Source organism: Coregonus clupeaformis, chromosome 14, assembly GCF_020615455.1.
Source record: "Coregonus clupeaformis isolate EN_2021a chromosome 14, ASM2061545v1, whole genome shotgun sequence".
Classification (NCBI taxonomy): Eukaryota; Metazoa; Chordata; class Actinopteri; order Salmoniformes; family Salmonidae; genus Coregonus; species Coregonus clupeaformis.
The window spans coordinates 13,888,122-13,959,112 of record NC_059205.1 but is presented as its reverse complement, the minus strand read 5'-3'; the positions used below and the strand labels follow the sequence as shown (position 1 = coordinate 13,959,112).

General features: G+C 43.8%; 4 protein-coding genes and 1 pseudogene across 9 annotated transcripts; 2 read left to right on the top strand and 3 right to left on the bottom strand.

The window, feature by feature from the left end:
- Positions 1 to 10,043: 10,043 nt before the first annotated feature.
- LOC121581126 (homeobox and leucine zipper protein Homez-like) lies at positions 10,044 to 16,113 on the top strand. Of its 4 annotated transcripts, none has more exons than XM_045224692.1 (3): positions 10,044 to 10,167; positions 12,174 to 12,329; positions 12,556 to 16,113. In XM_045224692.1, exon 3 carries the CDS (start codon positions 12,584 to 12,586, stop codon positions 14,657 to 14,659), a length of 2,076 nt encoding a protein of 691 aa, XP_045080627.1. In that variant the 5' UTR covers positions 10,044 to 10,167; positions 12,174 to 12,329; positions 12,556 to 12,583; the 3' UTR covers positions 14,660 to 16,113. The 4 variants fall into 4 exon arrangements, with proteins under 4 accessions (XP_045080627.1, XP_045080628.1, XP_045080626.1 ...); XM_045224693.1 differs by having other exon boundaries at positions 10,044 to 10,457; positions 12,174 to 12,324; XM_045224691.1 differs by having other exon boundaries at positions 10,044 to 10,457.
- A 5,661-nt stretch (positions 16,114 to 21,774) lies between these two features.
- On the bottom strand, positions 21,775 to 23,861 carry LOC121581556 (zona pellucida sperm-binding protein 3). 2 transcript variants are annotated; one of them, XM_041897053.2, is made up of 10 exons: positions 23,789 to 23,861; positions 23,471 to 23,637; positions 23,285 to 23,388; positions 23,044 to 23,135; positions 22,789 to 22,969; positions 22,576 to 22,681; positions 22,414 to 22,499; positions 22,194 to 22,285; positions 21,985 to 22,068; positions 21,775 to 21,905 (listed from the first exon to the last, which is right to left on the bottom strand). In XM_041897053.2, exons 1-9 carry the CDS (start codon positions 23,856 to 23,858, stop codon positions 21,998 to 22,000), a joined length of 969 nt encoding a protein of 322 aa, XP_041752987.2. In that variant the 5' UTR covers positions 23,859 to 23,861; the 3' UTR covers positions 21,775 to 21,905; positions 21,985 to 21,997. The 2 variants fall into 2 exon arrangements, with proteins under 2 accessions (XP_041752987.2, XP_041752988.2); XM_041897054.2 differs by having other exon boundaries at positions 21,775 to 21,887.
- A 10,671-nt stretch (positions 23,862 to 34,532) lies between these two features.
- Positions 34,533 to 39,148, top strand: LOC121581125 (NEDD8). The gene is made up of 4 exons (XM_041896521.1): positions 34,533 to 34,686; positions 35,001 to 35,048; positions 35,198 to 35,280; positions 38,826 to 39,148. The coding sequence occupies exons 1-4, from the start codon at positions 34,669 to 34,671 to the stop codon at positions 38,941 to 38,943; spliced, it is 267 nt and encodes an 88-aa protein (XP_041752455.1). The 5' UTR covers positions 34,533 to 34,668; the 3' UTR covers positions 38,944 to 39,148.
- A 120-nt stretch (positions 39,149 to 39,268) lies between these two features.
- LOC121581124 (AP-1 complex subunit gamma-1) lies at positions 39,269 to 50,857 on the bottom strand. 2 transcript variants are annotated; one of them, XM_041896519.2, is made up of 22 exons: positions 50,668 to 50,857; positions 49,788 to 49,992; positions 49,571 to 49,695; positions 48,981 to 49,122; positions 48,629 to 48,725; positions 48,328 to 48,404; positions 48,012 to 48,107; positions 45,697 to 45,777; positions 45,235 to 45,333; positions 45,041 to 45,096; positions 44,225 to 44,338; positions 43,950 to 44,090; positions 43,583 to 43,637; positions 43,068 to 43,190; positions 42,840 to 42,929; positions 42,592 to 42,719; positions 42,294 to 42,398; positions 41,974 to 42,118; positions 41,676 to 41,820; positions 41,270 to 41,424; positions 41,017 to 41,115; positions 39,269 to 40,910 (listed from the first exon to the last, which is right to left on the bottom strand). In XM_041896519.2, exons 2-22 carry the CDS (start codon positions 49,986 to 49,988, stop codon positions 40,812 to 40,814), a joined length of 2,373 nt encoding a protein of 790 aa, XP_041752453.2. In that variant the 5' UTR covers positions 49,989 to 49,992; positions 50,668 to 50,857; the 3' UTR covers positions 39,269 to 40,811. The 2 variants fall into 2 exon arrangements, with proteins under 2 accessions (XP_041752453.2, XP_041752452.2); XM_041896518.2 differs by having other exon boundaries at positions 43,950 to 44,006.
- Positions 50,858 to 53,689: 2,832 nt separating this feature from the next.
- On the bottom strand, positions 53,690 to 68,129 carry LOC121581340 (annotated as a pseudogene).
- Between the last annotated feature and the right edge of the window lie 2,862 nt (positions 68,130 to 70,991).

Here is a 70,991-nt window from a genome sequence, read left to right as displayed (position 1 = left end):
GGTGTAAAAAAGTATCACTTAATTGAATTTACAAATCAATCATTGCAAATAGAGCATTAATGGTCAATAATGTCTTATTAAACTGAATCTGATAAGCTTTTCACATAAAGGTTTTTCACCCAAAAAAAGTTATTGTATGAACCCAACACCTAACTGTTCTATGTGCTCTTTATCTTATATTTGTTGCTTTCCCTCCACAGATGCTGTCATGAAGTGCTTCCCGGGTGCAACAACCCGGGTGCAACAAAGGGACAAGTGGGAATGGCTTAAAACAGTAAAATGGCTGAATTGAGAAGCGATGGGAGAAAGCAATTAAATGAATAGGATTAAAATACGTTTTTTGTATTTCGTGTCGTTTGTTCTGTTTTATTACCATGACTACAGGTATCACTGAAATAATACTCACGTAACATACAGTGGGGGAAAAAAGTATTTAGTCAGCCACCAATTGTGCAAGCTCTCCCACTTAAAAAGATGAGAGAGGCCTGTAATTTTCATCATAGGTACACGTCAACTATGACAGACAAATTGAGGAAAAAAAATCCAGAAAATCACATTGTAGGATTTTTAATGAATTTATTTGCAAATTATGGTGGAAAATAAGTATTTGCTCACCTACAAACAAGCAAGATTTCTGGCTCTCACAGACCTGTAACTTCTTCTTTAAGAGGCTCCTCTGTCCTCCACTCGTTACCTGTATTAATGGCACCTGTTTGAACTTGTTATCAGTATAAAAGACACCTGTCCACAACCTCAAACAGTCACACTCCAAACTCCACTATGGCCAAGACCAAAGTGCTGTCAAAGGACACCAGAAACAAAATTGTAGACCTGCACCAGGCTGGGAAGACTGAATCTGCAATAGGTAAGCAGCTTGGTTTGAAGAAATCAACTGTGGGAGCAATTATTAGGAAATGGAAGACATACAAGACCACTGATAATCTCCCTCGATCTGGGGCTCCACGCAAGATCTCACCCCGTGGGGTCAAAATGATCACAAGAACGGTGAGCAAAAATCCCAGAACCACACGGGGGGACCTAGTGAATGACCTGCAGAGAGCTGAGACCAAAGTAACAAAGCCTACCATCAGTAACACACTACGCCGCCAGGGACTCAAATCCTGCAGTGCCAGACGTGTCCCCTGCTTAAGCCAGTACATGTCCAGGCCCGTCTGAAGTTTGCTAGAGTGCATTTGGATGATCTAGAAGAGGATTGGGAGAATGTCATATGGTCAGATGAAACCAAAATATAACTTTTTTGGTAAAAACTCAACTCGTCGTGTTTGGAGGACAAAGAATGCTGAGTTGCATCCAAAGAACACCATACCTACTGTGAAGCATGGGGGTGGAAACATCATGCTTTGGGGCTGTTTTTCTGCAAAGGGACCAGGATGACTGATCCGTGTAAAGGAAAGAATGAATGGGGCCATGTATCGTGAGATTTTGAGTGAAAACCTCCTTCCATCAGCAAGGGCATTGAAGATGAAACGTGGCTGGGTCTTTCAGCATGACAATGATCCCAAACACACCACCCGGGCAACGAAGGAGTGGCTTCGTAAGAAGCATTTCAAGGTCCTGGAGTGGCCTAGCCAGTCTCCAGATCTCAACCCCATAGAAAATCTTTGGAGGGAGTTGAAAGTCTGTGTTGCCCAGCGACAGCCCCAAAACATCACTGCTCTAGAGGAGATCTGCATGGAGGAATGGGCCAAAATACCAGCAACAGTGTGTGAAAACCTTGTGAAGACTTACAGAAAACGTTTGACCTGTGTCATTGCCAACAAAGGGTATATAACAAAGTATTGAGAAACTTTTGTTATTGACCAAATACTTATTTTCCACCATAATTTGCAAATAAATTCATTAAAAATCCTACAATGTGATTTTCTGGGAGAACTTGCACAATTGGTGGCTGACTAAATACTTATTTTCCCCACTGTATATGTTAACACATATTGTTAAAATGTATTGTGAAATACAAGGGACATACATGTATATGTAATAAACATTTGAATACTATGTGTCACACATATGAGCATATAAGGTAACATATATTAGGACATATAAGGGACAAATATGTAATAAACATTTGACTACTGTAACGTAGACACAGGGAGTCAGAAAGCAGGTGCAGTTAGTGAGTTTAATGATAACGAACATGGAACGGTACAAAACAAGAGAAGCGTCTGACATGGAAACACAAACAATACTACCTGATCACTGACAAAACAGAGTGCTAGATAAATGGTAAGTAATGAAGATAGTAATGAAGTCCAGGTGTGACTGATGATAGGGTGAATGTGTGCGTAAAGATGGGTTGCTAGGACCGGTGGTTAGTCGACCGATGACCCCCACGACGACGGGAGTCCAGGAGGGATCTGACGACATAGGCGGGGCTCCCCTCGATGTCCAAGGGAGGCGGAGGGGTGTCGTGAGGGACGGCATCAGCCAGGAGACCAGGAACCACCGGCCTGAGGAGGGAAACATGAAAAGATGGTGAGTTCCGGTAGTTAGTGGGGAGTTGTAATCTGTAAATTACCTTGTTGACCCTCTGGAGGACCTTGAATGGCCCCACAAACCGGGGACTCAGCTTCGGACCCATTCCCCCTGCCGGTCCTTGCAGTGGCTTCTCAAGAACCTCCCCATCTCCTGGTTCATCCTCTCCACATGCCCGTTAGACTGAGGCCGGTACCGGGAAGCGAGGCTGACCGTGACCCCCAGCTTCTCCATGAAGGCCTTCCACACATGTGATGTGTGGATTACTTTTATACTATTCCAGGTATTCCTTAAAGAGGTAGGGTTTCAAGTGTCTCCGGAAGGTGGTCAGTGACTCCGCTGTCCTGGCGTCGTGGGGGAGCTTGTTCCACCATTGGGGTGTCAGAGCAGCGAATAACTTTGACTGGGCTGAGTGGGAACTGTGCTTCCGTAGAGGTAGGGGGGCTAGCAGGCCAGAGGTGGATGAACATAGTGCCCTCGTTTGGGTGTAGGGTCTGATCAGAGCCTGAAGGTAAGGAGGTGCCGTTCCCCTCACAGCTCCGTCGGCAAGCACAATGGTCTTGTAGTAGATGCGAGCCTCAACTGGAAGCCAGTGGAGTGTGCGGAAGAGCGGGGTGACATGAGAGAACTTGGGAAGGTTGAACACCAGACAGGCTGCAGCGTTCTGGATAAGTTGTAGGGGTTTAATTACACAGGCAGGGAGCCCAGCCAACAGCGAGTTGCAGTAATCCAAACGGGAGATGACAATTGCCTGGATTAGGACCTGTGCCGCTTTCTGTGTGAGGTAGGGTCGTACTCTGAGAATGTTGTAGAGCATGAACCTGCAGGATCGGGTCACCACTTTGATGTTAGCGGAGAACGACAGGGTGTTGTCCAGGGTCATGCCAAGGTTCTTTGCACTCTGGGAGGAGGACACAATGGAGTTGTCAACTGTGATGGCGAGATCATGGAGCGGGCAGTCCTTACCCGGGAGGAAGAGCAGCACCGTCTTGCTGAGGTTCAGCTTGAGGTGGTGATCCGACATCCACACTGATATGTCTGCCAGACATGCAGAGATGCGATTCGCCACCTGGTTATCAGAAGGGGGAAAGGAGAAAATTAATTGTGTGTCGTCTGCGTAGCAATGATAGGAGAGACCATGTGAGGATATGACAGAGCCAAGTGACTTGGTGTATAGAGAGAATAGGAGAGGGCCTAGAACTGAGCCCTGGGGGACACCAGTGGTGAGAGCACGTGGTGCGGAGACAGATTCTCGCCACACCACCTGGTAGGAGCGACCTGTCAGGTAGGACACAATCCAAGAGTGAGCAGCGCCGGAGATGCCCAACTCGGAGAGGGTGGAGAGGAGGATCTGATGGTTCACAGTATCAAAGGCAACAGATAGGTCTAGAAGGATAAGAGCAGAGGAGAGAGAGTTAGCTTTAGCAGTGCGGAGAGCCTCCTTGACACAGAGAAGACCAGTCTCAGTTGAATGACCAGTCTTGAAACCTGACTGGTTTGGATTAAGAAGGTCATTCTGAGAGAGATAGCAGGAGAGTTGGCTAGAGATGGCATGCTCAAGAGTTTTGGAGAGAAAAGAAAGAAGGGATCCTGGTCTGTAGTTGTTGACATCGGAGGGATCGAGTGTAGGTTTTTTGAGGAGGGGTGCAACTCTCGCTCTCTTGAAGACGGAAGGGACATGGCCAGCGGTCAAGGATTAATTGATGAGCGAGGTGAGGTAAGGGAGAAGGTCTCCGGAAATGGTCTGGAGAAGAGAGGAGGGGATAGGGTCAAGCGGGCAGGTTGTTGGGCGGCCGGCTGTCACAAGTCGCAAGATTTCATCTGAAGAGAGAGGGGAGAAAGAAGTCAATGCATAGGGTAGGGCAGTGTGAGCAGGACCAGCGGTGTCATTTGACTTAAAAAATGAGGATCGGATATCGTCAACCTTCTTTTCAAAATGGTTGATGAAGTCATCCACAGAGAGGGAGGAGGGAGGGGGAGGAGGAGGAGGATTCAGCAGGGAGGAGAAGGTGGCAAAGAGCTTCCTAGGGTTAGAGGCAGAGGCTTGAAATTTAGAGTGGTAGAAAGTGGCTTTAGCAGGGGAAACAGAGGAAGAGAATGTAGAGAGGAGGGAGTGAAAAGATGACAGGTCCGCAGGGAGTCTAGTTTTCCTCCATTTCCGCTCGGCTGCCCGGAGCACTCTTCTGTGAGCTCGCAATGAGTCGTCAAGCCACGGAGCAGGAAAAGAGCATGAGTACATGCATTAGTCATGCCACGTGTCAACATTGCAGGCTGGTGGTGGTGGTGGTGGTGGTGGTGTGATGATGTGGGGTGTGTTTTCATGGCACACATTGGTTCCCTTGATAAAAGTGGAGCAACATTTGAATGCCACAGGGCATCTGAACATCATTGCCAATCAGGTGCGTCCCTTCATGGCAGGCAGCAGTATATCCATCTGCAAATAGATTTTTTCGGCAGGATATTGCCCCATGCCACAAGGCTAGGATTGTCCATGAATGGTTCTAAGAACATGACAGTGAATTCAGCTTACTGCAGTGGCCTGCCCAGTCACCAGATCTCAATCCATTTGAGCATATGTGGGATGAGATGGAACAAGTTATTCGAAGTAGAGATCCACTACCAGCCAACTCAACACAACTGTGAGAAGCATTGGAGTCAACATGGGCCAGCATCCCCGTGGAATGCTCTCGACACCTTGTAGAGTCCATGCCCCGACGAATTGAGGCTGTTCTGAGAGCAAAAGGGGGTACAACTTAATATTAGGAAGGTGTTCCTAATGTTTTGTACATTCAGTGTATATGAGCATATAACGTAACATATTATGACATATAAGGGACATATGTCACACATGAGCATATAAGTAAGTATGCATATATGCACATACAAAGAGTGTACGAAACATTAGGAACACCTGCTCTTTCCGTGAAATAGACTGCTCAGGTGAATCCAGGTGAAAGCTATGTTCAATTATTGATGTCACCTGTTAAATCCATTTCAATCAGTGTAGATGAAGGGGAGGAGACGGGTTAAAGAACGATTCTTAAGAATGGAGACAATTGAGACATGGATTGTGTGCCATTCAAAGGGTGAATGAGCAAGACAAAAGATTGAAGGGCCATTGAAAAGGGTATGGTAGTAGGTGCCAGGCGCACCGGTTTGAGTGTGTCTAGAACTGCAACGCTGCTGGGTTTTTTACACTCAACAGTTTCCCGTGTGTATCAAGAATGGTCCACATTTTGTTATGTTACAGCCTTATTCTAAAACGGATTAAATAAAATGTTTCTCTCAGCAATCTACACACAATACCCCATAATGAGAAAGAGAAAACTGGTTTTTATACATTTTTGAAAATGTATCAAAAAGAAAAAACAGAAATACCTTATTTACATAAGTATTCAGACCCTTTGCTATGAGACTCAAAATTGAGCTCAGGTGCATCCTGTTTCAATTGATCATCCTTGATATGTTTCTACAACTTGATTGGAGTACACCTGTGGTTAATTCAATTGATTGGACATGATTTGGAAAGGCACACACCTGTCTATATAAGAGTTGACAGTGCATGTCAGAACAAAAACCAAGCCATGAGGTCGAAGGAATTGTCCGTAGAGCTCTGAGACAGGATTGTGTCGAGGCACAAGAACACAGTGGCCTCCATCATTCTTAAACGGAAGACATTTGGAACCACCAGGACTCTTCCTAGAGCTGGCCGCCAGGCCAAACTGAGCAATCGGGGGAGAAGGGCCTTGGTCAGGGAGGTGAACAAGAACCCGATGGTCACTCTGACAGAGCTCTAGAGTTCCCCTGTGGAGATGGGAGAACCTTCTAGAAGGACAACCATCTCTGCAGCACTCCACTAATCAGGCCTTTATGGTAGAGTGACCAGACGGAAGCCACTCCTTAGTAAAAGGCACATGACAGCCCGCTTAGAGTTTGCCAAAAGTTAGTTACAGACTCTCAGACCATGAGAAACAAGATTCTCTGCTCTGATGAAACCAATATTGAACTCTTTGGCCTGAATGCCAAGCGTCATGTCTGGAGGAAATCTGGCACCATCCCTATGGTGAAATATAAGCATATATGAATCCTACTACACCGGCGTTGACGCTCGTCGGATGTGGCAGGGCTTGCAAACTATTACGGACTACAAAGGGGAACCCAGACGCAAGCTGCCCAGTGACACGAGCCTACCAGACGACCTAAATGCCTTTTATGCTCGCTTCGAGGCAAGCAACACTGAAGCATGCATGAGAGCACCAGCTGTTCCGGACGACTGTGTGATCACGCTCTCCGTAGCCGATGTGAGCAAGACCTGTAAACAGGTCAACATTCACAAGGCTGCGGGGCCAGACGGATTACCAGGACATATACTCAGAGCATGCGCCGACCAACTGGCAAGTGTCTTCACTGAGATTTTCAGGCTCTCCCTGACCAAGTCTGTAATACCTACATGTTTCAAGCAGACCACCATAGTCCGTGTACCCAAGAAAGTAGCACTCACGTTGGTAGCCATGAAGTGCTTTGAAAGGCTGGTCATGGCTCACATCAACACCATCATCCCGGAAAGCCTAGACCCACTCAAATTCACATACCGCCCCAACAGATCCACAGATGACGCAACCTCAATCGCACTCCACACTGCCCTTTCCCACCTGGACAAAAGGAACACCTACGTGAGAATGGTGTTCATTGACTACAACTCAGCGTTCAACACCATAGTGCCCACAAAGCTCATCACTAAGCTAAGGACACTGGGACAAAACACCTCCCTCTGCAACTGGATCCTGGACTTCCTGATGGGCCACCCCCAGGTGGTAAGGGTAGGCAACAACACATCTGCCACGCTGATGCTCAACACAGGGGGCCCTCAGGGGTGTGTGCTTAGTTCCCTCCTGTACTCCCTGTTCACTCACGACTGTGTGGCCAAGCACGACTCCAACACCATCACTAAGTTTGCTGACGACACAACAGCGGGAGGCCTGATCACCGACAACGATGAGACGGCGTATTGGGAGGAGGTCAGAGGCCAGGCAGTGTGCTGCCAGGACAACAACCTCTCCCTCAACGTGATCAAGACAAAGGAGATGATCGTGGACTACAGGAAAAGGAGGGCCGAACACGCCCCCATTCACATCGACTGGGCTGTAGTGGAGTGGGTCGAGAGTTTCAAGTTCCTTCGTGTCCACATCACCAACAAACTATCATGGTCCAAACACACCAAGACAGTCGTGAAGAGTGCACGACACACCTTTTCCCCCTCAGGAGACTGAAAAGATTTGGCATGGGTCCCCAGATCCTCAAAAAGTTATAGAGCTGCACCATCGAGAGCATCCTGATCGGTTGCATCACCGCCTGGTATGGCAACTGCTCGGCATCCGACCATAACGCGCTACAGAGGGTAATGCGTATGGTCCAGTACATCACTGGGGCCAAGCTTCCTGCCATCCAGGACCTATATACTAGGCGGTGGCAGAGGAATGCCCAAAAAATGGTTTAAGACTCCAGTCACCCAAGTCATGGACTGTTCTCTCTGCTACCGCACGGCAAGCGGTACCGGAGCACCAAGTCTAGGTCCAAAAGGTTCCTTAACAGCTTCTACTACCAAGCCATAAGACTGCTATTAATCAAATGGCCACCTGGACTATTTACATTGACACCCTGTTTATTATCCATGCAGTCACTTTACCCCTACCTACATGTACAAATTATCTCGACTAACCTTTACACCCGCACATTGACTCGGTACTGCTCCCCTGTATATAGCCTCGGTATTGTTATTTTATTGTGTTAATTTAAAAAACGAAAATTTAGTTAATATTTTCTTAACTCTATTTCTTGAAATGCATTGTCGGTTAAGGGCTTGTAGTAAGCATTTCACGGTAAGGTCTACACCTGTTGTATTTGGCGCATGTGACAAATAAGATTGGATTTGATTTGATTTGATATATGGGCATATACACTACATGACCAAGAGTATGTGGACACCTGCTCGTCAAACATCTCATTTCAAAATCATGCATTAATATGGAGTTGGTCCCCCCTTTGCTGCTATAAAAGCAGTATTTCCACTAGATGTTGGAAAATTGCTGCAGGGACTTGCTTCCATTCAGCCACAAGAGCATTAGTGAGGTCAGGCACTGATGTTGGGCGATTAGACCTGGCGTTCCAATTCATCCCAAAGGTGTTCGATGGGGTTGAGGTCAGGGCTCTGTGCAGGCCTGTCAAGGTCTTATACATCGAGCTCGACAAACCATTTCTGTATGGACCTCGCTTTGTGTATGGGGGCGTTGTCATGCTGAAACAGGAAAGGGCCTTCCCCAAACCGTTGCCCCAAAGTTGGAAGCACAGAATCGTCTAGAATGCCATTGTATGTTGTACCGTTAAGGTTTCCCTTCACTGAAACTAAGGAGCCTAGCACGGACCACGAAAAACAGCCCCAGACCATTATTCCTCTTCCACCAAACTTTACAGTTGCCACTATGCATTGGGGCAGGTAGCGTTCTCCTGGCATCCGCCAAACCCAGATTCTTCCGTCGGAGTGCCAGATTGTGAATCGTGATTCATCACTCCAGAGAACGCGTTTCCACTGCTCCAGAGTCCAATGGAGGCGAGCTTTACACCACTCCAGCCAACACTTGGCATTGTGCATGGTGATCTTTGGCTTATGTGTGGCTGCTCGGCCATGGAAACACATTTCATTAAGCTCCCGGTGAACAGTTATTGTGCTTACGTTGCTTCCAGAGGCACTTTGGAACTCAGTAGTGAGTGTTGCAACCGAGGACAGATTATTTTTACGTGCTACGCCCTTCAGCCCTTGGCGGTCCCGTTCTGTGAGCTTGTGTGGCCTACTACTTCGCAGCTGAGTCATTGTTGCTCCTAGAAGTTTCCACTTCACAATAACAGCACTTACAGTTGACTGGGGCTGCTCTAGTAGCACAAATAATTTGACAAACTGACTTGTTGGAAAGGTGGCATACTATGAATGTGCCCCGTTGAAAGTGACTGCGCTCTTCAGTAAGGCCATTCTACTGCCAATGTTTGTCAATGGAGATTGCATGGCTGTGTGCTCGATATTATACACCTGTCAGCAACTGGTGTGGCTGAAATAGCCAAACCCACTAATTTGAAGGGGTGTCCACACATTTTTGTATATATAGTGTATGTTTCCACCATATATGTCCATATAAAACATATAAGTAATATACATCTATTACTTTTCATAAAGTACGATGGCCGCATCCCCCTAGGGCAAGGTTTTTATTTGAGGACAAAACGCTCCACTGTTGGTCATTGAGTCAAATAATGCTTATGTGACAAAGTAGATTATTATAAAACGTTGTATATGTAAATGTAGTCTGCACTCACTGGAGTCTGGAAACACTTTCTAAAAAGATATATTTACATAACCTTACAAACATGGCGATTGCAGTTCCCATAAGTGTGTTTTGGCATCTGGAAGAGTTATTTTGCTGACCAGTCCTTTACAAGCGCCTCCTTTATCCAAGCCCAGTCCTGATTTGCATAGAATACCACACCCTCTCTACCGTCACTCAGGAGATGGTGGGCCTGTGAGAGTTTCTGGTCCTCGTCGCCTCGTTTTGGCAGGACAGGGGAACACTAGGATTTTCAGAACTAAAGCAACAACTGACCGAGAGGGGTACAGTAAGGAAACAGGTTCAACCAATTGATTATTCACTTCTAACGGTTTATCATATCAAGTATCAGTTTGGGTCTTAATTTGAGATATAACAAAGTTCTAGAATTGTTTCGCGTCATTGTATCTGAAACGAGAACCCGTTTGAGGTTCGACCGATAGATAAAGCGACAGGGTGAGACAGACTGTATTGTTTCCCGGTGTTGTCTCCAACTTCAGCCATTAACAGTGTTAACAAAAGCGAAGATTGGGATAATTTGTTTTTACTTTATCCAACGCCAGAGAATAAAGGGGGTAATACATGATTCCGGTAAGTTTGTTTTTTTGTTATTACTGAAGCGTGTCGGGGTGAGTGCGCCTGGGCAGTCTGACCATTTGAGCTAGTACGCCACAAAGGATCAAGATATCTATTGCAACTTGTGAGTTGTTCAGCATTGTATGCTGTCTTGATGTTACATTTGTAACAATGTCAAAATGATGAGGCCTGGTTAGGCTACTATTAGCAAAGCGTCGGAGAGCTTTTCTCTGTCGTTGGCAACATTAGTTTTTTGTCACGGGCTACTAGTTTGCTCGTTCACTGATTGGCCCACATCATTTTGGTGATATAAATGTATAATTTCCGAGATCCAAAGAGTTCCAAGCACAGTCATTGGTTGCAACAGAACGCAGCAGGATACATTTAGTTCCCTAATCTGGGTTCCGAGATTAGATAGCCCAGCCCCTGACCAGGGCCGGTGCCAGAACGAATCAGTTGGACGGGCATTTGATTTCAGTAGGCGGGCCCGTTTTTATCAATGGGTGTTATAGTAAATGGGTGTCACAATAAAGAACATAGGCAGCTCCTGAGTTTCAAATTTGTGCAAGCTTACAATGTATCCTTATATATTTGCGTGCCAGTTATGAGTATTTTTATATGCACATTTTAGTGGAAAAGTTCAATTTCAATAATAACCTTTTGGTTTCTCAAAAGTATTGTCATGTGGTTAATCATAGAAATCTGAATGAATTAAAATGATACAAATCAAAAAGTTAAAATTCAACTAATGCAAGAGCACCAGCCTTTGCCATATGGACACATTGATTGGCAGCTAAAGAAATTAGGCATGGAACTCTGAGATAGGCCTACTGCTGCATTGGCCTATAGGCTATCACTTCCATAGTGAACTAAGTAAAATACATAAGCCTAAAGTCAATAAATAATAACAGTAGAAAATATCCTGATACATTCAGGTTATTTTAATCACATGAATCTCTCTATTACGTCTGTCTGCCTCTCTTTCTTTGTCTTGATTTCTGGTCATTTAGCAGATGCTCTTATCCAGAGTGACTTACAGGAGCAATTAGGGTTAAGTGCATTGCTCAAGGGCACATCGACAGACTTTTCAGCTAGTCGACTCAGGAATTCAAACCAGCGACCTTTCAGTTACTGGCCCTATGCTCTTAATCGCTAGGTTTCCTGCCATTAGTGCCAGGCTAGGACATCCACACTGTGGCCCTCCAGGACCAGGGGAAAAAAAGGATAGAGCTTTAGTATGGGACATTGGATTCAATCCAAACTTTGTAACTGTATTTGTCAGGGGGAAATTACCATGTCAAGCCAAGTGTATTTGTCATGTGCACATGATACACATGGTGTACACACCACAGTACAATGAAATGTTTACTTGCAGGTTCCCTCTCAATAATGCTACAACAAAAGGAATATAAGAAATACAAAATATGCACCTGTTGCATTCCATACAGTTTTCTCTGTGAATTGACAATTAACTTAATTTATGATTTTGGTCAGATAAGGGCAAAAGTTGTACATAAATTCCTCCTCTAATAGCCAGTCTCAAGTTTGCCTTTTGAATAAAGTCAATTGTCCTCTGCCATAGCTGTTTTATTGCTGTTTTCAAATACAGATTATATTATAAAACATCTTCCTCTATGAATGACAATTTTTATATATTTTTATATTTTGTCATGTATGAATCACCTACACATTGAAAATGTCAAATGTTCAATCTCTTTTCTCTTTCTATAGGTGTTTCCGTTGTGACTCACTGCCTCTGTGGGGGGGGGTCTAACTTGATTCTCAGAGGACAGAGCTCTTTGAAAAGTTGATGTGATTATACTTTACTGTGGATATATTCTCACATTCCTACTGCCAAAAGGACCAACTGCACGGACAACCGGTAAAGTACGTTAAAATATATATTTTTTAACATTCTTGCTTGTAGAGGTCGTGAGAGGACACTTTCCTGATTCAAATGCTACTTTCTGCCCGACAGGCAAGCGATCTACCTGTTGGAGACCCCTGGACTAGACATTGGCAACCTCCAGTGTGATTTCTCAAATGTTTTATTAGTGTGATAATCAATTTGAGCACAATGTTATTGATATCTTTATTGTCTTATCTCTACTAGACTGGAGTGACGTGCAGTGACATCACCGATGGCAACACACGTTGACCGTAACAGAAGAATAGGCCTGGAGGTGAACATGAAGGAGTCATTCCAGGGTGATGTCACAAGGACAGTGCGTGAAGGAAAGCATGCCTCCCCGCGTTCCTCCAAGACTGCACACCACCAGATCACCAATGGAAAGAGCCATCTATCCTTTGACCACAATGCAACAAACAGTGATGGAGGCAAGGTCAGAGATGGTGGTGTTAGTTTCAGCACCAACCACAACTCTGTGGTGTGCCTGCCTTTAGTCTCTGAGGGCCTGAAGCTAGTATGGACACAGTCAAATCAGACATGTGAGCTTGACACCATCCAAGAGCTGGTCCAGGCATTCAATGTGTTCCCATACCCAACATCTCGTGAGGTGAATGCCTTGGCACGGCTCTGTGCCCTGCCTCTGGACAAAGTCAAGGTCTGGTTCATGGTGCAGAGAATCAAATACGGCATCAGCTGGGCCTCAGAGGAGATTGAGGAGACGCGTTGCAAGCTGGCCGGACCTGAGTGGACTAACGACTATGCAAATGAGAAGGAGGAGATAAAGATGAGGAAGGAGTGTGGGGAGATATTTGTGGAAGCAGAGGACAAAGATCAAATTAATAATGGTCTTCACTCTTCCCTGCTCCACTTAAGAAAACAAGCCAGACATGAGACTCCAGAACACTGCAAACCAGCCTCCACAATCCGACATTTCAGTTCCTCTCTCCCACCCCCTCAGGATTCATACTACTACCGCCCTCCTGTGGACATGCCAGAAACTACCGCAACAGATGCTTCCCTGAGCCTCTCTGAGACCTTACTTGGCTCCCCACAGCAACAACAACGCGGACGCTACAAAAAAACCAAAGCTCAGCTTGCAGTCCTTCGCAGCAGCTTCCTGCGGGAAAACTGGCCTGCAGAGACAGAGCTCCGATGCCTGCAGGAGGAAACGGGCCTGAGCCGCAATGACATCCGCAAGTGGTTCAGCGACAGCCGGTACCAGCTTAGAAATGGGCGCGGACTGCTTAGAACATCCATGGTCTACCCTCAGCTCACCATAGGAGAAGCAAAGAATGATTCTCAGCAACTTCAGTCCCTTCCACTTGTAGCTCACAGGCCTCGGGATCAGGAAAATGGTATTGAAGTGCAGGGAGGGGCTCAAGGGAAGGGAGCTCGCAGCAACGGGGTGAAAGAGTCACACTTCTTCCAGAACTTCCTGTCCAACAGCCTGGAGACATTTGGGGAGGGAGCAGTGGAGGCGGAGGAGGACGAGGTTGCGGAGGAAGCCTCTGTTCACACTGAGACTGTTGAGGCTGTGGTGAAAAAAGAAAGGCCCCTACAGTTGATTAGGGGCAGCAAAGACCCAGAGATTAAACAACCACCATCAGCCGTTACCATCTGCGCTTCCTCCTCCCCCTCTCATTCTACCACCCCTCCCCCTTTGACTGCTGCCCTCCCTATTAAGCGTAGTTCCACTAGCACCAGCAACCTGCAGAAGTCTGCTCGCTCAGCCAAAGCCTCACTCACAGCCCTGTCTCTCTCCAGTCCTCCCTCATCCTGGTCTCCTCTTACACCCGCTGGCCGACCACGGAAGACAAAGGAACAACTGGATATACTAAAGGAGCACTTCCTGCGCTGCCAGTGGCCTAAAAGTGAGGACTACACCCAGCTGGTAGAACTCACTGGCTTGCCCCGTGCAGACATCATCCAGTGGTTTGGGGATACGCGCTATGCTGTTAAAAATGGCCAGCTACGATGGGTGCAGGGGGTCCGTGACAAATTCCTGGCTGAACTAGCCACACAGCAAAATGGCAGTGGAGTAACTGGTGGAAACGGTTCCAGTGGGATCCCCCGGGTTATGGGTAGCCGCAAACGTAAGTCTCAAGTGAATGGCGCCACAGCAACATCCACTGCAGATTCCCCGGACATCAATCCGCTGGTGGTTTACCATCGCTTGACAGGGGTTCTTCATGAGAAAGACCTTGATGCCCTTTGCAAAAAGTCACGAATGAGCTACCAGCAGGTGCGAGACTGGTTTGCATCTCAGAAGAGCAAGGTAATTGACCCAGAGACCAATGTTACTGATTGAGATGAGGAACTTGTGGGCGGATAAGGGTTGGAAATCAGCAGTATGTCTGTTTTACAGAGGACAAGACTGATCATGTCTTACGCAGAACAATGAAGCTCATCAGTTACAAAAACCTTTCATATTGACTTTGCTTTAATGTGAGCAGGTGTGACTCTTAAATGCTTACAGTTGTCATAGTATAAGCACAGATCTGGTGACTGTGCTGAATTATTGCTGCATTCAGTTTTTTGTTTTCTCATAAGTTTGGTCTTGAAGGCCTGCTTGTGCTGCCTACCTGCTATAGATAGGACAGTACCTAGTGCACTGGTTCAATTCCCCCACCCCCCTTATTTTCCTTGTTTTGTTTGTTAGTGTTATGATAAAATGTGTAGTCCAGTATTGTAGCAACATATAATTAACTGGATATAAAGTATGTATTGGTTGGAGCTCCTTAGGTAGTGTAGTTCTGCATTTTTCAGAAGTGAAACTGCACTGGGAAAACCTAAATAGAACAATTTATGAGTCTTAGGGTAAAGACACTGACTAATTACTGAAAGTAGTAAACATTCCTTTACAACCTACAATTCCTTTTCACTAGATGAACAAACTGGACATTAACACTTTATCCTTCTAAATAGACATGTTGCACTTGAATTTTTTAACCCTGACATTTTAGCTGCCATAATGTTCATTAAATGTATTCCTTTTTATAAAAGTTTGAATTCCTATTAAAATTGTTACGTAGCTTGCACTGACCTGCAGATGTTTTAAACTAAAGTTCAATGTCCACGCAGACCACACAAGTTTAAAACATATTTTGATCAACTGAATTGCACAATTTGATCCTGTAAAATCCTGTATTTTATGGCCTCTGCTCACCTGTCTCAAAATGAATGATGTTCTGAAGGGCTGCAATGTAGGCTTATTTTATCACTGTGTGTGCAGTTTTTTTTCCCCTTGTTGATGCCCCAGATTGGTGGGGGCAGAGTATTCTGCCTATATCAAGCATTTGTGTGAGCAGAATGATTAGGGGCACAGAAGTCACTGGAATTATGTAATCCAACCAAATTCAAAGTTCAGCAGAGAAGAGACTGAGGCATAGAAGTAATAGCTTGTCTTAATCCACTATAATCCAAAGCAATAACTAGTGTTTTGTGTAGGCCGTTTCCTATGCCTCAGAGATGGAAAAAACAACATGCAAATGTGTCAAATTCAAATAGGTATACTGTAAAGTATTTAATCAACGTTTTCTAGTGTAAACGTTTTTTCTGTTAGCTATGAGAAGATTACAATGAAAGTACAAGAATGCTAAAGGAGAAATGTTAATGTCTTATTACACTAGTCTCTGTTGCAGCCTTCAGTTGTAGTTGTAAACGTAAGTTTTTTTTTACATTTGTACTTCACTGGACAGATGGCACTCATTTCGTAAATTAATGTATGTTCATTTTCAAATTTGCGTCACTAGAAATACATTTTTTTTTTAAACATTTGCAATTGTGTGAATGTTTTCTTGATTGTGTGAAAACTGGTTAGAGGGAGACCTTTAATTCCCAGAACTTTCTTAGATGGGGGTCAGCTTTTCCATCACAGATGCTGCAGAAAGACGTAAGAACTATGCCAAAATACTTAGTTGTCTTTTGGCTTAATGTTATGTTAGAACACATACTGAAATCGATCTGAATTTATAAATTGGATCTCTGTTTTGTCACTGGAATTGAAATTAAATTTAGTCAATGTGGATCACTTGCCATTTCTGAAAGGATTTGCAGTGATGACCCAGTCAAGAACTGGAATTGGATCATGTTAGTCAGATTCTCAGACCTGAGAATGGAGAAGAGAGGTCTGCTCAGTCGAACTACTACACTTTCAATGATGCACTGTGGAAATCAACTGATATTCATTAATTCTTACCGGATGGGAGTGTTGTTAATGGTGTGTGTCCCATGAGAGGAGAGATAAAAACGACATGCTGACTGCAGGAATGTCCACCAGAGCTGTTGGCAGGTAATTTAATGTTCATTTCTCTACCATAATCCGCCTCAAATGTCGTTTTATAGAATTTGGCAGTACGTCCAACTGGTCTCACAACCGCAGACCATGTGTATGGCGTTGTGTGGGCGAGCGGTTTGCTGATGTCAACATTGTGAACAGAGTGCCCCATGGTGGCGGTGGGGTTATGGTATGGGCAGGCATAAGCGACAGATAACGAACACAATTGCATTTTATCGATGGCAATTTGAATGCACAAAAATACCTTGAAGAGAACCTGAGGCCCATTGTGAGGCCAGTTTGTTTTAAAGGTATCCGTAACCGACAGATGCATATCTGTATTCCCAGTCGTGAAATCCATAGATTAAGGCCTAATTTATTTATTTCAATTGACTGATTTCCTCATATGAACTGTAACTCAATAAAATCTTTGAAATTGTTGCATGTTGCGTTTATATTTTTGTTCAGTATACAATGGCACAGTTTGGTAATTTGTTTACGGTTAGAAATTATACAATTTGGACATGGCAATGTGTGAAAATAAAAATGGTTGTTGAAGACCATAAGAACCCCTTTCCCTCCCCTGATCCCAGGTCCCCATACAGTTGACCATCCCAACCCCTCCTAGCTGTCACTATGTAGACTGTTGAATTATTTCTGTGACGTCTTTAAAAAATGTTTGGCATGTAAATGTGGCCAAAATGTATTTTTTTTATGAGATCAAGTAATCTGGTGTGTACCACTCACTGAAGCTACCACACTTGTGTAGAGAGTTCAGGCTGGAGATTGATGTGGCAGAACCAGGCGGAGTCTGGGAGCAGGCGAGATTGAGACCATAAGCAAAGGCACTACTGGAGGAAAGAGTTAGTCAGCTGCAGAAGAATGTCAAGACAGAGGACGGACATGAAACCCGCTTCAGCAAAGAAGGAATGCAAACTCACTGCAAGGGTGAGTCTAGGGTTTCTGTCTCTGAACCTCCCCTGGGATTCAGCAGAGCCTGGGTGTCTGAAACAGTTATTGACGGGTGAAAACATCTCTGAATTGAATAAATTGAGACAATATAGGACATTGTTTGACAGACTGTTTTGTTAGTACACATACAGATGTATGATCTTAATTGTAGCCAGTTTGCTACAGCATGAAAATAATCAACAGGAAATAGGAATGATATGGATTATAATTAATCAAGTCTGAAATTTGAAAGTGGAAAATGTCAGATGTCAGAAGCCTTTTTAAACCTCAATTACACTACAAGTTTTACATTTCCTGCTTTGAAAAAAAGTTATCCTGCAACAGGGTGATCAAATTAAGATCCTACATCTGTACATGGCTGTCTGCAACCATATTAATATATTCTACCTAACAGGATGTGAATGAGGGGTGACTGTAAGAGTAAGGATAGATACAGAAAGTTACACACCGTTGCTCATCATCTGAGGTTTAGAATGGAATTTCCCCATGGGGATTCATTTCAATTGTATTGTCATGTTAAGATCTCTAAGATGCCTCTGACCACAACCCATCAGTGTTCATCATTACCTGGGGAGGTGACAGCCACTGGTAGAGACATACTTTGGCACTGCTGAGGAAACAGATCACAGTTGTCAGTAAACACTTTGAGCTCATGAGCTAATACGGACAGCATATTGAAAAGCAATATGTGATAAATAGTAGAGATGTATACCCATTTGTTTATAATTGTCCTGGTGATGCCTGTGAAAAGAGGGGAAAGTCTCAAATGAGTATTGTGACAGCTATAAAGCGGTGGCTCCCAAACGGAGCCCCCCAAAAATATATATATATATATATATATATATATATATATATATATATATATATATATATAATCACTTGCCATTTCTGAAAGGATTTGCAGTGATGACCCAGTCAAGAACTGGTATTGGATCATGTTAGTCAGATTCTCAGACCTGAGAATGGAGGAGAGAGGTCTGCTCAGTCGAACTACTACACTTTCAATGATGCACTGTGGAAATCAACTGATAATCATTCATTCTTACCGGATGGGAGTGTTGTTAATGGTGTGTGTCCCATGAGAGGAGAGATAAAAACGACAAACATTTCAGTCCCACATTTGACAGTTTGATGTTCAAAGTGATTTACAGAAAAATAAAGTATTGTTCCTTGAATGAACAACCATGGCATGCTAAGACAATTTTGTGCCAATCTTTTACATACACCTGTATGCAAATGTCACTGTTGTGTATTCTATTGCCCCCACGGTTGACCAGGCTCTTTCGGGAGCTTCAAAGCCTTTGTTGAACTGAAATTGGTACTTAATGCAGGTAAAACCAAGTATATGTTATTCTCCATAAAGATGTATCTAATGATTTATGCATTTGACATTGGATGGTGCCCTCATTGATCGTGTCCCAGCTTATAAATATCTGTATATCTGGATTGACAAAAATATATCTTCAAAAAGCATGTTGATGAGTTAGTTAAGAAATTAAGAATTAAAATAGTATTATTTTATAGAAATAGGTCATGCCTTTCATTAAATAGCGGAAAACAAATCCAGTCGACATTCATACCAGTTATAGACTATGGCAATATTTTCTATATGAGTGCGATACGCTTAAATACAGGCGATAGGTTCAGTACACATCACTGCATTCTGTATTAGTTAAATCCAAAGTTAAATCTAGAATCGGCTTCCTATTTCGCAACAAAGCCTCCTTCACCTCATGCTGCCAAACATGCCCTCGTAAAACTGACTATCCTACCGATCCTTGACTTCGGCGATGTCATTTACAAAATAGCCTCCAACACTCTACTCAGCAAATTGGATGTAGTCTATCACAGTGCCATCCGTTTTGTCTCCAAAGCCCCATACACTATCCACCACTGTGACCTGTACGCTCTTGTTGGCTGGTCCTCACTACATGTTCGTCGTCAAACCCACTGGCTCCAGGCCATCTATAAATCACTGCTAGGCAAATCCCCGCCTTATCTTAGCTCATTGGTCACCATAGCAGCACCCACCCGTAGTCTGCGCTCCAGCAGGTATATCTCACTGGTCATTCCCAAAGCCAACACCTCCTTTGGCCGCCATTCCTTCCAGTTCTCTGCTGCCAATGACTGGAACGAATTGCAAAAATCTCTGAAGCTGGAGACACTTATCTCCCTCACTAACTTTAAGCATCAGTTGTCAGAGCACCTTACCGATCACTGCACCTGTACACAGCCCATCTGAAATTAGCCCACCCAACTACCTCATCCCTATATTGTTATTTATTTTGCTCTTTTGCACCCCAGTATCTCTATTTGCACATAATCTCTTGCATTCCAGTGTTAATACTAATTGTAATTATTTTGCACTATAGCCTATTTATTGCCTTACCTCCATAACTTGCTACATTTGCACACACTGTATATATATTTTCTGTTGTATTTTTTGACTTTATGTTTTTTACCCCATATGTAACTCTGTGTTGTTTTTATCGCACTACTATGCTTTATCTTGGCCAGGTCGCAGTTGTAAATGAGAACTTGTTCTCAACTGGCTTACCTGGTTAAATAAAGGTTAAATAAAATAAAAATTAGGCTGGCCCTCTTAAGTTTCGTAGATCGATGCATTGCACTCATTTTGTTAATATAGCCCTCCGTACCTTACTTCATTAACTTAGACGTACGAGATACCAGACCAGTGCCTGTATTCCCAATAGCGATGGAATTTAGGCTTACGAGTGTTAACGATGCATCTTTCCATCAACAGCCGAAGATGTAACATGCATTTCCCAAAACACCATGGAGAGAAAATGGTCGCTATGTGCGTAATTGGAGCATGTGTCGATACTGATAGGATCGAAAGAAAGGAAACACTGCTCTCGGATTAGCTTTCTCCATTAAAATATTTCCTTAACATTAGAATTGTTTCACAATACTGACGATGGATCAGTTCCTCGAGAGATATTACGGACGGCTGCAAATATTGAGGCGGCTTATTCTAATGCTTACGCAATAAAAATGCACAAAATCACAGATTTGGCACATCATTGGACGTTAGGCTACACATGAAATGTTAAGACAGTAGCAAAATAGAACTCGATTGAACATGAAATGCATTTCAATATGATTGAAATAGGCGTATAGCGTACGGTTTATATTTTAATGCAGTCAGTGTTCATTTGAAGCATCTTTTTATGTATCAATTGCAAAGACAGGCAACTTCATATTTGTCGTCAACTTCGTTCTGAAGTTTTCGCAGTCACAGAGAGATGGATAAACTGATGTTATGTTTAGTGGAGATCTGTGTATAAAGTGACGCAGGAGGGCAAAAAAGCATCTAACCACGCACGTCGCTGTTGGTGTGGTCTGAGGCAGCGGTTAGATGTGTTTAAGTGCAACGGTTTTGGGAAACAGCTCGGAGATTTAAAGATGCTCCTATGAAGGGTTCAACAATGAACTCCGTCTTAAGATGCTCTTGGGAAACCGGGCACAGAGCTGGCTAACTGGAGATCCTTTGATCCACTGAGTTGGGTAAATTTGCCTTCAGATTTTCGCACCTTACTTGTGGAATAATCGTCAAGGCACTAAAATTGGCAATTCAAAAGGCTGATTGAGGACCTTTACTGAAGAACGTGTTGGTTTACTATGACTGTGTATATTGCGTCTACAGGGCTCATCTACAGTATAAAAGAGACCTTGGTCAGTCAAGAAAGGTTAAATAACTGAAAGCCATAGGGCAGACTGAGCAAGTGAATGCCTAGAACTATGTTAGTTATTGTACCGTCAAGCTGAGTGATGTGGCTCAGGCGTCCCTTGTTAGCAGCTTTGATTACAACTAAAAACAGATTAGTGAACACAGCTCTTAAGAAAAAGGTTGCCTTCTCTGCTGTGACAATGTAGGCCCCTCCAGATCATTTGTATAGCCACGTCAACTGCACAGTTTGTCATGCTTTTGCAAGCATATTTGGGCCACCAGTTGGAGTCTACTTCTCTGTAAGCATAGTTGATTTGGCCAAGCGCTATCATGGTTTAATGAAACAGTGCATAAGTTACCTTCACTTGTATTGCATCCTCCATCCCACAATGTTAACCACTAACCTGATTGCAAAACCAAGTTCAACTCATGCCCAGTATAGCTTTAGATGCTTAATGAGACAAGCCAAGAGATCAGGACACCATTGTAAGTATTAAACATTTATTTCAAATCAAGTCAGCCACGCCAGAGTCAGGGCATGCGTGGTAGATGGCTGCCCACCTCCCAGGAATCACAGCTGGCCTCAGAGGTTCATACCTGAAACAGATACAAGAACTGGCTTACAGGGCAATGAAATAACGCATCGTCAACAATAAACTTTTAAATGCGCATGGGGAGGGGGTAAAAATCTAACCTAGTCAATCTTTTCAGGCCGGTGAGTTGTCAGTGATTGTAAGTGGTCCAATAAGAACAGCATTTTGAGTTAACCCATGTTCCCCTGAAAAGATAAAGTGCAAACATTTAACCTGGTTGCTGGACACATCAGAAATTAAGGCATCCCACCTAGTGCCCGGAGACAATAGGTAAACACCATTTTAGTGGGTGCAGAAAGACTAGTAATACCTGAGTCATTTCCCCTCTTCCTCCGGGACTTGCAGCTGGAGTCACAGCAGCCACAGAGGGTACTATGGTAGGGGTCATCAAGGAGCTCCCAACTGGAGGGGAGGGGGGAATAAGCACATGAAACCAGAGTAGTACTCATCGTTACCTTTGGCAAGTTAAAGTAGTACTTCTTTAAAATATTTAGTTTGTCTTCATAACATGTACACAATATTATTTTTACCCATGCTCTTTCACATAGTGGCAGGCTTTCTTGCTGGTGTCAAGGCCACTGGGATCCCAGGCCAAAAGGTTGCAGTGAATATACACCTGAGGATAGATAAGGGATATTAGAGCACATATTCAAGAGTGCCAAAATGTCAATCATGTAGATTAGTACACCCACTTCCTCGCCAACAGCGAACTTGAAGGCTTGCAGTGACAGATGGATTTCTGAGGTTTCTTGTCTTGGTTCGAACTTTGAGTTTGAAGTCTTGCTAGCGACAAGACATCTGATGGCAAAACATTTGACAATCACTAAAGATTAGTTGCAAGAAACTAAATTTACTTGGAGCAAAAGCGCTAATAGCATCCCGCTGTATTGCCCAGTGGTACATACCCCATGTTGGTGATGATGGGGTAAACTGGGCCCTCAGACTGCAGCTCTGGGGTTGTGGTTGCCACACACTCCTCTAAGAGCAGCAGCAAGGGCTGATGGACCATCTGCTCCACTGCTGCAGAGATGTGGATGAAGGAGCCCAGGGGGTATTCCCTAGACAGATGTGGTCCAGAGAAGTCATCTGCAGGATACAGATGGGATTAGTCTTACATCTACAGGAGTCAAGTTACGTACTTCAGGTAGTCTCAAACCTACCCTTCATAAGTCCCATGCGGAAGACTAGATCTCCTTGACCATATGTATGAAACAGCACTGGGTCAAATATGCGCGGTGCCCAGTCTGCAGGCCTACATAGACCCAGGGAAATAGATTAAACATTTAGCCAAGAGTCAATGTTGTTTATGGTTAAACTCGTTCTAGTCCAGCATTAGGACACCTGATGCAACATCAATAAACAGAAATGTATTCTTAAAGTACACAAACAGCCACAGGTCACCTTTCATAGGAACAAACCACTGGGTGAGAGAAAGACTTCAGTTGAGCTTTGGGAGCAGACGTATAGGTCAGCTCATTCATGTACATCAATGTGTCCCCAGTCACCTGTAGTGAGGTGGAAGGCATAGAGGTTAAACACCATTTCTGACAGCCAAATACACATGATACAACCTTAGCTAACCCCTACCATTCTCCTGAAGTTACAGTCACTGAGTTCCACTTGAAACATGGCCTCCCCAGCAGAGACACGGCCAGGATAACAGCCTCCCAGCCGGAGTAGTGAGGGGTCCATTTGTGACTGGGCCGCCCTCCATCTCAGGGTGACTGAGTCAAGGCCACAGTCTACATTTAAATCTGCCAGGAGGAAAATAATAAAGTTAATCTATTTCTAATCTCAAATATAAAACTACTAATCTTCTGCAGCGTTGCCATGAGCTTTTTTAATGTCACTGCTCACTTTCCAAACAAAAACTGAATACACAAATATAATAATAAAACACATTACCTTCCTGTGCCACAATGGTAGCAACAGCCATGCCTAGGAGGACCGCACTGTGCCAAAAGTAAGCCTTCATGACTAAATAGTATTCAGTGAATGCCAACGTTCAGTTGAAGTGGCTTATTTATACCTGCCAGCAAGCAATCAAGTTAATCACTGTCATCAGTGTGTTAGCTGTTAACAACCTCCAGCTGCAGGCAATCAATCACTGATTTGGAAATCGGTATGAACTCATCCCAGTCTCCTAACTTATTTATTATCAGATAGGCTGCGTTTACACAGGCAGCCATATTCAGATCTTTTTTTTCACTAATTTGTCTTTTGACCAATAAAAACAGCTCTGAAAAAGATCTGCTGTGAAAAGATCTGTGATTGGTCAAAAGACCAATTACTTGAAAAAATATCTGAATTGGGCTGCCCATGTAAAGCAGCCATAGTTCCTAAAGCAACATGATCAGTTGGTTTTCATTGCAATGCTATCGTTGAACGGTAACATCAAGCAAATGTAATCTTGTGCAGATAAAACTGAGATAGTGGTTTCTATCGGTAAAGAAACATTTTAAAAACTAAAACCTTTTATTATGGTGTAGTGCTTTCATTCAGTCATGTCAGATCAGTGATTAGCTCATGGAAAGAAGCAAACAATAATGCATTTCCAAAGTATTTGTACAGGGACAGAAAAATTAAAGGGGAACTGCCTCGTAGAACCAAATGATCTGGTTATAAACGGCCTATGTGGCATTGATATGAGTCAGAAACATTCATTATAGTGTCAAAATTGACTACAAAGTGTAAATACGATAATTTTGGTCATAAAGTCAGTCTCGTCCAAAACGAGATTTGTAAGTGAGTGCGTCACGATGGGTTGGGTATGGATTACTTGCATGCCCACTTTTGCCAATGATGTCTAATTTCCCAGAGACAACAAGGTGTGGTCCGCCACCCAGCTGCCATGTGTTGTGGACATGTTGTGGACATGAAACGTTAACAAAGGCTACTCTGCAAGCTTGGCTTCCTCTCATGCACAGGTTGACACTATGAGTTGATCAACTTTTATTTTCTCCTCGATTTTAGGCATTGGGAGATATTAGTGTCACTGTTCAACTATTGCCTTTCTCTCTCTTTGAGTCTACTCACCACATTTTATTCACTGCAGTGCTAGCTAGCTGTAGTTATGCTTTCAGTACTAGATTCATTCTCTGATCTTTTGATTGGGTGGACAACATGTCAGTTTATGCTGCAAGAGCTCTGATAGGTTGGAGGACGTCCTCCGGAAATGATCATAATTACTGTGTAAGTCTATGGATGGGGTGAGAACCATGAGCCTCCTAGGTTTTGTATTGAAGTCAATGTACCCAGAGGAGGACAGAAGCTAGCTGTCCTCCGGCTACACCATGGTGCTACCCTATAGAGTGCTGCTGACGCTACTGTAGACATTCATTTCAAACAGTGTGTTTTAATCAGTTATTTGGTGATGTGAATATATTTAGCATAGTTTTATCTAAAAAGGATAACTTTTTTAATGTTTCACTATTTTTATTTTTATGAAATTCTGAGGAGCCTCCACTGGTGTGAGGTGTATACTTTTGTTTCAATGTAGATTTGTTTAAGACTACCAAGAAACAGTGTGTGACCCTGATTTAGCCCACTGCAGTAAAATGTTTAATAATAGCCACACCAAACCTTCACAAAAGTTTCTAAACTTTATTAGGGTAATATCAAAAGTAAGCCATTGTTTACAGGGAAAATACGAGCAGGCTATTACATTGCAGCAAACACAGCATTGCAGTTAGAACTTCATTTGGCCAAAGAAAATGGCTCAACAGAATGAAACAAAACAAGCTTTCCTGAATAACTGGGCCTGCCGGGAGGATATGTGGCCACATTATTATAGGACGACTTGGCAGAATGATGATCTGCAACAGACAGCGCATTCAGTATCAGAAGTAGAAATACAGCCAGACTGGCCTGCTACTGTGCTTTTCTAGACCTTATAAACTATCAAGAGTAGACCCACAACTGATCCAAATCTAATGAAACATTCAAATCACAGGGCTTTTGCGCCATTATTCAAATTACAATTTCACTGCAGCCTAGAATGTTGTACTCACTTGGAAACAATAATGCTATTATTAATTGCTGTTTAGGTAGGATAGTTGTAATGTCCCTAAACAAGATCAATAGGAGAGATTTTTGAGCTGTGTGTATCATGTCTTCACTGTTCTTTCATGCGCAATGATGCACCTAGCCTCTCCGCTGCCTATCTCCTATTTGTTCTTGTCTAAAAAATGTATGCAGCTTTGAATGTTTTTATGTTTGGTATGATTGCTAGTTAGCCAATTGCAGATCTGGACAAACGATCCACCTTCGACTATTGTCACTATGAATGTTGGATAGTGGGCAGGATAGACCGTTAGACTGGTAGACTATACTGACCTGTGGTATAGTAATAGTTAGCACACGGAAAAGCGTAGTGAATAAGGGAAGTACCAAAACACCTTGATATAGAGGAGGCGCATGCAAGTAGATGAGGAAATTTGGCTAAGATGGAATAAATTATATAGTAAAACCTGCAAAAGAGCTAATGTAAACCAGGGAAAGAAAACGCACGACCCTCCCCTGTGCCCAATTATTTTTTTTTTAAACACACAACCCTCCCCAAAGCAAAACAAAAAGTTTGACAATCCTCTTCTATTTTGGACCACCCCTCCCCCACAGTAAATTGTGATCTGTCCCTAACTGCAATACTACCCTCCGATCTCTAATGTATTGGCATGCCTTCTTTCCCTTATTAAAAACCTCAGAGTTCCATGCAACAAGCTTACAATGACTATACATACACCTGGGGTGAAATGAGAGGGGATAACAGTCAAGATCTACAGTATGAACACTACCCATTCATTTCGAGAACTTGTGGTCCACTCACTTCCTCTCTGAGAGCTAACTTGAAGGACTGCATGTAAAGCAGGATAGCAGATGAATGGTACCTAGTCAGGAACCTGGAGTTCCCAGTCTTTCCACCTGCAAGGCAACTAAAGAAAATGCATTGTCCAATGATCATTCTAGACAGAAAGCTATAGAACTTGGATGATTGGATAAGTCTGTCTCCTACACATGGCCATAATAACCAGGTCTGCTACCGTCGGCTCTCAGGCTGCAGCACTGGTGTTGTGGCCGCCACACACTCCTCCAAGAGCAGCAGCAAAGGCTGATGGGCCTTCTGCTCCACTGCTGCCTAGATGGGGATGAAGGAGCCGACGGGAAACACGTGGTCTTGGCTAGCTTTTAAAACGTCGCCTAGTCAGACCTTTACTACTGTTCCAGCTGGCTGATAGCCATTGTTACTTAGGTAGTGTAAAGCATAGCACATAATGTTTTGACCAACCTTTAATTGGTGATACTTGTTAAATTCCCAACTTGGAAGACAACACATGTCCTCTAAACGTACATGGCTAGTTGTAGCAGGTGGTTTGTTTGAATGTAGAAAATGCTGCGTTATTAAGTTAAATCCACTTTTTTGCTCCATTAAGTAATCCAACAATGTGTTGCCACCATCTTGTCTATTTCAAATGATCTCTCATTGATTGAGACTGGTGGGTGTCAACCCCAAAGTGTCGCATGTCATGAGCGTGACTCAGAAATCAAGTGTTGCATTGAATGACACCCACCTGTCTTGATCAATGAAAATATTTGAAATAGACAAGATGGCAGCATACACATTGTTGGATTACTTCACGGAGCCAAAGATTTGTTTAATTTAATAACGGAGCATTGAAGTCAGGAATTGAGGAAGTGTATCGTCAAGTAAAAGTTGGTCAAATTCTTTGTGCTATGCTTTACACTCCTCAAACTAAACTCTGGATCTCGAAGCCAGTTCCACTAAGTTTTTTATTGTTTAGACCTGGGACACCAGGTGTGTGTAGTTAATTATCAGGTAGAACAGAAAACCAGCAGGTTCGGACTTCGTAGGGTAAGAGTTGAATAGCCATGCTTTACACTACCAAAGTAACAACGGCTATCAGCCAGCTGGAACAGTAGTAAATATTTTCTTAACTTTCTTGAACTGCATTGTTGGTTAAGGGCTTGTAAGCATTTCACGGTAAGGTCCACCTACACATGTTGTATTCGGCGCATGTGACAAATAACATTTGATTTGATTTGATTTTAGTAATGGTCTCACTAGCCCAGGGTTCCACAACTAGCTTCCCGCAGGTGATTTTATTTTCCCCCCAAAGTTTTCTGAGCAAAATAAAATATTTTTTAAAGATTTTATTATTATTATTGTCAGACATAAAAGACTGTAAAAACACCTGCAAATCAGCTCCAAGTGATTTTAATTTAAGAAATCTGTTACAAAGTATTCCCACGCATAATAGAGAAATATACAGTATGTATACAAATGTAAGCAAGGTTTGGAATGATTCTGTTTTAGTTAAATATTATATCCGTTTGGGCTTCTTGCGGTCAATTTGCAGTTTACAAATTATTTGTAATTATGTTACTGCAGTATAACTGCAGTTAGAGTGCAGTATAACTGCAGTATGTTGCAAATACCATCCGCCCTAAAAAAAAATTGGCTGAGTCTAGTTGATGATCCCTGCACTAGCCGATGTTTTCATAATGGAAACACTTTATTAAATGAGGAATACAAAGTGTATTGAAAGCAGGTGCTTCCACACTGGTGTGGTTCCGGAGTTAATTAATCAATTAACATCTTATCATGCTTAGGGTCATGTATAAAAATGCTGGGCAGGCCATTATTTTGGCTCCCATGGCTATGCACCCATAGGATGACGATGCCCCCATTCACAGGGCACGAGTGGTCACTGAATGGTTTGATGAGCATGAAAACGATGTAAACCATAAGCAATGGCCGTCTCAGTCACCAGCTCTCAACCCAATTGAACACTTATGGGAGTTTCTAGAGTGGCGCATGAGATAGCGTTTTCCACCACTGTCAACATTTCTCGTGGAAGAATGGTGTCGCATCCCTCCAATAGAGTTCCAGACACTTGTAGAATCTATGTTAAGGTGCATTGATGCTGTTCTGGCTCGTGGTGGACCAACCCCCTATTAAGATACATTATGTTGGTGTTTCCTTTATTTTGGCAGCTACCTATAGGTCTTGGCCAGACCAGTAAGGTATTCTACAGGCAACAGGTAGAGGGAGCAATATTCAGACATACTGTGCAGCCACAGGTTTCAACTAGCTAGCAGATTGTAACGGGCTAATGTTATGCTCCATTAGCCGTTACAGGATAGGTACTGTTTGGCATAGCACAGAATTTACGACCAACCTTGGCGATACTATCTTCGTTCTTGATAGAGCCAAATGTGTATCTTCTAAAATGTCAGTGTCCAGTTGCAGGTGGTTCGTTTGAATTTAGAAAATGCTCCAGTATTAAAATACTGTAAATTATTATTTTGCTCCATGAAGTAATCCAACAATGTGTATGCCTCCATTCAAATCTTCTGTCATGGTTTGAGACAGGTGAGTGTCATCATGACATGAGGCACTTTGGGGCCTGTCTCAATAAATAAGAGAAGATTTGAAAAAGACAAGATGGGGGGTGTACACATTGTTGGATTACTTCATGGAGCAAAAAAAACATGTATTTTAATCACAGACCATTTTCTAAGTTCAAATGAATCACCTGCAACTGGACACGGACATTTTAGAAGATGCATGTTTGGCCGAATCGAGAACGAAGATAGTATCGCCAAGTTAATGTTGGCAAAAAAGTATCTGTGCTACGCCAAACAGTACCTCTCCTGTAACGTCTAATGGAGCATCACATTAGCCCGTTACAATCTGCTAGCTAGGTTTCAACCAGCTGTGGGCAGCATCTCCTCTTCCAGGGTATCTGAGTCACACTCACCATTAAGGATTGCCATGTGGAAAACCAATCCTCTATGACCCTCAGCACTACTAGAGGCAGGGATAGGTAGCAGGGGCATCCATCCCTCTGGTCTACATACAAGGGGGAATGTTTGGTTTAATTATTTGAGTTGAAAAGTTAAGAAAAGCTTAGGAAGAATCTCGATTCCAACACCATAGCTAGACTGGATCAACACTAAACCCCATGGATAGTTACCTTTTGTAAACACACAATTGGGTGATTAATAGCAGCAGGTTTAGGCCTTAAGTCAGGTCTGTTAGTCAGGTTGGTTGAATAGATATGTTTATTTCCAGTCATCTGGGGAATAGGAGGAACAGTCTTCGAGGGATCCAAGATAGCATGCATTGCCTTCGGAAAAAATTCAGACCCCTTTACTTTTTCCCCATTTTGTTACAACCTTATTCTAAAATAGATTTTTCCCTCATCAATCTGCACACAATATCCCATAATGACAAAGCAAAAACTGTTTTTTTAGAAATTTTAGAAAAATGAAATATAACATTTACATAAGTATTCAGACCCTTTACTCAGTACTTTGTTGAAGCACCTTTGGCAGCGATTACAGCCTCGAGTCTTCTTGGGTATGACGCTACAAGAATGACACAGCTGTATTTGGGGAGTTCTCCCATTCTTCTCTGCAGATCCTCTCAAGCTCTGTCAGGTTGGATGGGGAGCGTCACTGCACAGATATTTTCAGATCTCTCCAGAGATGTTTGATCGGGTTCAAGTCCGGGCTCTGGCTGGGCCACTCAAGGACATTCAGAGACTTGTCCCGAAGCCACTCCTGCGTTGTCTTGGCTGTGTGATTAGGGTCATTGTCCTGTTGGAAGGTGAACCTTTGCCCCAGTCTGAGGTCCTGAGCGCTCTGGAACAGGTTTTCATCAAGGATCTCTCTGTACTTTGCTCGGTTCATCTTTGCCTCAAACTTTGCCTCGAGTCTCCCAGTCCCTGCCGCTGAAAAACATCCCCACAGCATGATGCTGCCACCACCATGCTTCAACGTATGGATGGTGCCAGGTTTCCTCCAGACGTGACACTTGGCATTCAGGCCAAAGAGTTCAATCTTGGTTTCATCAGACCAGAGAATCTTGTTTCTCATGGTCTGAGAGTCTTTAGGTGCCTTTTGGCAAACTCATACCGGGCTGTCATGTGCCTTTTACTGAGGAGTGGCTTCCGTCTGGCCACTCTACCACAAAGGCCTAATTGGTGGAGTGCTGCAGAGATGGTTGTCCTTCTGGAAGGTTCTCCCATCTCCACAGAGGAACTCTAGAGCTCTGTCAGAGTGACCATCGGGTTCTTGGTCACCTATCTGACCAAGGCCCTTCTCCCCCGATTGCTCTGTTTGGCCAGACGGCCAGCTCTAGGAAGAGTCTTGGTGGTTCCAAACGTATTCCATTTAAGAATGATATAGGCCACTGTGTTCTTGGGGACCTTCAATGCTGCAGAAATGTTTTGGTACCCTTCCCCAGATCTGTGCCTCGACACCATCCTGTCTCGGAGCTCTACAGACAATTCCTTCGACCTCATGGCTTTTTGCTCTGACATGCGCTGTCAACTGTGGGGCCTTATATAGACAGGTGTATTCCTTTCCAAATCATGTCCAATCAATTGAATTTACCACAGGTGGACTCAAATCAAGTTGTAGAAACATCTCAAGGATTATCAATGGCAACAGGATGCACCTGAGCTCAATTTCGAGTCTCATAGCAAAGGGTCTGAATACTAATGTAAATAAGGTATTTATGTTTTATGTTTTTAATACATTTGCAAACATTTCCTAAAATCTGTTTTCGCTTTGTTATCGTGTGGTATTGTGTGTAGATTGCTGAGGAAATTGTTTTATTTAATCAATTTTAGAATAAGGTTGTAACGTAACAAAATGTGGAAAAGTTCAAGGAGTCTGAATAGTTTCCGAAGACACTGTAGAGTTGGGTACACAAATTACCAGTTTCTGGATGGTGCGGTCATTGAGGTTGTAGTGGAATGTTGCCTCCCCTTCACCATTGGGCAGAACATTAAAGAGTAACTGAAGGCAATAAACAACTTATCTGGTAGAAAACGGCCTTTGTGGCATCGATATTAGTCAGAAACATTCTAGTGTCAAAATTGACTACAAAGTGTAAATACGATTATTTTGGTGATAAAGTCAGTCTCCTCCAGAATGGAGATTTGAGAGATAATTAGGGGAAAAATGTCATGGAATGAAGGATACCATAACAGTTTTCCTTGGGTTGGGTTTATTTCAATCCTGCCCACAGCTGGCAGCACCCAAGTAATCATCAATTCAGAGCGCAGCTGCACATGACCTGATCATAATGCCAATGGTAAATTTGGTTTGACATTCGATATCCCTATGGGGCTAGTTAGGGACCATTAGTAAATAACACAATGTACATGGGACAATATTTTAAAATGTAAATAGCTAAAAATGTAAATGGCTTAAAAACCTCAAATTATAAATTGTAGAAATTCATATACACATATTTAAAGTATTTAATGAGACAACAAAAAGATGTGCAGCATGAAAATGTAGTCCCATTTACATTATATAATTTATTGACTGTCCCTAACTAGCATAGTCTGAGAGAAGTTGGCTAACTTGCTAGCTAGTGTGAGAGATTGATTATTTTTTATAATTGATGGGATGACTAACTTAGAAATAATGCATTCTTGACTGGGCTAATGTAGGTTGTGTCACCTGGCAAGCTGTGATTGATGTGAAGAGCTGTTTTAGGGGGTAAAATGAGATAAGGATTTGTGTCTCCAAATACTAGACAATACTGGTTCTTTGTGATCTGTGAACCTTCCTTGGACATAGGAATGGTGTCTAGGGGAGCTGGCTCTTCTCACCAAGACAGGTTGTTATGATAAGGACTAATGCCTGGCAACAGGGGTGCATCAACGGATAGGCTGAGTAAGTCTAAACCACGCTCAAGTCTCTACTCTGATTGGCCAGCAGAGAGGTGGGAAACTCTCTCTGTCAGAGTATTTGAGGAAGAACATGTAAACAATGGATTTAGTTCTCTGTCTGCCCTGCGAGGTTTTTCAGTGAGCCCGTATACGAACCAACATACTTATCATACATACATTTTGCATATAATAAATTTAGCTTGGATTGAAGATCTCTTGATTCTTATTTCAATACCAGATTTGAATTACGCAATTTCTAACACTAGTCTAGGCTACTTCCAGACACAAGACCTGGTTAGACTGTTTTAAGTTATCTAGGAGGGTATGTGAATAACTGTGTACTGTTTTAGCAGAGTGAAAGTACAAACGCTTCCCACGTTCGAACACACGCACAAGAGACACTCACATCAGAGCACAAGACCCAAATCTCGTTCTCAGTCGCATTTCCTAATGAGGAGAATTGAAACCGAAGATAAATCAGGAACTTCAGCCCCCCTTTAAATGTGGATGGAACACAGTTTCCAAGGAAGAGACGGCTGCGTTTTCAACCAACTCTGGACTGACCTTCCATGTCACTTTAATGGAGCGTGTCTCACAATGTACATTGAAATCTGAAAATGAAATTGTTACGTTGCTACGTTACAACCTTATTCTAAAATGGATTAAATACATTTTCCCCTCATCAATCTACACACAATACCCCATAATGACAAAGCGAAAACAGGTCTTTAGACATTTTTGCAAATGTATTAAAAATTAAAAAATTAAAAACCTTATTTACATAAGTATTCAGACCCTTTGGTATGAGACTCGAGGCTGTAATCACTGCCAAAGGTGCTCCAACAAAGTACTGAGTAAACAGTCTGAATACTTATGTAAATGTGATATTTCAGTTTTGTATTTTTAATACATTTACAAAAAAAAAACGGTTTTTGCTTTGTCATTCTGGGGTATTGTGTGTAGATTGATAACAGGGAAAAAAACAATTTAATCAATTTTAGAACAAGGCTGTAATGTAATAAAATTTAAAGGGCAACTTCACCACTTTTCAACCTCATTTTCATAATCTCCAGCACAATACCAGTGTCAACATATGTGAAAATGGCTCATTTCTAAGTTTTGTCAAATAAATATAAACTTAAAAAGTTCTAACAGGTAACGTCATCAAAAATGGCTAAATGTTCTCTCCACCGCATGGCAAAATTTGTAGAACTGCAGAAAAGGTGCCTTAAAACTGCTAAAGTTTCTCCCTGCCCCATGGCAAAATGAGTAGAATTGCAAATTAACTTTAAAACATACATTTTTCTCTCCGCCACCAAGACGGGGGCCACAAATAATGTTTGCCTGCTTGGTGGGGGGGCCTCTGTCCTCGGTTGCAACACTCACTACCGAGTTCCAAACAGCCTCTGGAAGCAGCGTCAGCACAATAAATGTTCGCCGGGAGCTTCATGAAATGGTTTTCCATGGCCTAGCAGCTGCAGACAAGCCTAAGATCACCATGCGCAATGCCAGTGGTGTAAAGTTCACCGGCATTGGACTCTGGAGCAGTGGAAATGCGTTCTCTGGAGTGATGAATCACGCTTCACCATCCGGACCAACTCCCTATTATTGCCCATGATTTTGGAATAAGATGATCGACGAGCAGCTGTCCACATACTTTTGGTAATGTAGTGTGCTTGGGATATTGCTTTTCAACAGGAAAATGTTATTAAAATCGCTGGAGGATGGATAATGCTGAATGTCTGTGAGAGGTCAAGGAGAGATAATTATGGACCTAAAAATGAGCAACAACATCATCCGTTCATGGTATTTCTCGACCTCAACACATACTAGATTGTTTATGATTTTTAAAGTTAACTTTGTAACAGTCACATACAGTATTTCCCAGAAAGTAATTATCTGCAAAGCGGAACCTATGTCTCACAAAATACGATGGATGGACAACGGACGGAACAGTTACTTACACAGGAAGTAAAATTGAATCAGAAGGTTTGCTCAATTTGACAACAATACCACACTGTAAGTGTGGATTAGGTATTTAATCTTAAATCGATTTGAAACGTATTTTAGGTCAAAATGCTGATCAAGGTTAAGGTAAGACCAGCCATTTAATCTGTGGCCATGTCTGCTAGTTTACAGACAGTATGGTCATCTCATCGTCGTCGAGCTAGCTGGATAGTAATATTAGACGTAAATGTTAGTTATACATATCTTTGGTAAATGTATTGATCTGAAAAGCGCTAGTTATATAGTGGACATTGCAGGCCATTGGATTTTTTGAATTGTCATCCCCGTATAGCTAGAATGTTGTAACAACAGCCATGTTAGTTGGTTCGCTAACGTTAGCCAACTAATTTAGCTACGTAACGTTAGTTAGCTAGCTAGTTAACGTTGTTTTTCTGTTACAGACTCTCACTGGCAAAGAAATAGAGATCGACATTGAGCCCACAGACAAGGTATGAAACATCATTACTCCGAAGGTTGAATTGAATATAATGCATTTGCTTTCTATGTGTAATATATGGATTGCTCATGTCAGTATACATTGGAGAGTCATGACCCTGTAATGATGTGTGCTTATATGCTCACTTGTACACATATGAAGGTGGAGAGAATTAAAGAAAGGGTGGAGGAGAAAGAGGGGATTCCACCTCAACAACAAAGACTCATCTACAGTGGAAAACAGATGTAAGTGATCAACCCTTCCATCACAATCTTGTCATGAAACATCTGCTCCCTTAACACTAGAAGCCTGGCCTTTCAGCCTATAAGTACCCGCAAGAGAACGTTGGGAGTCCCCTTTTGCACACCCATCAGATGCATATCAACCTGCAAGGTACACAAACATAAGCACCAACGCTTGACAAATAGTGCATCAACAATTGTAAAGCATGAATTACATGAACAAATATTAATGGGAATACTGTGCATTCGGAAAGTATTCAGACCCCTTTACTTTTTCCACATTTTGTTCCGTTAAAGCCTTATTCTAAAATGGATTAAATAAATAAAAAGTATCATCAATCTACACACAATACCCCATAATGACAAAGTGAAAACAGGTTTTTAGAAATGTTAGCAAATTTATAAAAGTAAAAAAAATATAAACCTTATTTACATAAGTGTTCAGACCCTTTGCTATGAGACTCGAAATTGAGCTCAGGTGCATCCTGTTTCCATTGATCATCCTTGAGATATTTCTATAACTTTATTGGAGTCCACCTGTGGTAAATTCAGTTGATTGGACATGATTTGGAAAGGCACACACCTGTCTATATAAGGTCCCAGAGTTGACAGTGCATGTCAGAGCAAAAGCCAAGCCATAAGGTCGAAGGAATTATCTGTAGAGCTCCGAGACAGGACTGTGTCGAGGCACAAATCTGGGGAAAGGTACCAAAAAAATTATGTTGCATTGAAGGTCCCCAAGGACACAGTGGCCTCCATCATTCTTAAATGGAAGAAGTTTAGAACCACCAAGACTCTTCCTAGAGCTGGCCGCCCGGCCAAACTGAGCAATCGGGGGATTGGTCAGGGAGGTGACCAAGAAACCCGATGGTCACTCTGACAGAGCTCCAGAGTTCCTCTGTGGAGATGGGAGAACCTTCCAGAAGGACAACCATCTCTGCAGCACTCCACCAATCAGGCCTTTATGGTAGAGTAGCCAGACGGAAGCCACTCCTCAGTAAAAGGCACATGATAGCCCGCTTGGAGTTTGCCAAAAGGCACCTAAAGGACTTATGACCATGAGAAACAAGATAATTTAGTTTGATAAAACCAAGATTGAACTCTTTGGCCTGAATGCCAAGTGTCACGTCTGGAGGAAACCTGGCACCATCCCCACGGTGAAGCATGGTGGTGGCAGCATCATGCTGTGGGGATGTTTTTCAGCTGCAGGGACAGTTAGACTCGTCAGGATCGAGGCAAAGAAGAACGGAGCAAAGTACAGAGAGATCCTTGATGAAAACCTGCTCCAGAGCGCTCAGGATCTCAGACTGGGGCGAAGGTTCACCTTCCAACAGGACAACGACCCTAAGCACACAGCCAAGTCAATGCAAGTCTCAGAATGTCCTTGAGTGGCCCAGCCAGAGCCCGTACTTAAACCTGATCGAACATCTTTGGAGAGACCTGAAAATAGCTGTGCAGCAACGCTCCCCATCCAACCTGACAGAGCTTGAGCGGATCTGCAGAGAGGAATGGGAGAAACTCCTCAAATACAGGTGTGCCAAGCATCATACCCAAGAAGACTCTAGGCTGTAATTGCTGCCAAAGGTGCTTCAATAAAGTACAGAGTAAAGGGTCTGAATACTTACGTAAATGTGATATTTCCTTTTTTCTTTTCTAACAAGATGTGGAAAAAAATCAAGGGGTCTGAATACTTTCCATGTAAAAATATAACATCTACTTATTTGTTTATATTATTCATTTTAGAATAATCATTTTTTTGAATAATAATTTGTGTTTATAAAGGTGTTAGGTATCATTAGAATATGAAAAAACTATTATTTCAACGAACATAATAGCATTTTCATTTGTTTGTTACTCTAGGCTACAAGTAAAAACAAAAAAACACTAGTTCAAGTCCATCACAAAGAAGTCCATTATAATTTCGTTTTGGCAGGTCTAAAGAAACATTGTGGAAATACGAAAATGTATTTAAACGAAAACAGAATTCCATATTTTAAGTTGATTATGTTACAAATCTTTGCTTAGTAGCCAGAGAAATGGTGCCTGTGAGTGGTCATGTGCTGAGTGCATGGACAGTGCAGGTATTCTTGTGAAATTTGGAAATAGAGCTGCACCTCTTGAATTTTGAGTTATTTTACAAAGGTAAGTGTTATATCTAGCCTAGCTGTAGAAGAATGCACATCTGCACAGTTTCACATTGTACATCACTCTCTCGTTTAATTACATGTGCCACTTATTCTGACAACCCATTCATCCGTAAAGCAGCACACTGTTGTAAACCATAACAACGTACAGTATGACATACAGCATGTCGTACCATACATAACAGTAAGTGTCATAGAAACTGCAGAATATGATCTTTCTGATACTATATAGAAATCAATGTTTTACCTGCATGTGAGGATTTGATGAAGTGATGCTTGTTTCACTGCATCTGTCAATTAGAAGATGTGCCCATCTCTTCATGTACAATCTGACAACTGATAATATTGTCACTCAGACTTCAATTTCATCTTGTCTATAGGCTAAGTCTTATTATGTGTGAAATTAGTTTGGGTGTAGTTTCGATGGGCCTGCTGCGCAGGCAGACTGGCATCGTTTCTTTCCCCTCGCTCAACTTGGATAGAGTTAAGGATATGTTTTGCATTATTCTAAAGGCCTACTGCAACACATAGCATGTTTTAGTTTCCCTTACAATAAATGTGATTTTAATAATAGAGTTATAGTAACTAAAACAGTCCCGTAACAGCTTATTTTTACAAAGGAAAACGTAAAAGAGAATAGTATCAACCTGCAAATCACGCGGTCAAATTAGTAACATGAGTGCCAACGCTGATAAATATGCATAACACAAACTCATCATTACAGTATTGTTGTTCTAAATTAAATCAACCTCTTCACCCTCCTTATCGTTCAGTTAGGCTTATTTTAAATTCGATTTTGAAGTAATGTACAATTATCGCCCATTCATCCATTTGTCATTCATTCAGTGGGCTGGCATCGTTTGAGTCCCTTTGCTCAACAACTTGTAGCATGTTTTCGTTTCCCTTATAATAATTTTGATTAGTTCTAGTAAAAATAAAACAGTCCTGCAACAGCTTCTTACACTATTTTCTTATTAAATTAAATCAGCCTCTTCACCATCCTTATCATTCAGTTGGGCCTAATTTAAATTAAATTGTGAAGCAACGTGCACAATTATCGCCAATTCATCCATTGGTCATTCATTCAGTGAGGAGAGAGAGACGCATCAGCACCTGGCTGGGTACCAGCGTCTTACAGCACATTGTCTTGGCAGGTTAAGTTGGGAATAGGTGTGAAAAAAACGTATGTTTGTGATAAAAAAAACTCTGACAAATTAGCAATGTAAAGCACAACAGGAAAAGTCAGGGAAGGAGCAGGACTTAGCTTTTTTTTGTCTGATTTATTTTATTTACACAGTCAAACACCTTTGGCCTATGGTGGTTCTAGTGTTAATCAAGTGGCAGCATTACATCTTGGATGCAACACTTGTTTTATCTGCTCCGACTTCATCCCATCCCTCTCAGGAACGATGAGAAGACCGCTGCAGACTACAAGATCCAGGGAGGCTCAGTGCTGCATCTGGTCCTGGCGCTAAGAGGAGGGCTTGTCTGCCACTGTTCCAGCATACACCTACTCTCCTAGTGGGCAGAAACTCTACAGTTGGGCCTTGTGCCAACCATAGAGTTTGCTGCTCTGTGTGACGATGACAATTTGGACTGCTATAATTCCTCTGTGTAGGTTGTTTTTGTAACCACCCATGCTTAAATTCCAACCGTGTAAATGGGACACAGTGGGAGAGTGAGTTTGGACACTGGTTATTTTGCTTGTGAATAAAAGGTGAAATTGACAGTTTCTTTTGAAGTACATGTATGGCTGCTATTGCATGAGTGTGTAATTTAGCAGTGCATTGTAAAACGACTTTCCATATAGGCAGTTATGAACTCTGATGAAAATAATTCATTCATAATTCAATTTGATAATCTTTAATTACAAATGACATAAGACATGGGAGTCAAAGGCAATGCACACAACAAACTGAATTATCTTTCCCCGTCTCTCCCTCTGGTTCCTTTACGAGGATAGTGGTCTGAAGGATGGATGTTTTGCTCAAATTGCACTGAACCCCATTTTCAAGAGTACCTTTGTTTATATCCATGAACCAGTCAATGTTCTGTCAATGCAAGTTATAAAAAAAATTAGTGGGCAGCCAGTGATATGGCCCAGATGTTCGGTATATTAGCAAGTTACCAAATTAATTCTGTCAGGGATGTGGTACTACTTTTGTATCCTTGTGGAGGCACTTATCAGCCCCGTTGTGCACCCTCAAATATCCATTAGCGTGTGTGTGCATCTGTATCAACTATTTGGTATCATAACAAGATTTGCAGTCTCCTACAACCCAAGATTAGTCTAGTGTGTTGAGAACATAAGTCACCCATTGTGCCCCACCCAGGGGTCAGGACCAGTATTTTCCCTAGATGTATTTTCCTAGATGCATTAAAACAACTCAAGAGGCATAAGCTATGGAAGGGGAAACACTGGGCAGGACTGCCTGACTGGCACTGATGCTTCACAAAGATACAGAGATCAGTGTTGGGGTAGTACACATCATTCACAGATAAAACAGCAACTCCCACCTCAAAATAAAGTCTATATACACATACATCATAATACCTCAGCTCCAAAGGAGGTTCTGAGTGACAGGCACAGGGGAAGAGAGAAGCAGATGGTAAAGAGAGGTAGGGAGGAGAAGAGGACACCAATGGAAGGCATGTACCGTAAGTATAGATAAGGCATAGTGTTAGGGGATGCTAATCATGTGGCTCAGATTGACAAGAGGGAACTGTAACAGTGAGCCACAACGGTAGGTAGGTAAGTAGTCCCGGAGTGAAAGAAAAGTGGTCAAGGTAGCATAGGCCAAGACTTCAAGCTACTCTCTTAAAAGATTATCCAGACAGACACCTTTCATGTGGACAGTCTTGATTGCACAGTTCTCAGGATAGATGTATGTCCTGATTGGACAAGTCCCACTGGCCCAGGCAGACAGCTGCATATTACTATTGTTGATTGAAGTGACAACAATGATGATGACCTGCAACTCTGGAAATACACACCAAAGACAGTACCATGTTCAGTAGTGCCATTAATACTGTTGGTTATGCTATGGGAAATGTAATACCAGTAGTCCAAACAGAAGCTGAAAAGGTAGAATGGTGACAATGGCTTTTAGGGTGACAGTCCCAGTTTATCTACATAAATCCCTGCTAACTGTAGGGGGACATTTTCCACGGTTCTTAAGGGTCAGCCATTTAGAAAAATAAGAGAATTAAGTCATTTGGAAAAATATCCGGTTGTAGTATAGAATAGTTGAATGACAAAGAGGATCCCCTCTGTGTATGATTGACAGGCAGCTGTCGGGTAGAATGGATCCCCACTCCTGGGCCTGATCGGCTGTCAATCCTTCCATGGTCTGATGTCAGTGTTGATGGACAGGTTGATTTCAGCTGTCATTACCAGGCGGGGCTGGGAAATGAGTCGATCTGCACCGTGTCCTGGCAGACAGAGCCCTGGCTGGTGTAGCACACACGCACCCTCATTTTCAGACTCACCTGATTAGGAAGGAAGCGAATGTTTATTTCATTGTGGTGTGCCCGTGAGTGTGGGTGTGTGCATGTGTGTGGCAACCACTGACTGACTGACTGACTGAAGACCCACCTTGTTAGGGTTGTTGAGGAGCACAGTCTGGGTCACCTGACCTAAGCCATGTGCCGGGATGATGTCACCACTCGGAGCCTTCATCTGTAACTGGACGCTCTGAGTTGGATGGTAGTGAGAGACAAAGGTCATGAATAGCCTATAACTAGGGCCCAGAGTTTTTCCTGGTCTGGTCACATGGTCTAGAGGGGCCTACTCACGCCGTACAAGTTTGGAATACCAAATACTAAGGTAGTCTGACAGACGGACAGACCTTGGGTACTGCTGCTTGCAGGGTGATGCTGGTGATGTCCCCGTCAGTAGAGTTGGTGGCAGTGAGGGTAACAGTCATCCCTGTGTCTGTCTGTCTGTCAGTCTGTAGTTTCAGAGTCACACCGTTCTTCTCATACACTATAACACTAGGTGGCACTATGGAAACAAAGAAACACCTGTCACACTGGGGCTCATGAAATTCAGCACAAGAAACAGACCATCATTAAATACATTATGAAGACATGCTATATCTTTTGCATAAAGCTACTGATGTGTTCATTCTAAAATCCCAAACAGTACATCTTCATAATGTATTTCTGATGGCTTAATGATGGCATTGTCCATCTCTCTGAAACCCCCATCTCCATTTCTCTTTCACTCTCACTCAGCAGCTCAGTGTGTCTCACCAGGTGTGACATCCAGGCCTCCCAGCAGGTCCAGTAGGTCTCCCCCAGCCGTGCTGCTAACAGGGCCGAGCGGTGTGGTGGACAGGGCTGGGCTGGGCTGGAGAGGCTCCGCAGAACCACCTAGCAGGTCCAACAGATCACACACCTTGACAAGAGAAAATGAGGGAAAGATTCCATATTGAGTTACATTTGAGAGGTTTAGCTTGAGAAAGTGCACACACAGTATGCAATAGGTCAAGTATACTTCATATCCAGATAGCTAAACTACCAAAGTTTATTGGTCATTTTCATCCCTTACCTTGTTAGCAGGTTCCTGGGGCAATACTACTTCCTGTGTCAGTTTGGTTGGCTCCATCTCTTTCATAGTCCCCCCTGCTGATTCTCCATTGGTATGTCCCGGTGAGCTCTTGTCAATCACTGGCATTCTCTCCAGAACAGCAGCCCTGTGAGCACAGAGCTCTCTTAGCAGTGTATTGGGCAAAGCAAAAGTAGCTACCATGATGAAAAGAATAATTGAGTCACTGAGGTGCTGCCATTTCCCCTCAGTGTTGTATTCATAGATATAATAATATATTTATACATCATTGGCAATATACTGTATGTTATTACATAGACTACCTCATGTGGTCGTATTTCTTAAACAGAGCGTTATATTCCACTGCCCTCTGCTGGAGTTCCACGTCGATGCAGCTGCCGTAGATGCTGACGATGCTCCTAATGCGACTGCCGGACAGGGGTGAGGAGAGAAAAACACCAGGAAACGAGCTATTTTAGTATTCTCTGTATCAGCAATGAGAGTCACAAGTCACAAGTCCCAAGACCCCACGCAGAGGGCAAAACTGACATAGCAGTTTTCAGTAGTTGCTGTATAGCGGTTGTAGCAGTGTTCTGAGGGGTGTGAGATCATTATGCTTACTCCACGTTATGTGTTATGCGTGTGCTGAGTTTCATGGTTGCTGTGAGCGCAAAGCCCCTGGTTGCCGGCGACGACATATGTGACTGTAGAACCATTTCCAAGGCGTCCAGGACATCATCCTCTGCCACCTAATGGCAGGACAGACAAACAAGAAGAACTGTCTCAGTTTTATGACAATTAATACTGTATTGTCAATGGGTATTAACAATGCCTGTGTTAAAACAACCAAAGCATCCTCCCTCATGTACCTGAACAGGTTCTGTCTCCTCACACTCTCCTCTCAGAAGCAGGTCTCCATATTCCCCAATACACCAGCATGCCACCTGTACCAGGGATTGCTGCACACACAAACAAACATTGCACAGTTCCACAGCTGAGAATAGAGGATAACCAGGGCATTGAGGTTTTCCTGACTGATAACACAATCACAATTCTACAGAGCATGGCACACAAACACATTCATACTAATGCCATACCACTGAGATGTCTGTAATCAGGGCTCTGTACAGCTTGTGGACCGTGTAGCAGTGTAGTTCTGTTGCTGTGGTGATGAGCTGGATCAGGTTGGGAACTGTCTCATCCCTCACGTCGCCCCCTGCCTGAAAGAGATGGTACTACTGTCAAACACAGGAATGTCTAGACTAGTCTAGACAGGGCAAATAGTGGCAATGTGGGGAGGCCTAGCTTCCACCCAGACAGCTTGAAGTATAGTGGGGTGATATAAGTGGGATACATCATAGGGGTATTTACAATAGCTGGTCATAGTTAAAACAACTTGTACAGTAGCTCAGCTGGAAGCGCTTGTAGTGGCAAGGTAGTGGGTTCGATCCCCAGGACCACCCATACACAAAAACAAAAAACAATTATGCACGCATGACTGTAAGTCGCTTTGGATAAAAGCATCTGCTAAATGGCATATTATTATTATTATTATTAAAACAAGTTGTACAATCACCAGGTGATTGTGGTGCAGTACAGTGTCAGTATTTACCGTGGTGAGGACATGCAGGATGGTGTCAATGTGCCAGCGCTGAGAGGGAGCATACCTGACAGAGACACAGAGACAGAGACTCAGTGGTGTTCAGTGCTGCGGCTCAGACACAAACACAGACAGACTGACAGTGACACACAGGGAGGGCAGGCTACTGGCTAGGCCTGTGTGTGTTCAGTGGTAGAACAGCCAGATAGCAGTGAGACATATACAGACAAAGAACGCAAGACAGAAACACAGTACCGCACCTGACACAGAGACAGGGAAACATTCATATAGACATAGATACAAAATGAGACATTGAGATAAAGAGACTATATGACATAGACATTTAAAGCCCATAGACAGGTGAGGGCCAGCCCTGTACCTCTCTGCAGCGTTGAAGATGCCTGAGGTGGTGTGTGCTCGGAGCTCTGGGGGACAGCTGGAGAGGAAGAGGAGCAGCTCCTTCATCAGAGAGCGGATGTTGACAGCTGACACCAGGGCCAGAGAAAGCTCCAATGCCCGGCTGAGGGATAAACATAAAGAAGATTATAACTATATACTGTTATTCTCTACAGTACTACGCCACCTTCCATTGTAGCTCATGAATAGGTGACACGTGGCTAACCGGTAGTATAGGTTCAGCAATCAATACAGTACCGTTTGACAGAAGCATCCTGGTCCTTCAGGCAGTCCACTATGGTCCCCCTGTGACGCTGCACTGCATTGTGGTCTGTCTGAACAATCTTCTGAAGGGAAGTCATGGAGATGTACCTGTGCATGAATAAAAAGATTTAGACATAGAAAGAGAAAGACGTGTTATATTTGTGTGTTTCTGGTCATGTGCGAGGGCTGTGATAATTTATCAATTGGTGCATGGATACATTTCATGGAACAAACTCTGCTCAGCCAAGCAACATGTTTGTGATTTTCTTCAACAACTATCATTTCCAAGGTCTCCCATCTCATGCAAACATTTTAGCTGTGTGCTTTCTTCCCTGGTGGTGAGCATGACTGCTCTCCTCTAAGTTTAAGGTCTTTGAAATGTATATCTGGTGTAATGATCTGCGATCATTCTGCATGCTGAGAGAATGATCATATCTGCTCTGAGCCAGTCTAGCAGCTTTCCATCAGCTGTCCCACTGCCAGAGGGAGCGGCGATTAAGCCTGGGACCAGACCAGAATAACCTGCTGGGCCAGACAGACCCTAGGGGAACAATCCCAACAGGAAAATATGGATAAAAAGGAAATGTATATGTGATCGTTAGCCCACAACCCTGTCTGTCACTGTAAGGCCTCTAGCTAAATAATCACAGGAATAGACATTGCTGACTGTGTTTAGATGTATTAGAATCCACAGGTTTGTCTGCCTCAGGCAACAATAACCTTCTAGGCAATGGGCTAGAAACCATGAAGAAGGACCAGATGAGATAAATGAAAGAGAGAGATGGAAGGGGGAGGTGAGGGGACACTAACCGGATGTTCCTATCGTTGTTCAGAAGAAATCGCCCCAGGATATTCACAGCTAGGACCTGTCACACACAAAAAAACACAACCTAGATACGGCCTCTGTTGTACATAAATGTTAGCTACATTGGCCTCAACCACTTGTAGCACATTCAATGGATACAAACAAGAAATTACTTGATGGTATCACACGTGGCACTTACCCTCAAGCCACTTTCTGATTTGATGTCCATGACAGTGAGAACCGTTTCATACAACACAGCACTGCCTGCAGTCTTACTGCTGTCTGTGTTCGTGGCCACCTGTATAAAGAAACAGTGATAAAAATCGAATTATAAACTGGGTGGTTCGAGCCCTGAATGCTGATTGGCTGACAGCCGTGTTATATCAGATCGTATACCACGGGTATGACAAAACATGTATTTTTACTGCTCTAATTACGTTGGTAACCAGTTTATAATAGCAATAAGGCACCTCTGGGGTTTGTGGTATATGACTAAGGGCTGTGTCCACTAAGAACAGCCCTTAGCCGAGGTATATTGGCCATATACCACACCTTCTCGGGCATTATTGCTTAAATAAATCATACAACAACAACCCTGCAAGACTATTTACTGGTGAAAATACTGCAGTGTGAATCCTTGCATGTGGTTTCATTACTGTACCTGGGCCAGCAGGTCATTCATGGCATCACTGGCTGTATCATTATTACGACCAAGGATCCTCAGCAACCTAAGAATGCGCACCTAATGATGGATAAACAGTGAGAGACAGAGAAAGAGAAATACACTATATATAAAAAAGTATGTGGACAGCCCTTCAAATTAGTGGATTCGGCTATTTCAGCCACACTCGTTGCTGACAGGTGTATAAAATCGAGCACACAACCATGCAATCTACATAGACAAACATTGGCAGTAGAATGGCCTTACCGAAGAGCTCAGTGACTTTCAACATGGCACAGTCATAGGATGCCACCTTTCCAACAAGTTAGTTTCGTCAAATTTCTGCCCTGCTAGAGCTGCCCCGGTCAACTGTAAGTGCTGTTATTGTGAAGTGTAAACGTCTAGGAGCAACAACGGCTCAGCCGCGAAGTGGTATGCCATAAAAGCTCACAGTACGGGACCGCCGAGTGCTGAAGCACGTAAAAATCGCCTGTTCTCGGTTGCAACACTCACTATCGAGTTCCAAACTGCCTCTGGAAGCAACGTCAGCACAAGAACTGCTCGTCGGGAGCTTCATGAAATGGGTTTTCATGGCCGAGCAGCCATACACAAGCCTAAGATCACCATGCGCAATGCCAAGCGTCGGATGGAGTGGTGTAAAGCTCGCCGCCATTGGACTCTAGAGCAGTGGAAACGCATTATCTGGAGTGATGAATCACGCTTAACCATCTTGCAGTCCGACAGATTACTTTGGTAATGTAGTGTATGTACAGTGCTTTCGGAAAGTATTCAGAACCCTTGACTTTTTCCATATTTTGTTACGTTACAGCCTTATTCTAAAATTGATTTAAAAAATATATATCCTCAGCAATCTACACACAATACCCCATAATGACAAAGCGAAAACAGGTTTAGATTTTTTTAGAGAAATGTATTAAAAAAAAAAAAGACATACCTTATTTACATAAGTAATCAGACCCTTTGCTATGAGACTCGAAATTGAGCTCAGGTGCATCCTGTTTCCATTGATCATCCTTGAGATGTTTCTACAACTTGATTGGAGTCCACCTGTGGTAAATTCAATTGATTGGACATGATTTGGAAAGGCACACTCCTGTCTATATAAGGTCCCACAGTTGACAGTGCATGTCAGAGCAAAAACCAAGCCATGAGGTCGAAGGAATTGTCCGTAGAGCTCAGAGACAGGATTGTGTTGAGGCACAGATCTGGGGAAGGGTACCAAAAAAATTCTGCAGCATTGAAGGTCCCCAAGAACACAGTGGCCTCCATCATTCTTAAATGGAAGATGTTTGGAACCACCAAGACTCTTCCTAGAGCTGGCCGCCCAGCCAAACTGAGCAATCGTGGTAGAAGGGCCTTGGTCAGGGAGGTGACCAAGAACCCAATGGTCACACTGACAGAGCTCGAACGTTCCGCTGTGGAGATGGGAGAATCTTCCATAAGGACAATCATCTCTGCAGCACTCCACCAATCAGTAAAAGTCACATGACAGCCTGCTTGGCGTTTGCCAAAAGGCACCTAAAGACTCTCAGACCATGAGAAACAAGATTCTCTGGTCTGATGAAACCTAGATTGAACTCTCTAGATTGAAGCATGGTGGTGGCAACATCATGCTGTGGGGATGTTTTTCAGCGGCAGGGACTGGGAGACTAGTCCGGATCGAGGCAAAGATGAGCAAAGTACAGAGAGATCCTTGATGAAAACCTGCTCCAGAGCGCTCAGGACCTCAGACTAGGGCGAAGGTTCACCTTCCAACAGGACAACGACCCTAAGCACACAGCAAAGACAACACAGGAGTGGCTTCGGGACAAGTATCTGAATGTCCTTGAGTGGCCCAGCCAGAGGCCGGACTTGAACCCGATCGAACATCTCTGGAGAGACCTGAAAATAGCTGTACAGCAACGCTCCCCATCCAACCTGACAGAGCTTGAGAGGATCTGCAGAGAAGAATGGGAGAAACTCCACAAATACAGCATCACACCCAAGAAGATTTGAGGCTGTAATCACTGCCAAAGGTGCTTCAACAAAGTACTGAGTAAAGGGTCTGAATACTTATGTAAATGTGATATTTCCTTTTTTAATAAATTAGCAAATATTTCTAAAAACCTGTTTTTGCTTGGTCATTATGGGGTATTGTGTATAGATTGATGAGGGGAAAAAACTATTTAATCAATTTTAGAAAAAGGCTGTAACATAACAAACATTTTCAAAAGTATACTTTCCGAAGGCACTGTAGGTTCAGTCACAAATTGACTCCAATTCACCTGGTAAAATAAATTATTTAAAACACTGACCTGCAGGAAGGGGTCACTGATCCCAGCCACGTTGTGTTCTGGAGAGTAACCTGACATCACCAGGCCTTTCATTATCTGGACCAGCTCCGGCACCACCTAGACCAAACACAAACACACACCAGGAGTCAAAATCACAGATCATCATCTAGGGATGTGCAATCATGTGCCGTTTTCACAAGTCTCGATTTGGCATTTAATGTTACAGTGTATAACCAAAGATATCATTTTCAAGGGACTGAAATTGAATGTCTCATCATGTTGAATGGCTGTGCTGGAATGAATGGGGTGAGATGAGGTGGGTGAGTGTGTGTCTTACCTTACGAAACTGCTCTAGTGTGTCTGGGTTGCGCTCACACAGCTCAGTAATCAGAACCACAGCTCCATGTAACACCCCTGCAATCAGACCAAACCATGAGGAGGGGAAGAATTGCCACACGGACACTATTTATTATGCTATAACATACATGGTAACAGCTAACAGTCAAAATGTAAGACTACATACTGTACTCAAATGTATCAGACTGTGAAACTGGTAGGCACAGAAAGATTGACAGAAAGGAGTAGACAGTGAACAGCTGGTAATATAAGAAAAACTAAACAAATGATGACAGACTCACCGTGGTTCTTTTCAGAGAGCAGGGATTGAGCTGCAGGGGTGAACAGCTCTCCTAGTTCTGGTACTTTCCTCACGATGTGCACCGCACAAAGAGCTGCCTGAAATGTAATTGTCATCATGATCAGCTTCATAACAAAATTAACCTTCAACATCAGTGCATCACTTTACATCTCACACTCAGTTCAGTCCACATGATGGTTTCCTTTAGTCTGTTGCAATGCAGTGTTTTACAGTAGTGCTCAAGGTGGATTGGTTTGTGTTTCTGCATTAGCAAGGTCAGCCATGAAGGCGAGATGGAAGGAGTGGATTTGTGTGTGTGTGTGTGTGTGTTTGTGTTTACAGAGAGTGCTCACCTTCTTTTTGATGTAGGAGTTGGAGGCTCTGAGGAGGCGGTCGATCTCTGGGGCCAGGTCTCGACACATCTCAGCTGAGCCCATACAGCCCAGAGTACACAGAGCCAGAGACTGGACATACTGACTGCTGTGCGACAGGTCACTGAAACACACACAGGGAGAGAAGGAGATGGGGGTTTAACGACAATTGCTCAATTGATTTGTGCTGAAGTAGAGGTTACTAGACCACTAGTTCAATATTTATGTATGGTAACATTGATCGTACACAGCCTAGACATTATTATGGAACTCTAGACAGTTCTGGTTCCAGTCTGATTATCTTCTGTCTGTCTGAGAATTCTGTCTGACTGTCTCAGAGTTCCGTCTGTCTGACTGTCTCAGAGTTCCATCTGTCTGACTTTCTCAGAGTCCCGTCTCTCTGATTGTCTTAGTTTTGTCTCTCTGTCTTATACAAGTTTCAAGTTTTATTGGCACGTGCACAACTACAGTGAAATGCCTTTCTTGCAAGCTCTTTCCCAACAATGCAGCAATCACTTCCAATTTTCATACTTCCAATTTCATGGTAAAATTGCTGATAAAATTGTCCTTACTTCTTGATGGAGTTTGTGATGAGAAGGCTAGCATCCTGCTTCTCGTCTAGAAGCATCATGGCACCCAGGTACCCAACACGCTTCTCATTGTACCGAGGGCTGGCAATCAGACGCACACACTCCATCTGAGACCAGAGAGGGAGTTGGCAAGTTTTTAGGATACAAATATAGCAAATATACCAACACTACAGACATCTTAAGAGGCACTGTTCATTACCTGACCGAAGTGGGCGGGGTAACCCAGCATGTGCACATACAGCAGCTTTGCCAGGTTGTGAGAGCGCGTCCCATTGTCAGCCTGTCTGAACTGCGCCCGGATGGCTGCACACTCCCTCTGGATCACACCACGCTCCTCTCCCTGTGTACGGGCTCCTCTGATCACCCTGATCATCTCCTGCAGACGCACAGACGGAGACATGGCTCTGTGTGTACGTGTTTGTGTGGGACAGAAAGAGGGAGGGAGAGGGGGGGGGGTTCAGGATGAGAGATGTTCAACAGTTCCAACAACAACAAAAGTCTGTATTACCTGCTTGATTCACTGACACGTATGGCAAATGACATAGACATACAAGAAGACCCAAACATAGTAATCTGAATAAGAAAATGCATTGACTATCGGTGCATGTAGGACAACAAAGCTGGTGAAACAACTAATAAGTTATTCAGGAGCGTCTGTAAAAGCACTAGCATTTCCTGTACAGTCATTTGAATAGGGAATACTTCCGAGGTGCAGGTGCCGTTAATGATACAGTATACCCGAGGTCGCTACTTCCTTTTTAAATAGAGCGGCCGTTCAGTTATTGAATTACAATTGAAAGTGAAATACGAAACAACCATGTACAACTACAAGCCTTACACGATATAGGCAGCCGTGGTGTCAATATTATCTTGATACAAGGTATCGAATTAATTCACCTAGCGTTGCTAGCCACAACACACCGCAGCTCTTGCCTAGAAATTCAGTTCGTTAGGCGATCTGCTTTCACAACATGTTTAGGATCAACCTTACAGAAGCGATGTCAACTATGCATTTATTTAGCCAGCTAATGCTCGAGGATAACCTCGGATTACATGGGAGCTCGATGCTAGTCTCTTACCTTCAGAAAGTAAAAACGCCCCTATAAAAATACCAAGCCGGTTTCTGCGCTCAATTAACGGCGATGTGTCAACATTAATTAAACTCTTGCCTCACAAATGAATGGGCAACTAAAACTACTCGGCGCTATCTTGGATGGACGCCTAAACTTCATGTGAAAATCATAATGGCAGCATCACTTCCGCCATCTGATCTAGGCTTGAACTCCGCCCCTTAGGAAAACTGTAGGCTACCTACGTGGAGGTCGGTGTCCTTGACAACAGGTGGAAGATGGATGAGGTGGGGGTGCAGTAAGTGATGGTGCATGGTCAGAGATCACATTTAGATTTGAGTCATTTAGCAGACGCTCTCATCCAGAGCGATTTACAGTTTTAGTGAGTGCATATATATATATTTTTCAAACTGGCCCCCCGTGGGAAACGAACCCACAACCCTGGCGTTGCAAGCGCCATGCTCTACCAACTGAGCTACACGGGGGTTTTGGTGAAGGTCATGGTCAGTCTCCTTTAGCCTCCAATTATTTTCATACATAAAATGTTTGTGCCATGTGTATATAAGTGTGTGCAAGAGCAGTGAGAATATGATTTTATGATTTAAAAAATTGAAAAGTGTGCAAGCACGGACTTTTCCCTGTCTACTTCCCTGCCACTGCAGACATGTCAGAATAATATTCAATAAACACATTTATGTGGTGTTGGCCAAAAGCTGTATTACATCATGCTGTTACAAAACGGTGGTGACACATCAGATATTGCATAGTGTGATAACATGTTGAAAGTGGTGCTGAATATCCAGGGCCAGTACTGACGGTTCTGCCGCCCTAGGCAAGACAGAAAAATTGACTTCTATGATTGGTTCAGATTTTACGTCTATGGTTGGTTCAGATTTGGTCAAGACAGTGACAAAAACCAACATCTGTGGACGTGGAAATCAAGGCAAGTCCGGACAGGAACAAATAAAGATGTTAAAAAGGCGTCTGTGTCGGTGCTTACTGAGGTGTAGCCTACAGTGTCGCCTGAAATATAATTTTATGAATGCCCATCTATGTGGTAGGCCTACCAATTGTAAAACACCAAAAAAAGACGGCCGGTCCGGGACAAAAATATGTCCAAAAGATGTGGCCCAGCCCGCAAAGGAATTGTATTAATGCCCATCCTTGTAGTAGGGCCACCGTTTGCAAAACAAGAGGTTGCATTGGCTGTATTAGTCCTGATTCCTGTGACTAATCAATTTGGCTATTTAAGCTCTGAATATCAGCTACCCAACTTCATCAGTAGTTATCCTGAGCTTATTTGCAATGTGTACATAGTGGGAAATCAGAAGTATTTTCCTTTTGACCATGATCAGCTCATCAAAAATTGACAGACACAAACTTGAAACCACTGATGATGACAATTTACCCCACAGGGTTAAACGCTGGACAGCAGTAGTGAGTAGCCTGATTGTCCATTCAATATTGTCCATTTTACTTTGACCTGTCCTGTTTTTCGGTTGTTTGTTAACATTTCAGCGCAATTTTTATTTGATTGGCCGCCATTTAGGTTAGTCTATTTGATCGGAGAAACCTGCATGATATAAAAAGTGTCTGTCTCATTACATTGTCATACATTTGATCTCCAGCCTGTAGACTACAGAAAAGGCCACATACTCTTTCTACCATATGCATATCCAGGGGTGAAAGTAGAATTCATTTCTTCCCGGTACAGAACCAAGCGCGTGCACCAAAAAATGTTATGGGCCTAATCATAGAATTACATATACAATCCCTATTAATTCAATAGGATCTCTGTGGGCCTTGGTCATAATGATTTAAATGTGTTACCTTTTATTGTGGCATAAACACAACCAGTCAAGATGTTTTCATTTGATTGTCAAACAAACACTTCAAAGGGCTCCTTTATAGGCTACCCACACACATCCATCCATTCGCAACATACAGTTGAAGTCGGAAGTTTACATACACTTAGGTTGGAGTCATTAAAACTCGTTTTTCAACCACTCCACAACTTTTTTGTTAACAAACTATAGTTTTGGCAAGTCGGTTAGGACATCTACTTTGTGCATGACACAAGTAGTTTTTCCAACAATTGTTTACAGACAGATTATTTCACTTATAATTCACTGTATCACAATTCCAGTGCGTCAGAAGTTTACCTACACTAAGAAAATGATGCCATGGCTGATGGCTAATTGACATAATTTGATTCAATTGGAGATGTATCTGTGGATGTATTTCAAGGCCTATCTTCAAACTCAATGCCTCTTTGCTTGACATCATGGGAAAATCAAAATAAACCCTGTGAAGATGCTGGAGGAAACAGGTACAAAAGTATCTATATCCACAGTAAAACAAGTCCTATATCGACATAACCTGAAAGGCCGCTCAGCAAGGAAGAAGCCACTGCCATAAAAAAGACTGACTACGGTTTGCAACTGCACATTGGGACAAAGATCTTACTTTTTTGAGAAATGTCCTCTGGTCTGATGAAACAAAAATAGAACTGTTTGGCCATAATGACCATCGTTATGTTTGGAGGAAAAAGGGGAAGCTTGCAAGCCGAAGAACACCATCCCAATCGTGAAGCACGTGGGTGGCAGCATCATGCTGTGGGGGTGCTTTGCTGCAGGAGGAACTGGTGCACTTCACAAAATAGATGGCATCATGAGGAAGGAAAATTATGTGGATATATTGAAGCAACATCTCAAGACATCAGTCAGGAAGTTAAAGCTTGGTCGCAAATGGGTCTTCCAAATGGACAATGACCCCAAGCATACTTCCAAAGTTGTGGCAAAATGGCTGAAGGACAACAGTCAAGGTATTGGAGTGGCCGTCACAAAGCCCTGACCTCAATCCTATAGATAATTTGTTGTCCTTTTTGTCTAAGGTGTATGTAAACTTCCGACTTCAACTGTATGAGGTGAATGGAAAGAGACATCTGTTACACAAAACACCAAAAAGTGTAATGACAAATTTGGCTATTGTTTTAGGCCAGAATTGATGCATCCACTGGCGCGTTTCGGTGTCAGCCGCTCATCTCTGCCTTGGCAAAATTCGACTGTTCTCGTAGAACCACATCGCATTTGAGAGTAGTCTATACCACCCGTTTTCAAGTCTGTTCGCTCATTTTTCATGACTCTGACATGTGGTAATGATAAAAAGTGATGTAATGGCTTGACGTTTCTTGACAGTCTGCTTGAATTATTGTGAATGGCTCATGTTTTACCCTGGCTATATCTGCTAAAATTTTTTGACTCTCCAACATCACCCTGGAGAGGCGCGCTGGGAATGGACAAGCAAAATGTTTTTCTCCCCTGCCTTTGACAAAGTGGGCACTGCTTATCACAGGGCGGCATCAGCGCTCACCTAAAAAGCCCATATGCCACTGGTTGAAAGAAATTGTAATTGTGTGAGGTTTTATGTGTTGTTGGAGGTGCATCTTGGTCAGTTTAGCTCAGAAAATGCTGCCTTTGTCAATCTGCCTCCACAGGCGCGTACCTAATCCTGCCTAATGAGCGGGCCGGCCCTGTGAATATCACATGGAAAGTTAAGTAATGGCCTCTGAAGCATACATCTGACTACATAAATGGAGCAAAGGTAATTGTGTTTGTGGGAGGCTTCTAATGTGAAATAAACTATCAGTATGGCACTTCCCAGCATTACAAGGAGACAGTGTGAGTGGGCATGTTAATTTTCAATTGTTTACATAATTATTACATTCAGTGCATGGGTCATGCTAGCTCTCAAAAACTAGGCAGCAAGCATTCTGCCTTGTCACTACAGTTCTCAGCCATTAGCTTCACCCACGATTGCCTCATGTGAACTACAATTCCGACACTGTGTTTTAATGTCTAGAAAGGTCAATAATCATCTCTTGCGCTACAGCTTTCGAAACATATGGCATTATCTTTCATCAGCGATCAGGAAATGATCGTTACATCTGAATATAAAAAAATATACATTTATCCGTCCAATATATTGACATTGCACCTCAGATTCCTGGGAATGGGCAGTAGTATGCACTGAGGCAGATTTGTAAAGTCTTAAGGCCAGTCAACATTTAAGAGAGAACCCAGTGCTATAGCATATCTCCTTGAGTGTCTCTGTCCATCTTTTGAAGTCTCCCTCTCTCTCTCGGTACCCCTTACTAAATGTCTTCATCTGTGTTTCTGTCTGTCCCATTGTTCATTCAGATGGGTTTAATGCCTTCCCCAGTTCTTCTTCTTCTTCTTCTTCTTCTTCTTCTTCTTCTTCTTCTTCTTCTTCTTCTTCTTCTTCTTCTTTTGTCCCTGTTCCGATCGCTCATTCCGTACGTTTCTGCTTTCGCCCATGTCTGGATATACCACCACACAGAACTTTTGGCACACGTGGGTCATCTTACCTGGGTGGGAGAAGGAAGTGAGGAGAGACAAAGAGAGTGAGAGCCCGGTGGCGTGTATTCATGGATGCCAAGGGAAGCCAGCCCCCCTTGATAGAAAAAAGTATAAAATAATTGAGTGAGCTCAACTGAGTGAGCTCAACTGTCAGTTTGGATTCGGCGTCACTCTTATCAAATCGCATTGAGAGCATACGTCATTGACAGAAAGAACTTGAATTATTGCATCTTGTGTTGTTGTCCTTAAGGGGCTAGCTAGCTAGCTAAAATTGGCCCTTTCTTAAATTAGCCGATTATGGAGATAGGGATTTGGACTCATGGTTTTACTTCATTCTCCATACTGGCTAATGATTATAACGGCAATTCTGATCCAACCATTAAGTCATTCATTGTGCCCCTGGCCTGAGAGGATGGAAGTTCAATATGTAGCTAGATTTAGAAGGCTAATGTTAACTAGCTAACGTTGCCCATGAAAAGGAAGTTAGGCTAGCGGGCAAGCATTTTAGCCAGGTAGCCTAGGACAACAAAAAACGAAAAGTGTGTACTGTATGACAATCATAGACCGTTTCGGCAACATGAAAGAGAGGAGGATGGCATTGGCATTTCTCTACAAGTAGAGTGAGTCAACATGTTTTTTATACTTGCATGAAGGTGTATGCATACACACACACAGAAATCAGAATCATGGACAGCCACATCATATTTAGCTTACATTGATTGGACTAAATTGTTTTTGGTATCTTTTAGTTGTCACTGTATTAGACTAAGCATAAGTGATTTGATGATGTTGAAGTTGAAATGGTGCTGGAATAGTGGAGGCAGCTTCTGTTTTCTTTGCGACTTGCGGTAACTCTCCGTGGTTCTAAATCAATAGTTGTTTAGTGATCCGAAAATGTTCTAAACATTAACTTGCTTGACCATGCTGTAGGTCATGTAACTGTTTGTTACATGCAATATGCTTTGTGGACTTCACCAGACAGAGGTTGCGCTCCGGTTTTGTAATGAAACAAATGTATGGTTGACTTTATTCAACCACTGTCTTCTTATTGTCTCAGCCTTAGGCCTATATATCACGGTGTCAAGGCATATGAGCTAACAGGTTATAGAGCAAACAACGCAATTATCACAACACATAGGTTGTAATATGGCTTTTGTTTTGCTTCCCCATTGATTTTACCCACGCACCGCCACTGTGAAAGAGCGACAAATAAAAGAGAGATTTAATATCAATATAATCGTAAGGGCTAAACATTTCACACAACTTTGCACTGCACTGTTATGAGCTACTTTACTAGGTCCCCAAGTTTGTCCTGACCACATATGAATGGTTGTCGTACCTATGAAGGTGTTGAAGCATTGGGGCTTGTTGTCCCAGTGGATACCCAGGAAGTAGACAGGGAGTCCAGTCAACATGATGGCCAGGCCGATACCACACACCACTAGCTCAGAGTACAGGGAGAAGATGAGCAGGAAGGCCCAGAACAGCAGGTAGATCACTGGCCACACCAGGCGCACATGATGACAGGACAGTCAACAATCTATACACAAGCAAACTATACACAAACTATACACCAGGATAGGCAAATAGATTCAGCCGCGGGCCGATTTTTGTCAGAGCGGATGGTCGGGGTCCGGAACATAATGATAATAATTTGTACACTGAAAACTGACCACAATTAAGCCCAAAAAGGGTTGTATTTTAAAAGAACAATCATTTCATACATTGGTTACATTGAGACACGATCACATCTCTTTTTAATATATACTTGGGAACAGATTTTCTAAATTAACAGATTTTAAACCTGAATTTCTGGTGATTTTATAGTCTCTGTTGACCAAAAACGAAAACAACAAAATAATCCCATACGTCATTTATGAATTAATGAGTCTATACATCTAACACACAAACATATAAATTAATTGTAATACAAACACAAAGTACAGAGTACAATTGAACAATGCACAGAGAACACAACACGTGCTTTGAACATGATGGCATTGTGCATATGTGTCAGCGTGTAACTTGTCATAAACAAGAGTAGACTCATTACTCAATACTGTCCTGACTGCAGTCAAGCATTCCTATCAAAATCATGCTCCTCACAAAATGTGCAAGCAAGCAATAACCTTGTCCAACAGGATTCAGTGCACAGATATGGTGGGTTTACCTTGATAGGCCGTTACAGGTCTGGCTGTTTGATGCGCAGCACAATCTGCCCAGCGACAGTGACCCCATAGAAAAGGTAGTTTATGAAGCCCACATACAGTGTATATTTGATACACTGCCGATTTTGCAGGCTTTCCTACTTACAAAGCATGTAGAGGTCTGTAATTTTTATCATAGGTACACTTCAACTGTAAGAGACGGAATCTAAAATCCAGAAAATCACATTGTATGATTTTTAAGTAATTAATTGTCATTTTATTGCATGACATAAGTATTTGATCACCTACCAACCAGTAAGAATTCCGGCTCTCACAGACCTGTTAGTTTTTCTTTAAGAAGCCCTACTGTTCTCCACTCATTACCTGTATTAACTGCACCTGTTTGAACTCGTTACCTGTATAAAAGACACCTGTCCACACACTCAATCAAACAGACTCCAACCTCTCCACAATGGCCAAGACCAGAGAGCTGTGTAAGGACATCAGGGATAAAATTGTAGACCTGCACAAGGCTGGGATGGGCTACAGGACAATAGGCAAGCAGCTTGGTGAGAAGGCAACAACTGTTGGCGCAATTATTAGAAAATGGAAGAAGTTCAAGATGACGGTCAATCACCCTCAGTCTGGGGCTCCATGCAAGATCTCACCTCGTGGGGCATCAATGATCATGAGGAAGGTGAGGGATCAGCCCAGAACTACAGGGCAGGACCTGGTCAATGACCTGAAGAGAGCTGGGACCACAGTCTCAAAGAAAACCATAAGTAACACACTACGCCTGTCACAATCCGGGTTAGAACTCCGGTCTCAGAAGTGTAGAGCTGGGGGTACTACCCCTTAGCCACAGAGGAGATGTTGTAGGACCCAAATGAAACACCCAAGGCAATACTCCAGGCAAGTAGATTTAATGTTCACAAAACAGGAGGCAAAACAAAACAACTCCACGAGGGGAGAAAAACAAACTAAAGATAACTTCAAAAACTTACTAGGACAGACACGGTGAGACAAAGCAGGAGACACACAGTCAGGACGCAATAACCAAGTGACAAACAAGGGGAAAACACACAGCTAAAATACACAAGGGGGAAACAAGGCACAGGTGACCTGGATAAGCTAATTAGGACACATGAGGAAGAACTAAGGCAAAGGGGAACACAGCTGACCTCTAGAGGCCAGGAGACAAACAGGGGAAGCAGGAAGCTGACAGGACCCCCTCCTCTAGGAACGACTCCTGACGTTCCTTCCAGAACACCCTGGCCCCAGGGTGCGAAAATCTCGGATCAACCCTGGGTCCAGGATGTCCCTGGCTGGAACCCAGGAGCGCTCCTCTGGCCCGTAGCCCTCCCAGTCCACCAGATACTGCAGAGAGTTCTGGACCCTCCGGGAGTCCAGTATCCGGCGGACTGTGTAGGCTGGCTGGCCGTCTATGATCCTGGGAGGTGGCGGGGGTCTGTGGGGGGGGCAAAAGGAGAAGACAAGACAGGTTTAAGGAGTGAAACATGAAAAGTGGGGTTAACTCTAAGGGAGCGAGGCAGAACTAAACGATACGAAACAGGGTTAACCTTTCTAGCAATGCGGAAAGGGCCGATGTATCTCTGGGAAAGCTTCTTGGATTCGAACCCGGAGGGGCAAGTTCTTAGTGGCCAACCAAACTCTCTGACCAGCTCGGAAACTAGGGGCCGTCCGGCGGTGGCGATTAGCCTGACTTTGGTATCTCTGGGAGGTCCGAAGGAGGGTACACCTGGCCTTCTTCCAGGTCCGCCTACAGCGTTGGACAAAGCGCTGGGCCGAGGGAACACCAACTTGCGCCTCTTCCTCTGGAAATAATGGAGGGTTGTAACCGAACTGGCATTCGAAGGGGGACAATCCGGTGGCTGAGGACTGGAGGGTGTTGTGGGCATATTCAGCCCAAATGATATAGGTGGCCCAAGACGTGGGATTACTGGCCGCCATACACCGCAGGGTGGTCTCCAGATCCTGATTAATCCGTTCCGTTTGGCCATTAGACTCTGGATGGAATCCTGACGATAGGCTGGCTGTGGCCCCAATAAGCCTGCAGAAGGCCCCCAAAACCGGGACGAGAATTGGGGACCTCGGTCAGAGACCACGTCCAGGGGAATGCCAAATATCCGGAAGACATGGTTCATGAGGAGCTCAGCAGTCTCCTTAGCCGAGGGCAGCTTGGGCAGGGGAATAAACCGGGCAGCCTTAGAGAAACGGTCTACCACCACAAGGATGACGGTGTTGCCCTGGGATAGAGGAAGTCCCGTAACAAAGTCCAGAGAAAGGTGTGACCATGGCCTTCGAGGAACAGGTAAGGGATGGAGCAGTCCCTGGGGTCGCTGGCGTGTCGACTTTCCCTGGTTGCACACAGGGCAGGCCTCAACATAGACCTGCACGTCCTTCTTGATGGACGGCCACCAAAACCGCCGTCGGAGGAACTCCAGTGTGCGAGCACTGCCAGGATGGCATGTCAAGGGCGACTCATGACCCCACTGCAAGACGCGGGCCCGAACCGAGAGAGGAACGACAGGCGACCGGCAGGACCACCGCCTGGATCGGGCTCATGGGCAAGAGCTTCCCGTACCCCTCTTTCTAGTTCCCACTGAAGAGGTGCGACGATCCTAGACCTCGGAATAATCGATGCCAAGGGCTTCTCTTGTACCTCGGGAGAATAGACTCGAGACAGAGCATCCGGCTTGACGTTCATGGTGCCAGGTCGGTAAGTCAGGAGGAACTGGAATCGATTAAAGAAAAGGGACCATCGTGCTTGCCGAGGGTTCATCCGCTTAGCCTGTTGGAGATATTCCAGGTTCTTGTGGTCTGTGAGAACCTGAAAGGGTGCTGAGCCCCCTCAAGCCAATGGCGCCACTCTTCCAAGGCCAGTTTTACCGCAAGCAACTCTAGATCCCCCACGTGGTAGTTGCGCTCGGCCTCAGACAGGCGGCGAGACATGAAGGCACAAGGGGTGTAATCTCCCATCCGCACCCCTCTGTGACAGGACGGCTCCCACCCCCCACCTCTGAGGCGTCCACCTCCACCACGAAAGGTCTCTCTGGGTCAGGGGTCACCAGAATCGGAGCAGAAGTGAAGCGGCGCTTGAGATCCTCGAAGGCCCCCTGCTGCTTCCGGACCCCAGTGAATCTTGGTCCCTCCTCCCTTGGTAAGCGTCGTCAAGGGGGCTACCACCGAGCTGAAATTCTTGATGAACTTCCGATAGAAGTTAGAAAAGCCAATGAACCGTTGAACCTCCTTGACCGTGGCAGGTGTGGGCCAATCGTGGACCGCCTTGACCTTCTTGGGATCCATCTCTAGGTGCCCGGGAGTGACAATAAACCCGAGAAACTGAGTCTGAGAAACATGAAATTCACACTTCTCAGGCTTAACGTAGAGGTGATTGTCAAGGAGCCTCTGGAGAACCCGGCTAACATGCCCCTCATGTTCCTTCAGTGACCTCGAGAAGATGAGGATATCGGTCCAGGTACACGAAGACGAACAGATTAAGCATATCCCGGAGAACATCATTAATCAGGGCTTGGAATACTGCGGGGCATTGGTGAGCCCGAACGGCATCACCCGATATTCATAGTGTCCCGTGGGCGTGTTGAACGCCGTCTTCCATTCGTCTCCTGGCCGGATCCGCACGAGATGGTAAGCATTCGGAGATCCAGCTTAGTAAAAATGGAAGCCCCTTGAAGCAGCTCAAAAGCAGTGGCCATGAGAGGAAGAGGGTATCGATTCCGAACCGTGATCTTGTTGAGTCCCCGGTAATCAATACAAGGCCTCAGACCCCCGTCTTTCTTTTCAACAAAAAGAAGCCCGCCCCAGCCGGGGAAGTAGAGGCATAGATGAGGCCGGCTGCCAAGGACTCCTTAATGTAGGTGTCCATAGCTGCGTGCTCGGGGAGGACAAGGAAAAGATCCGACCTCTAGGAGGGCAGCACCCAGGGAGTAGATCAATGGCACAGTCATAAGTGCGATGAGGCGGTAAGGCAGTAGCCCGGGCCTTGCTGAACACTGCCTTGAACCGATGGTAAACACTGGGGACTCGGGAGACGTCAACAGACTCTTGAAACTGGGTACTAGGGGCTGAGGAACTCTGAAGCATGCAGGTGAGTTGGCAAGTGGGACCCCAGCTAAGAATGGTGCCAGTAGGCCAGTCGATCTGGGGATTATGTCTGCATAGCCAAGGGTGACCCAGGATAATAGGATACTCGGGAGAGTCAATGAGATAGAAGGTCTCCTCCTGCTGGTGTTGAGAGATGGTAAGTCGCAGGGACTGAGTCGCCTCAGTAACTTTTCCTGGTTCCAGAGGTCTGCCATCTAAGGCTGTAACTGCCTGGGGTTGAGGAAGTAGTTGGGTAGGGATCTGAAGTTCCTTAGCCAAGGTTACATCCATAAAATCACCTGCGGCACCGGAATCGATCATAGCCTGGACCCGATGCTGGTGGCCCTCCCAGGACAGAGTGGCTGGAATAGCTAGGACCGCGTTAGTAGGAGGAGCTCTAATTTTCCCCATCACAACCCTCCTGTAGCTGGGCGGGGACAGGCGTTTCCGACGAAAGCTCGGGGCAAGTGGAGCGGAAGTGGCCGGCAACCCCGCAGTAGAGGCACCGACGCTCCCTCATGCGACGTTCCCTTTCGTTGGAAGAAAGCCTGGAACGGCCTAACTGCATGCTCTCCGGGGAATCCTGGGGCAGTTCAGGAGCCGGGGCAGCTCTGAATGACGGAGTCCAAACAGGAGAAACAGAGCTGCTCAGAGGAACTTGGGACTGAGACACCTGACGGCGAGCCGTTCTCCCGCTCTCTTAGACGATTGTCCAGGCGGATGGCCAAGGCTATGAGGGACTCGAGATCTTCAGCTGGTTCACGGGTGGCTAACTCATCTTGAAGGGGCTCAGATAACCCTCCCTGAAAGCAGACCCTCAGCGCTTCATCATTCCATCCGCTCCTTGCTGCCATGGTTCGGAACTCAATGGCAAAATCTGCCGTGCTTGGGGGCCCTGACGGAGAGACAGTAGGCGCTTGGAAGCCTCCCGCCCACTGACAGGATGATCGAACACCCGCTTGAACTCTTCTACAAATGCAGCGTGGGAGTCACAACAGGCCTCCTGGGACTGCCACACCGCAGAGGCCCAGGCGAGCGCCTTGTCTGAAAGAAGGGTAATGAGGTAGGCAATCTTGGAACGGTCTGTGGGAAAACTTGAGGGTTGGAGCTCGAAGGTGAGGGAGCATTGGGTGAGGAAACCCTGGCAAGAGCTTGGATCCCCAGAAAAGGGCTTGGGAGGTGGTAGTCGGGGCTCCGCCAACCGAGAAGGCCTGTCGTCACTGGGAGGTGACCAGGGGGAAGGGGGAGGACCAAGGAGGCGTTCAAAGAGCTGGTGAAGGGAACTCATCATTTCGGCCAGGAGTTGAGAATGTCTAGCCATCAGCTCCTCTTGTCGGCTGAGAACGGCTTCATGGCGCTGGAAAGAAGCCTCATGTCGAATGATCACCGCCAACAGGTCCTGGGAACTGAGTGTTTCTGGGTCCATGATTGACTTGGTTATTCTGTCACAATCCGGGTTAGAACTCCGGTCTCAGAAGTGTAGAGCTGGGGGTACTACCCCTTAGCCACAGAGGAGATGTTGTAGGACCCAAATGAAACACCCAAGGCAATACTCCAGGCAAGTAGATTTAATGTTCACAAAACAGGAGGCAAAACAAAACAACTCCACGAGGGGAGAAAAACAAACTAAAGATAACTTCAAAAACTTACTAGGACAGACACGGTGAGACAAAGCAGGAGACACACAGTCAGGACGCAATAACCAAGTGACAAACAAGGGGAAAACACACAGCTAAAATACACAAGGGGAAACAAGGCACAGGTGACCTGGATAAGCTAATTAGGACACATGAGGAAGAACTAAGGCAAAGGGGAACACAGCTGACCTCTAGAGGCCAGGAGACAAACAGGGGAAGCAGGAAGCTGACAACGCCGTCATGGATTAAAATCCTGCAGCGCACGCAAGGTCCCCCTGCTCAAGCCATTACATGTCCAGGCCCGTCTGAAGTTTGCCAATGACCATCTGGATGATCCAGAGGAGGAATGGGAGAAGGTCATGTGGTCTGATGAGACAAAAATAGAGCTTTTTGGTCTAAACTCCACTCGCCGTGTTTGGAGGAAGAAGAAGGATGAGTACAACCCCAAGAACACCATCCCAACCGTGAAGCATGGAGGTGGAAACATCATTCTTTGGGGATGCTTTTCTGCAAAGGGGACAGGACGACTGCACCGTATTGAGGGGAGGATGGATGGGGCCATGTATCGCGAGATCTTGGCCAACAACCTCCTTCCTTCAGTAAGAGCATTGAAGATGGGTCATGGCTGGATCTTCCAGCATGACAACGACCCGAAACACACAGCCAGGGCAACTAAGGAGTGACTCCGTAAGAAGCATCTCAAGGTCCTGGAGTGGCCTAGCCAGTCTCCAGACCTGAACCCAATAGAAAATCTTTGGAGGGAGCTGAAATTCCGTATTGCCCAGCGACAGCCCCGAAACCTGAAAGATCTGGAGAAGGTCTGTATGGAGGAGTGGGCCAAAATCCCTGCTGCAGTGTGTGCAAACCTGGTCTAGACCTACTGGAAACGTATGATCTCTGTAATTGCAAACAAAGGTTTCTGTACCAAATATTAAGTTCTGCTTTTCTGATGTATCAAATACTTATGTCATGCAATAAAATGACAATTAATTACTTAAAAATCATACAATGTGATTTTCTGGATTGTAGATTCTGTCTCTCACAGTTGAAGTGTACCTATGATAAAAATTACAGACCTCTACATGCTTTGTAAGTAGGAAAACCTGCAAAATCGGCAGTGTATCAAATACTTGTTCTCCCCACTGTAGTTAATAAGGGTATACATGTCACTGGGACACAGCATCAGTATGGTGGATATACACTGAAAATAATTAAAAGTATACCCTTGAGAGATCAGAGTACATAGAAAGAGAGGCACAGCGTGAACTGGTATCATATGTTTGTAGGTGTGTAAGTATGTGTGAGAGACTGAGGAAGAGCGATGCGTTGTTGTCAGGTAGAGTAAGTAGGACTCACAGTGAATAGAATGGCTGGTATCGGGGGTGCAGCGTTTCACATGAATCATGGCCAGGAGTCGGGGGAGATGGCCTTCCCTCGCTCCAGCCTGAATGAGAGAGAGTGTGAAGAACAACATTAACACAAAGTCAGCACTGAGAAATTGGAAAAACAGTTCTCCTTGTTTTGATGCTTTTGGGCACACAATGAATGAGGAAACAGTACGTTGATACAATATACTGTACAACACAGGTGATGACAAATTGGACATTAAAGCAAGGCAGTAGGTTTCCATTCAATTGGCGACAGATTGTCATGCAAATATTCAAAAATCTGCATAAAAACAATATGCACGGGGCCTCCCGAGTGTCGCAGCAGTCTAAGGCGCTGCATCGCAGTGCTAGAGGCGTCACTACAGACCCGGATTCGTTCCTGGGCTGTATCACAACCTGCCGTGATCGGGAGTCCCATAGGGCGGCGCACAATTGGCCAAGTGTCGCCTGGGTTAGGGGAGGGTTTGGCCAGGGGGGCTTTACTTGGCTCATCGCACTCTAGCGACTCCTTGTGGTGGGCTGGGCGCCTGCAGGCTGACCTCAGTCGTCAGTTGAATGGTGTTTCCTCCGACACATTGGTGCGGCTGGCTTCCGGGTTAAGCGGGCGGGTGTTAAGAAGCGTGGTTTGGCGGGTGATGTTTCGGAGGATGCATGACTCGACCTTCGCCTCCCGAGCCCGTTGGGGAGTTGCAGCGATGAGACAAGATCGAAATTGGGGAGGAAAAAGGGGGTAATAATATTCACATTTTCCCATCAGAGATGTTTCCATCAAACTGACTTGTTGCGGATAAAGGTCTGTGAGTGATGACATAGAGCACATCAAATTAACTTTTGCTGTTAAATTCCCATGTACCGAATAAAAAGGACAAGTTAAATGGGTTTCCATCGCATTTTCAACTCTACTGATGGTTTTGTCACAAATAAAAATGTGTTATATAGCGAATGTCCCCGCTCTGGTCTTGGCACGTGCGCTCTAGCCAACAGCTTGCAGATACAGTGCAGGTAGGTTACCTACAAAATGTGATTATTATGGACAAAAGAGTGAGATTATTTGTATTTGTCAAACGGCAGCATCGATCATCATGTCACCAGAATAAGACCCTCGATATTTATTGGAATGGAGCATCAAGATCACTGTGCACATTCACCTCCCTGTGAAGTTCATTATAACTTATTTCATCTGTAGCCTAATAAACTGCATGCTTTCCTGAGTCGTAGTGGGAAGACCACACAACATATCATGTTGAAGTTTACTTAGATAGGATGGTTATTATATCAATATTTTCTCATAAAGGCATTTCCACAGCCATTTCTCACATAATACATTTTACAGACACAAAAAGATCCCACCTTGTCTAGCGTAATTTGTTTAGTCAACGTTTGGAAAGTTTACAGACAAATTTTCCGTTTTCATCAGGCCTGTCGTGACATCCATCCACTCGCAACATACAGTTGAAGTCGAAAGTTTACATACACCTTAGCCAAATACATTTAAACTCAATTTTTCACTATTCCTGACATTTAATCCTAGTAAAAATTCCCTGTCTTAGGTCAGTTAGGATCACCACTTTATTTTAAGAATGTGAAATGTCAGAATAATAGTAGAGAGAATGATTTATTTCAGCTTTTATGTCTTTCATCACATTCCCAGTGGGTCAGAAGTTTACATACACTCAATTAGTAGCAATTTTTTGGCTGATTTCTTTTGATTTTCCCATGATGTCAAGCAAAGAGGCACTGAGTTTGAAGGTAGGCCTTGAAATACATCCACAGGTACACCTCCAATTGACTCAAATTATGTCAATTAGCCTATCAGAAGCTTCTAATGCCATGACATAATTTTCTGGAATTTTCCAAGCTGTTTAAAGGCACAGTCAACTTAGTGTATGTAAACTTCTGACCACTGGAATTGTGATACAGTGAATTATAAGTGAAATAATCTGTCTGTAAACAATTGTTGGAAAAGTTACTTGTGTCATGCACAAAGTAGATGTCCTAACCGACTTGCCAAAACTATAGTTTGTTAACAAGACATTTGTGGAGTGGTTGAAAAACGAGTTTTAATGACTCCAACCTAAGTGTATGTAAACTTCTGACTTTAACTGTACATAAAAAGGTTGGATGGAAACCTGGTTAATAATAGATATAGAGGCACGGAGAGATGAAAATACAGAAATTGAGAAAAGATTGGGTCAGGTATTCCCATAACACATGTATGAAAGACGCACTACAGACAGGAGGCAAGTATGGGGAATGTTAATTACAGACAGTGTGAGAGCAGCACACAAAAAGACGATGGACAGAGAGAGCAAGAAGGATGGACTGACCGCGACGAGGTGAAGAGGGAGCCATTGACCCCCCCCCCGAAGGCAGACAGAGCCACAGATGAGCAGGCATCAGACCAAGCTGCATGATCATTCTCAACAGCAACCATTCCCAACAGCTATACAGGGGCGGAGCTTCGCACCACGGCGACGGCGTTGGAGGCCAGCAGCTCCTGAGGACTCATGGCGGTGACGTAGGCGATGTTGGCGAACACGTAGACGAACGTCACCAGGGGGATGGAGATGAAGATGGCCCAAGGAAGGTTCCTGTCAAACAGAGAGAACAGGGTTTAAGATCTGGGGTTCTGGTGGTGGTGTCTGTGTGAACTACTGTACTATCAGATTTGATAACACAGGCCTAACAGGACACAGTCTCAACTGTAATACAGAGTTATAGGTAGAAATCATGGTTGACTAGGATAACCAGACATGAGACTGGAAGGATTGGGTGTGCATGTGATGCTACACTGTTGAGACAGTGTGCAATTTGTCACATTGATTTCGGTGAAGTTGGGGGTCTAACTCACCTTTAGGTGTCGACAAGCTCCTCTGTGACATAGTTGAGGAAGTTCCATCCCCTGTAGGCAAAGGAGCCCTGCAGGAAGGACAGGGCTATCTGGCCATTGTCGTGGGGCTGGAACGTCTCGAACGCATGCGCCGGCTCCAGCCAGTTATACTTTCCTGGGTAGACACACAAAACACAACACAGAGTGGGTGGGTGGTGGAATCATATGAGTGTGTGTGTGTGTGTGTTAGGTTTGGCCGGATGTATGGAGCGTGGTCAGGGATTATGAGTGGGATGAAGAGGTATGTGGACTTTAATCCCCTCTCTCACATCGGGATAATGCAATCCCGCGGAAAGCAGGAGTTAACAGTATTGTGGCGTTCTGGCACTACTTTACATTTCTTTAGCCATATTTCCCCTCTCACATCTTGTGATTACTACTGAGTGTTTCAAATTTTCTGGGTGAATAACAGAGCAGACCAGCTGCTCAGTTTTAGTAGTGGCCTCAGATACACTTTGTCCAGCAGGGGGAGACAAAGATTAAGGCTGTGAAGTATGTCAGTGGGCCCAGTCGACATACAGAGTATGTAAATGTGAAGTGAGTGATAAAACAAATCAACAGTTACAGATACACAAAATGAATGAGTGAGACAGAGACAGGGACAGGGAGAGCCTACCTTTGCAGATCTGCACAAAGCCCATAATGATGATAAGTGGTCCTCTGTAGCTCAGCTGGTAGAGCACGGCGCTTGTAACGCCAAGGTAGTGGGTTCGATCCCCGGGACCACCCATACACAAAAATGTATGCACGCATGACTGTAAGTCGCTTTGGATAAAAGCGTCTGCTAAATGGCATATTATTTATTATTATTATTATTATTATAAGCCCAGGGCCAGCAGCTTCCCAGTAGTGAAGACATCCTGAACACGTGTGGCCCAGCGCACACTGGAGCAGTCCACACACGTCAGCAACACTGGGAGGAAGGGAGGAAGAGAGTCACATCTCACAACATAGCATTCAGCAACACATCATGTATACAGCAACACATCACATGTATACAACAACACATCACACGTGGCCTATAGTAACACTATACTAGATTTGGTAATATGGGAGTAATTCTGAGAAAGAGAGAACAAAAATGACAAAAAATACAATACAATACAACTTTATTGTCAACAACGGCTGTAACATGATGGGAGATCTTCTGGTAGATAATTGCAATAATGACCCCTGATGCTGTTCTCTGAGGGACTCACGTAGACAGACGGGGGGAAGGGGGGCTGCAGGACGTAGTTGGAGAAGGTGAGGGCGATTACAGCCTGGTTGGTGGGGTAGATCACCAACACCGCGATCCACAGACGCAGGAACCTGGGAGAGGCAGGGAGGGAGAGGGTGTCAGAATCACACACACAGAAACACGTGAAACATCTCATTCACACCTATGAACTTCTACATGTCTGATGTAGCCAAGCAAAACAAACAATTTAAGAATGCTTGAGATACTGTATATGAGGAATGTAAACACCAGTACTCATTGAATAGAAAAGTGGGAACACAAAGAACAAATTAGCAGACATGTATTGTGTCCAATAAATCTTTAAAGGCCCAGTACAATCAAAAATGTGATGGGTGACAAAAGGGTGGTACTTTGTGAGGGGTGTAAATGTGTATACTGTCAATTTGTCTGTGTCTGAGAAAGAAGGGTGGCTAAAAAAATAACAGATTCAATATAGACCACATGGAAAATTCAGCAGATTTTTTTATATGAATAAAGATTACTACACTGCTGGAGCAAGGAACACAAGAATTTCACTACACCCACCATAACATCTGCTAAATACTGTATGTGTATGCGACCAATAAAATTTGATTTGATTTGACTTGCTAAGGTGCCAAAATTCAGCATTTTGACTTGTCCCTTTGTGCACCATCTGTGACTTCTAGGAGGATTTTAACCCACTTCACCCCAACATTTCTCCTAGTTTTCACCATCATTGTAAAGCCCTAGTTATTTTCTTGTTTGACACAGTCATTTCTGAAGATTGTTATTTATTTAATGTGATTAGTGATTCATTTTAATGTTTTTAACCTGTCCCTTTTATGGTCAACCCTGTTACATGAACTGAACTGGTTTTAATATGGTAAACTATTCACACTAAAAAGATATATAGTGTTTTCAAAAGAAACATTGAACATCTAATTGTTAAATCAGTGTAAAAGCAGGTGAGCTGGTTGTACTCTTTTTGGCCATTTTCTGGTGTTCTGTGGTGGAAAACAGTGGAAAACAGTGGGTTGACATGCTTACATGTTTTAAGGTCATGTTTTAAGGTCATCCTATTTCCCAAGTAAAATGCTCACTAACAGGGATTTAAACAAATTTGTGCACAACATTTAAGAGAAATAAGCTTTTTGTGCGTATGGAACATTTCTCAGATCTTTTATTTCAGCTCATGAAACCAACACTTTACATATTGCGTTTATATTTTTTTCAGTATAATTATATACAGGGAAAAAAGTATTTAGTCAGCCACCAATTGTGCAAGTTCTCCCACTTAAAAAGATGAGAGAGGCCTGTCATTTTCATCATAGGTACACGTCAACTATGACAGACAAAATGAGAAGAAAAAAATCCAGAAAATCACATTGTAGGATTTTTAATGAATTTATTTGCAAATTATGGTGGAAAATAAGTATTTGGTCAATAACAAAAGTTTCTCAATACTTTGTTATATACCCTTTGTTGGCAATGACACAGGTCAAACGTTTTCTGTAAGTCTTCACAAGGTTTTCACACACTGTTGCTGGTGTTTTGGCCCATTCCTCCATGCAGATCTCCTCTAGAGCAGTGATGTTTTCGGGCTGTCGCTGGGCAACACAGACTTTCAACTCCTTCCAAAGATTTTCTATGGATTCTACCTCCATAACTTGCTAAATTTGCACACACTGTATATATATGTATTTCTGTTGTATTTTTTTGACTTTGTTTTGTTTTACCCCATATGTAACTCTGTGTTGTTGTTTTTATCGCACTGCTTTGCTTTATCTTGGCCAGGTCGCAGTTGTAAATGAGAACTTGTTCTCAACTGGTTTACCTGGTTAAATAAAGGTGAAAAAAAAAAAAAAAAAAAAAGATTTTCTATGGGGTTGAGATCTGGAGACTGGCTAGGCCACTCCAGGACCTTGAAATGCTTCTTACGAAGCCACTCCTTCGTGTCCGGGCGGTGTGTTTGGGATCATTGTCATGCTGAAAGACCCAGCCACGTTTCATCTTCAATGCCCTTGCTGATGGAAGGAGGTTTTCACTCAAAATCTCACGATACATGGCCCCATTCATTCTTTCCTTTACACGGATCAGTCGTCCTGGTCCCTTTGCAGAAAAACAGCCCCAAAGCATGATGTTTCCACCCCCATGCTTCACAGTAGGTATGGTGTTCTTTGGATGCAACTCAGCATTCTTTGTCCTCCAAACACGACGAGTTGAGTTTTTACCAAAAAGTTCTATTTTGATTTCATCTGACCATATGACATTCTCCCAATCCTCTTCTGGATCATCCAAATGCACTCTAGCAAACTTCAGACGGGCCTGGACATGTACTGGCTTAAGCAGGGGGACACATCTGGCACTGCAGGATTTGAGTCCCTGGCGGCGTAGTGTGTTACTGATGGTAGGCTTTGTTACTTTGGTCCCAGCTCTCTGCAGGTCATTCACTAGGTCCCCCCGTGTGGTTCTGGGATTTTTGCTCACTGTTCTTGTGATCATTTTGACCCCACGGGGTGAGATCTTGCGTGGAGCCCCAGATCGAGGGAGATTATCAGTGGTCTTG

What these genes read in the sequence shown, in the direction of transcription:
- LOC121581126 (XM_045224692.1), top strand. Translation starts at nt 12,584, where the DNA reads ATGGCAACACACGTTGACCGTAACAGAAGAATAGGCCTGGAGGTGAAC.
- LOC121581556 (XM_041897053.2), bottom strand. Translation starts at nt 23,858, where the DNA reads ATGAAGGCTTACTTTTGGCACAGTGCGGTCCTCCTAGGCATGGCTGTT. An exon ending in GTGGTTTGTTCCTATGAAAG is followed by an intron (nt 23,136 to 23,284) that starts GTGACCTGTGGC and finishes GGGTCTATGTAG; the next exon opens with GCCTGCAGACTGGGCACCGC. An exon ending in CACTATGTGAAAGAGCATGG is followed by an intron (nt 22,286 to 22,413) that starts GTAAAAATAATA and finishes CCTCCCCTCCAG; the next exon opens with TTGGGAGCTCCTTGATGACC.
- LOC121581125 (XM_041896521.1), top strand. An exon ending in ACATTGAGCCCACAGACAAG is followed by an intron (nt 35,049 to 35,197) that starts GTATGAAACATC and finishes ACACATATGAAG; the next exon opens with GTGGAGAGAATTAAAGAAAG. An exon ending in ATCTACAGTGGAAAACAGAT is followed by an intron (nt 35,281 to 38,825) that starts GTAAGTGATCAA and finishes CATCCCTCTCAG; the next exon opens with GAACGATGAGAAGACCGCTG.
- LOC121581124 (XM_041896519.2), bottom strand. Translation starts at nt 49,988, where the DNA reads ATGTCTCCGTCTGTGCGTCTGCAGGAGATGATCAGGGTGATCAGAGGA. An exon ending in ACCCCGCCCACTTCGGTCAG is followed by an intron (nt 49,696 to 49,787) that starts GTAATGAACAGT and finishes CTCTGGTCTCAG; the next exon opens with ATGGAGTGTGTGCGTCTGAT. An exon ending in ATCACAAACTCCATCAAGAA is followed by an intron (nt 49,123 to 49,570) that starts GTAAGGACAATT and finishes TGTGTGTTTCAG; the next exon opens with TGACCTGTCGCACAGCAGTC.